At 33.6% G+C, this 72,089-nt stretch overlaps 7 protein-coding genes and 1 pseudogene across 7 annotated transcripts; all 8 read left to right on the top strand.

Annotated features, from left to right (window-relative positions):
• The first annotated feature begins 18,081 nt into the window (after positions 1 to 18,081).
• On the top strand, positions 18,082 to 19,981 carry LOC143921539 (chymotrypsin inhibitor-like). The gene is made up of 2 exons (XM_077444872.1): positions 18,082 to 18,190; positions 19,783 to 19,981. Exons 1-2 carry the CDS (start codon positions 18,109 to 18,111, stop codon positions 19,974 to 19,976), a joined length of 276 nt encoding a protein of 91 aa, XP_077300998.1. The 5' UTR covers positions 18,082 to 18,108; the 3' UTR covers positions 19,977 to 19,981.
• Positions 19,982 to 20,338: 357 nt separating this feature from the next.
• LOC143921671 (zinc carboxypeptidase-like) lies at positions 20,339 to 21,963 on the top strand. Its single transcript, XM_077445024.1, has 6 exons — positions 20,339 to 20,622; positions 20,701 to 21,079; positions 21,160 to 21,244; positions 21,313 to 21,515; positions 21,590 to 21,674; positions 21,761 to 21,963. Exons 1-6 carry the CDS (start codon positions 20,339 to 20,341, stop codon positions 21,961 to 21,963), a joined length of 1,239 nt encoding a protein of 412 aa, XP_077301150.1.
• A 221-nt stretch (positions 21,964 to 22,184) lies between these two features.
• On the top strand, positions 22,185 to 24,130 carry LOC143920768 (zinc carboxypeptidase-like). The gene is made up of 7 exons (XM_077443718.1): positions 22,185 to 22,248; positions 22,319 to 22,609; positions 22,677 to 23,058; positions 23,290 to 23,374; positions 23,452 to 23,654; positions 23,738 to 23,822; positions 23,899 to 24,130. The coding sequence occupies exons 2-7, from the start codon at positions 22,323 to 22,325 to the stop codon at positions 24,099 to 24,101; spliced, it is 1,245 nt and encodes a 414-aa protein (XP_077299844.1). The 5' UTR covers positions 22,185 to 22,248; positions 22,319 to 22,322; the 3' UTR covers positions 24,102 to 24,130.
• A 766-nt stretch (positions 24,131 to 24,896) lies between these two features.
• LOC143920767 (zinc carboxypeptidase-like) lies at positions 24,897 to 26,717 on the top strand. The gene is made up of 7 exons (XM_077443716.1): positions 24,897 to 24,972; positions 25,053 to 25,342; positions 25,413 to 25,797; positions 25,868 to 25,952; positions 26,025 to 26,227; positions 26,300 to 26,384; positions 26,459 to 26,717. The coding sequence occupies exons 2-7, from the start codon at positions 25,056 to 25,058 to the stop codon at positions 26,659 to 26,661; spliced, it is 1,248 nt and encodes a 415-aa protein (XP_077299842.1). The 5' UTR covers positions 24,897 to 24,972; positions 25,053 to 25,055; the 3' UTR covers positions 26,662 to 26,717.
• A 1,229-nt stretch (positions 26,718 to 27,946) lies between these two features.
• Positions 27,947 to 29,474, top strand: LOC143921229 (zinc carboxypeptidase A 1-like). Its single transcript, XM_077444438.1, has 5 exons — positions 27,947 to 28,325; positions 28,407 to 28,494; positions 28,737 to 28,939; positions 29,006 to 29,090; positions 29,169 to 29,474. The coding sequence occupies exons 1-5, from the start codon at positions 27,987 to 27,989 to the stop codon at positions 29,387 to 29,389; spliced, it is 936 nt and encodes a 311-aa protein (XP_077300564.1). The 5' UTR covers positions 27,947 to 27,986; the 3' UTR covers positions 29,390 to 29,474.
• Positions 29,475 to 33,583: 4,109 nt separating this feature from the next.
• LOC143920744 (zinc carboxypeptidase-like) lies at positions 33,584 to 35,479 on the top strand. The gene is made up of 7 exons (XM_077443684.1): positions 33,584 to 33,614; positions 33,686 to 33,969; positions 34,047 to 34,431; positions 34,591 to 34,675; positions 34,767 to 34,969; positions 35,037 to 35,121; positions 35,215 to 35,479. The coding sequence occupies exons 2-7, from the start codon at positions 33,686 to 33,688 to the stop codon at positions 35,415 to 35,417; spliced, it is 1,245 nt and encodes a 414-aa protein (XP_077299810.1). The 5' UTR covers positions 33,584 to 33,614; the 3' UTR covers positions 35,418 to 35,479.
• A 294-nt stretch (positions 35,480 to 35,773) lies between these two features.
• Positions 35,774 to 37,646, top strand: LOC143921781 (zinc carboxypeptidase-like). Its single transcript, XM_077445172.1, has 7 exons — positions 35,774 to 35,794; positions 35,862 to 36,145; positions 36,211 to 36,595; positions 36,789 to 36,873; positions 36,943 to 37,145; positions 37,210 to 37,294; positions 37,387 to 37,646. Exons 2-7 carry the CDS (start codon positions 35,862 to 35,864, stop codon positions 37,587 to 37,589), a joined length of 1,245 nt encoding a protein of 414 aa, XP_077301298.1. The 5' UTR covers positions 35,774 to 35,794; the 3' UTR covers positions 37,590 to 37,646.
• Positions 37,647 to 38,534: 888 nt separating this feature from the next.
• Positions 38,535 to 40,024, top strand: LOC143921670 (zinc carboxypeptidase A 1-like; annotated as a pseudogene).
• The last annotated feature ends 32,065 nt before the right edge of the window (positions 40,025 to 72,089 follow it).

Below are 72,089 nucleotides of genomic sequence, written 5' to 3'. Positions count from 1 at the left end.
AGTTTATTGTGCCACTGTGCTTAACATGTTTAATGGACAAGATTTAGGAAAACATACAAAAACTACAAAATAAAGCTATGAGAGGTATTTTGAATGTTGGTAGATTAAAAAGTATTAGAAAATGGATGAGTATTAGAAATAGTTTAAATCTTAGTACATTGTCTTTTGGGTATGAGTGAAAACCCTCGACAGGGCGGAGACCGCTAGGTCGGAAGGGAGGCTCGGTCGACCCGCTCCATCCTGTGATTGGCTACTCTTCGCGATGCCAATAGTATTGCCGTGCCCTGAATTAACTCAACTTTTACCTCGGACATATACTGCCTCGAGCGGTCTCGGTTGACCGAGCCTCCCTTCCAACCTAGCGGTCTCCGTCCTGTCGAGGGTTTTCACTTTTACCGTCTTTTGTTTATAAGTTAGATCATAAGTTACTACCTTTGTATTATTATTAGTATTTTAAGGATTATACAATAAGAAATAGTGAAATACATAGTTATTATACTAGAAATAAGAAAAATTTAGCTGTAGGTAGAGTAAGGAAAAAGAAGACAGCTGGTGGTGTCTTTCACACGGGTGTGCTCGTGTACAATGCTCTCCCTGAGTATGTCAGGTCTTCTAAGACATTGGATGCATTATTGCGAGGTGCAAGGAGACCCCTCTGTGAAAGACGGTGTACATATATATAGTATCAGGTCAGTCCATAAGTTCGTGCGCATTTTCAATATGCACGGGTTTCGCGATGACTCATTACTAAAACAAAACAAGATTTCGAACCTGTCGAAACTTGTCATCGCTTCACTAATGTATTAGTCAGTCTGTCACCAATTTTTGTAAACATCGTACGCATATTAGTACCCATAAAAAATGAATATCGATAATCAATACAAACGTGCTGTTTTTGCTTTTTATTTTCGTGTGGCGAATCTGCCAGATCTGCAGCGATAAAAATTAATAGTGTACATGGTGAAAATACTATCAGTATAAGGACTGCTCAGAAATGGTTTAAGAATTTTAAAGTTAGAAAAAGCAGCATTTATGATGAACCCCGTTCAGGACGTCTTGTTAATTTTGATAACAATTTTTTAAAAATCTTGTGGAGCCAGAGCCACAATCAACATCGGATCAGATCGCAGAAAGGATGTATTCATCTCATGGAACAGTCTTTGGTAAAAGTCGGAATTTTCGACAGGGCGGACCTTCTAGGCTCGGAGGCAAGGATCGGTCGACCCGATCCTTTCTGTGATTGACTACTCTTTGCGATGCTAATAGTATTGCCGTGCCCTGAATTACCTCGACTTTTACCTGATGAAATATACTGCCTGGTTCGCATGTAATTTCGGACGATTGGGCAGTAAAATAATGAGTGTATTTGAGTAAAAATAGAAAGTGTATTAAATTAGCTATAAATAGCTAAAATAATATAAATAAATAAGTAAATCCACGAAAAAAAAATTTCATTTACCGGTAAATACCGGTATACTGGTAGTAGGAAAAATAATTTACCATTTTATGAAATTAGATCGTATAAACCAAAGATTGAGCATTGCTGCGACATCGTGCTGGAAAAGTGAACCGGCTCACGTGTTACATGCGACCCAGCTCTTGCCGCCCATTATTCTCCTTAACATCTCTTTTAAGGTTGTTCTGACACACCATCATCGACCGAGTGGTGAATATGCACACTTCACACACCCATTCAACCGTTGCGCCATTATTAACAGTACAAAAAAAAAAAACATAAATAAATTGTTCTGAGCACCTGCCCGCCAAGGACGAAAACGACTCACGCCTACAAAATTACCGAAAAAAAAAATTATCAACCAATCAGCGATAAGCCATAATCGATTTCGCATCGATCTGCGTCGTTTGGCGATCGCCGATTGGATCGAAACGAAATCTAAAAACTTTCAAAATAGTCAAAATCGACCACAGCCCTCAAATGTGTCCTGATATTCATACACGGAATATTTAAATTCGATATTGAATAGTGGATTTTCGGCTTAAGTATATATCCGATTTATGTACTCAAAAGCAGACGTACGAACACAAAGGGGATCTAATATTAGCATAGCATACTTATCGTAGCGTTTGTTCGAAAGGGAATTTGCACGACTGATAATACACTATTTTTTTTCAACGATACTTTGCACACGTTTCGCGGTGCTAATTACGTGTTTGTATATTACAGCAAAATAGCCGTGTAATTATTGCTAAAGGCACGCTGTTTCAACGAGAGATGGCACTCATTATAGTGAAGTACTTACATACATGCAAACATGCGAACTGCAATAAAGGAATTTATCACTTTTGAACTATGACTTTGATTGCAACGCTGTTGATTATCGACTTCCTTTGTATTTTATCACTATACGTGCTATGATCGTTAAAGTGATAAATATTTTAATTTTAATTATTAACTATTTAACTTAATAAAAAAAATATTACAGTGATTTAAATATATATACATAGTCACAAAAATCATTTTTTAAAACTATTAATACCATAAAATTAATATTTGAATATCCCTGAGATGATGATTTTTCTATGGATGATGCTTATTAGGCTTTACATCGTGTCTAATTTATCAAATTTTATCTATGACTATAACAAAAGTTTCAGGTATAATAAATGAACAAATGAACATTCAAAAACTAGAAAACTTGTAATTTATTTGCATTTATCTTTTCTGGCATTGCAACGTATGCCGGGTTCAGCTAGTATAACATAAATTAGTGAGTGATTTAAAATTCGACGACGAGTTTGCTAATTTAAAAGAGAGAAAATAAAACTATACATGTTTTTTTATTTAAATTTTAAGCATGAATACGTAGTTTAATTATTACCACGATTAAATATAATGTTTTATAGTAAATTTATGTTTTACAGTTTTTTTTGTTATAAAAAAAGTTTTTGTATAACGTAATTTCAATACAATAAATAATATTCATAGTAAATTATTTCTTTAATTATGTTTTTGCCATTTAGCTTTTTTAAAAAAAGACATTGGGGGGGGGGGGGGGCTTATTTGATATTTGCCAAGGGTATAAAATGATTTAATTTAAAAAATAAAAATACTCTATTTAAAAGGCCATACTACTTAACGACTTGAGAATAGTCAGCATAATATGAAAACAATAGCAGAAATAAAAAAAGGTTTTTAAAAACATACCTCTTCTATAATTTGTATATAAAATAAATATTTTGAATAAAAATACCAATAATTTTATTTTACTACCGCCATCTATGTATGTTTAAAACTAAAAACTGGATAGACGTCAGTCACTTTTCAGAAATTCAAATTTCAAACTCGTCTTACACGATATTTTTGCACCATCGTAATGGCGGAGGATCCATTTACTTATTAATGACCAAAATGAGCAATATGGCAAAGTATGAAAACGATCGGATAAGAGGCAAACTTTTTCCTGAATTGTAATCGTAAGTGTATGTAAAAATCAAGTAAAGATGTATATTTTTGACTTCGGTCATTATCTAATAGATATTTAATTTCGAAAGAGACTTTATAAGTTTGTATCTTTGGTTGGGAACTTCGTAAACAAAACAAAGTTTCTATGACGATAATTCAATTGGTTGAATATTATATATTTTTCGATTCAAATAAATTTAATAAAAAAACAAAAGAATATTTACCTATTATTAGATTCGCCATGTTTACGTTGTTTATATTACAAATATTGAGCGAAGCCGGGTAAAACAACTAGTTTTGAATGATTTTGAAGATAAAATGTATAAAAATTTAAACGCAAATTTTATTTTATAGAATATGCTTAAAAATTGTATACATACATAGATATCTAGAGTCAATTTGAAATTTTTAAATGCAACTATGATATCATCATTATTTCAGGCTACCTACACGCTTGACCCTCCGATCACACAATTTCGAACAGATTTTTAATTCGATAAGCGACGTCTTTCTCGAATAGATGGCGAATTTTACCGTGTGGTCGAATCTAAAAAGTCGTAAGTCACGTTTATGTGTCGCGTTCCATTGTCGGCACACGGGGCCGTAGAGCTCGTAACATATCATTTGGACTAAGTTATGGGCTGAGGAGAGAATCGCCGCAATCGCCTTTTCCCTTCTTTATGGAGTGCGAGAGAGGGAGAGAGGTGGCATCCAGTTGCAGAGGTCGGCAAAAGACCAAGGAAGACCAGAGAGGAAGACCCACAGAATGGTTTAAAGGCGAAAGGCGAGGAGAGCTCGAACCCGAGGCCGTAACTCATACATATGTACCCCCTCACCCTTCAACGGTATATAATCTTCAGCTTTGAATTTATCATATAATTACAATCGGGAACATCGTACGGCACTTTCAACGGTCATTATTATTATGTATATATTTCAGACTGTGGAATCATTTTGAAAAAATCAGACAATGTAAATATGACTTTACGCGATAATCGTGCGGCATTTATGATTTTAGTATCGAATTTGCAATATATATGGAAACTCCAACTACCTAATTTGATTTTAAATGACTTCATATTTTATATCGAAATAATTTAAAAACCAATTTTGTCGGGGATAAACTACCATTTCCTGGTAGTCATTCGACGAATTTTCATAACTAAAATGTTATCAAATCAAACATCTTAATTGTAAATTAAATATGTATAATGATTTCATATTTTTACTGTATGTATTATATGTACGTAGTAACAATAGATGAAGTTTTGTGATTCAATCTCGAGATATTGACAGATTCAAATTCGGAATCGATCACTGATCACGTTGTCATGATCTAGAAAAAATGTGTGTTTGTGTAGTTTTGGGATTTTTCAAACACTATTCGTCCCATTGAACTGAAATTTAGTATCGGTTCCTGAAATTTTTATCGATACGACGTTAAATTTTTTCATACTTTAAAGTTGGCCGGAAATGGTACCTCCCCTTATACAAAGGTGTAATCTTTTTTTAAGTTTTTGAATTCAATTATCTCCCAAGCCAAGAATTAAACTAAAAACTTTTTATATGTAATAGAAATTATAACATTTATTCCTCAACCGAAAGTAATACTTTTACTCTAGAGAATCATGATTTTTTATGTTTTTCTCAAAAACCTTTTGATTTATTCAATATGAATTTCATATCTAGAAGCTTAAACTTAATACCAAGTTATATATAAAATTTGGTGAGCACCCAACAACCGGAAGTGGCAGCTTACTCTTGTTCGATTTTTATTCCACTATTTTTTTCAACCCCTTAAACATGTGTGCTCGTCACGAAAAAATTCAAGTATAATTTTTGTATCAATGTGATGAAAATAAAAATAAAATCACTAAATTTAAGAAACCGGAAGAGGATTTTTTTCCTTTATGCCATGGGTTGGTCGCGTCCGATTTTTTTTGAAACAATCAAATTATTACTTACATACAGTAGTGGCCGACACACACCATCAAGTCTATCGTCAAGTATATTATTTAGTATAGTATAATTTTTCAATCTTTATCAATACATATGTGTATGGAATGAATTAAAATTATAGTTTCAAATAAATTGATTTTGTATAAGAAACGAATTGAGAACTGAACAAACATTCATGCATTATTATCTTGAAACTTAAGATGGAATGAAACATGAAGCACATGTGATTTTGGATGAAAGAACATACATATCTACATATATGTATATGTATGTATTTACTATACATGAACTATTTGATCAAGTCGTTTTGACTGTAACGATGTTTGGGTGCAAAATGGAATCTTTATAACACTAAAATGCTATAGGAAAACTACGTGCATTGCTAAAGTAATAAGTGGAAACATTCAAATTTCAAACATGGAAAAACTATATTGTGAATCAAAAATAAGTCACTTAATCAACAAATAATTTATAAATCAGAATTTGATGACCAAATACAATCATGACAATAAATTCGTACTTATTTAAATACACACATATGTACCTACCTATCCAAGTAAAAAAAAGCTTTTGAGAGCGCACGTCTTACTTAAATCGGGTTAAAAATGTATTTTAAATGCTCACACCCACCCATTGAAAATATGATTTCATAAGAGGGAAATCCCTCACAAATCGGCTGAGCTCTCAGTGCCGTCGCTAAGCAACAAGAGGACTAAAGTATCGCCCGGGGCGGCACGTTTGAATTAGTGTCGAATTTAGCCTTCTCCGTACGAAACGGGATAATACCGCATCGCGGGGGAGCTACGATACCGAACGAAACGATACTATTTCTCACCACACCATACCCCTTTTTCCGGCCAACAATAATTTTAAATTCAAAGCTCGCTCTGTCTACTTTCCGAATAAAAAGAAATTTTAATTCAAACAATCCAATTCGAGCGGGAAAAATATCTAGCACAAATCACACCTGGTATTGTCGTCTTGTTTTTCATTTTCCCTACTTTGTCATACGCCGCTGTCGCATTGTCGCATTGATTTAATATCATACGAAGCGATTGATCAATCAAACCCCTTCGGAACCCCCTCGGCTAGATATTTTAATTTGTCAACTCGTTAAAAAGTGCTCGCGTGGAGGAGCATTAGTTGCACGAAGTATTAATAATGCATAATGCGGCGAACCCCCTACTTTTCGAAGGTAAACGAGCGCATGCACACTTATTCGACGCATAATTAATATACATATTACCAATCGTTCTATCATGCAAATTCATTACAATTATGAACGCACACCTGTCTATGTACATATACATCGTACAGCACAATTTAAATAGGAAGCTGTGCACTCGATCTGACATCTTACATACATACATATGTTTAAAAAAAAAGTTATACACCGTATATAAATAGTATTACAAGGGTTTTATCGAGCCAGGCATCCGTTTTGGAGTCACCTTTAAACGTTTAACAATACAACTTTGGGTTTCTTACCTAGATTTTATAGTGCGCGCGTCGATGTTTCCAGATCAAACAATGACTTACCTGCGAGATAAATCATCGCCTGCCGTCACCGATCCGGTAATCTTTTGTAGGAAGACTTGGCCGACGAATGTCTGGGGGTTGTAAAATAGGGAGACAAAGAGGGCGAGAATGAAGAGAGAAAAAAAGAGTGGTGAAGAAAGAAATAAAAAAGAAAACCGCAAGAATATCGCACGGCGGCGACGAGGAACGCTTCGACAATTTCGTCCTGTGAATGGACTCGTAATGGTGTAACCTTTTTTCACTTCCGTGGGTCGCAAATAGGCGTACAGGGTCTGTAAATTCGGAGGTCTTTGTTCGTCCTCGGCGGCTTGAGGAGCACTATAAAAGAATTTTGCGTGTTTCGCGATGCGTGCGAGGATTTCGCAACCGGGAAAAAATTCCGCATAAGCAAATACTCAAATCTATTACTCGTACAGATGACATACCTGTATGACGCATTGTACAATATTAAACATCCTGATTTTTGTACACCGAACATACATATTATAGCAAGATAAATACATGCAAGCACGCTAAATACCACTCGTTGGTATATCAATGGGCCAAACACTATTATCTATGTATTAATATTATGTATTAGATGTAAGAATTGTAAATAGGTTTTTGAGCTCGTTTTCCTATTATGCTGTAAATTAACATTAGAATAATATAATACTATGATTACTAACAAAATTAAATTAAAATTGTAAAATAGAAAATGATCAGTAGATCAGTAGCTATTAAAATAGATTTAAGATGCACTGTGAACATAATTTAGTAATAATAAACAGCATTTCAAAAATGTAATACGTACAAATTACATTTATGTGGTAACCTAATCAAAATAAATCCTCATAATATACATTTAATTCCGTTGATACATTAATTAAGATTGTATCTACACATTTTAATTATTTTTTCGATTACCTTTTTTTCAGATTCTACATTGCAAAAGTGTATATGTTTCAGTTGAAGAGTACCCTCCAGTTGTAATATATTATGACTCGTTGGAATATATTCCATCTAACCTGGTATACCAACTACCGTTTTAGCTGAAGTGTATTTTCAATTGTAATATATTTTGATTAGTTTGACTTTGACTAGTCTAACCCACATAACATAATTCATATGGGAAATTATGTACATTCCAACTGGCCAAAATCTATTACAACTGAAAATACAGTTCAACTATAAATTGATGCCAGGTAGAATGGAGCGGTTAGGTTTTCGTGAAGACGTCACTCAACTAGTAATTTGAGTTAGAAAATCACATTTTTGTTTTGGACAAATTCTTAGAGTTATCGTAATACATTACTCATTACCATTATTCGTAAAACCTAGCAAATATTAACGCATTATTCAATTCTAAAGCATTCGTAATTACATCAGAGCTGTCAAAGCTCAACGGTTATATTACAACTGGCGCACATTGTTGAAAGCGTATTTGCGCTTGTACGGATATAATTTACCAGATGAATTGTATTCGAATATGAATGACCTGAAACGCCAGTTGGAATATACCTATATTGCAACAGAAAATACACTTCGACTCTAGCATATATGTATATATTTTACATCAGATCGAATACGATTTTATTTAGTCCAAGCTCACGCGAAAGCAATACTTTTTCCAGTTGAAACATATAATATTTACACACCGACCGACATACAAATCAGTCGATCATATCCATACGGCACTTTATTACCATCGCCGGAAAATTACCGTAAAGCATCCTTTGCAGATATCCTTATGCGGTTGCGTGATGCGTGCAATATTCCCCACGTACATCTTTTGTATATCGGTGTGTATATTGTATATATTATAATATATATGTATATGTATGTAGTACAATATCCGAGCCGAGCTTCGAAAAGTGCACGCGATAACAATACACATTAAACGAGCCATTATATTATATTTTAAAATCCTGACACAGGTATTTATACATACCTACATACATACGTAACGGAGCTTAAGGAGAGTCAAGTTGGGCAATTTTTCGCCGGCGGGAAAAAGCTCCATAAAAAATTAACGAAAGATGTAAATCCGTATCTCTCGCGAAAAAGGGGGATATCCCCGCGTATAGTCGTTGTATCTGCACTTTGTTAAACATTTAGGTTTAATAGGGAGGACCAGCCCGGGTCGTTACCATAAGCTTCCGAGCTCTGTGGAGAAAGGGGGAGGTAGGTGGGGGGGGCGGGGGGTCTGCATAAGCCGGTACAGCGTTTCTCAAACGTTGTCGCATTGTACGTGAGAGGAAAGGTCCAAGTACTAGTATGTATGTAATAGTGGTGCTTTGCATACTTTCAGTCTCTCTTTATATACGCTCTTTGATATGATACTGCAAACGTATGTAAGAATTGCCATTGTTAAACGATTGAATCAAACCGTTTATTTTTAAGCAAATAATGATTTGAATTGTTCGCAAACATAAGTGGCATAAAAATACGAAAAAATAGTTAGGTTAAAAAATTCATCAAATACTAATAAATAGTTGAAAGGTTTGTATAAATAAATAATTCAATGAATAGAAAACATGCATGTCAATCATCGAGAGATTTTCGAAATATGTAAGTTTTTTTATTTTATTTTTACATAGATATATACCAGGAAGGCTTGACAGGAAGACTCCAATGCACCTTCCTGGACAATTAATTAAAACCAATGCAGCATTTTATTTTTACATAAATCACTGTATTTCCAGAAGCTGAAGAACACGAAATAACAATAAATTAATTTATTTATTGCAGAATTAATCCATTGAGACATCTATGAATTTTAGATTTGTACATAATTTTTACAAATTGTACATACAAAAAAATACAGAAGATTTGTGACAACAGGAAAGATGATTTTTTGCCAATTTTGAGGAACTGTTTCAACAATTATCAGATAATATTGGCAAACTCTGATATGAAACGATCGATTTGGAGTCACAAATACCCCCAAATCTAACTAGCAGTATAGCGGATCGAACCCACTGATCACTTGGTGCTAAAAATACACGCTACCATTAAGCCATATTGCTGGCTGTATGTATAATATAATCCAATAGAACATCATCATCATAATCACTTACATCCATTTTCCAGTCATTCCAAAACGCTTTCTTTCGATATTAGGGCAACTCTCACCCATTTCATCCCCCCGATTTTTCTGATTTCATCCACCCATCTCCCATCACCCACCCATCTTTTAAATTCTTTCGGGTACTATTATAGCACTTCTTTCGTCCATCTATCATCCGTTCGTCTAGCTACATACATAAGTGCCTAAAGCCATTTCAATTTTTTATACTTAATATTTTTAACTCTCACCATTATACTAATGAACTTTGTCATACTTCTCACCAACGTATTCCATATTATATCTGTACTAGTATATGTATGTTTGTAATAAACAACTGTTTCTACTGAACTTTTATCTCAACATTACGAATAAGAAATTTGAAAGTCACAATTCAACTTTTCAACAAAAAACAACTCAACCTTATATTTAAGTTTTTAATACACATGTTTGAAATTTATTGTAAATAAAATAAAATATAATAAAGACCTGCATATTTTCTTCTAAGTTGATTTCCAGAAGACTGAGGATTATGATCGCGAAGATTATGTTCACAATTCTCTTGGGAAGAGGAATTCAGTAGACTCACGGCGCATTAAATTCTGAAGAACTTCTTTGCTGACAGCAGTAGGTACATATGTACTATCAGAGATTTAATTACGGAGAATTTTCATTCTTGAGAAACTGCATATAATCTCAAATGAGCTTTTCAACACCACTTTTGCACAAAATTTATTAACAATTGCATTTAATTTCAAATAAAATTTTCAAACAAAAATTAAAACAAATGATTTTTTTTCACTTCACATCGACTTTTTTCCGTATTGAATATTTGTATTTTATTTTGATATTGTATGTAAAAAGAAACACTATACTTTTATCAACGCTTCATCAAAACAAATCTACACTAATGTTTAATTTACTATGCATATATGTATGTATGTAATTCGAATGAATAAACCGATTTTATTTCCGTCAATCTTATAAACGCGTGCGACTCGGAAAATTGTTGCTTAGCTACTGAATAAATATATTAAAATTCAATCAATAATACACTTCTATTGTTTTAAAATTATTCAAAAAAATATGGTATATGTAGGTATATTATATATTAAGTCTGGATAAAATAATCAAATAAAATTTTGAGGAGATTTGAATTATAAAAGGGGAAGCAATTGTAAAACACTACTTATCTTATCATTGTTATATTTCTAGAATATTTATGTATGTTTGGGAGTACGTATTTTCATAATTAGCGGAAAAGTTTACGATTCGCCGATTATATGGATAGATAAGGGATTCATAAAATTGTCCATTAATATCCATATACATATATATATATATATATATATATATATATATATATACCAACGCACATTTTTAAAACCATCTTACAAAAAAGGTTACAAAACGCCGATCTAATCTTGTAAAGTGTAATGCAGAGAAACGTTTAACTAAACACGTAGATACTATTACACCGGGTTTTCCTTTGTTTTCATTTTTCCAGTTTAAAGTCACACGTGTGTCTAACGCGTGAAAACGCTTCATGAATACAAAGAGCTTATCTGAAAAATTTTCACGGACTTTTCCGGCTGACGATCGGAAATTTTTTCCGGATTAAAAAATTCCAAGCATTCCCGCGATGCACGCACGGTCGGTAGTGTTGCTTACATATTTGCGCGATAATAAATCGCAAAATGGTTAATAATTTGACCAGATACGACAGTTATGATGTTAGGCAACGCAGTCCACTATCAAATGTTTACGATCGCTGACCCGTCTGGTTTTACGCGGTGGAAAACCGCAAATTAATAATGGTTTTATTTGTTGGCCGCAACTCTTGCAGTTTTAATGCGGAAAATTAATTGGTTCGATACCGTCGCATACCTATGTACATGCATACATGCATACGTTTATAAATAAATTAAAATATAATTTTGTTGCGGCGAAATTTGCATATGTTTAACCCTTTCGACGCCGAATCCATCGCGAAAAAATATATTGAAATAATTACTATATGTTTGTATGTATTATATACAGATGACTATATGTATGTACATATGTTTTATATACAGTGTTTTTACCCGGCTTCGCTCGGTGTTTGTAATATAAACCGCTTAAACATGGCCAATCTAATAGTAAACATTTGAAATACAGATGATTGTCCTGATTTATTTTCTTACTCGACCAGTACTTTTAGGACTAATGTGAAGAAGCAAATCTGTAATTGATTAACTGTCTAACTTTTTCCAATTTTTGAAATTCAAATAGTCGTTTTACATATGTATAAACAAATTAAAAAAAGTAGTATCGTTCCCTAATACGTAAATACAATTATGTAAATTCTAAAGATTCTAAAGACATATTTTATAATTTTTCATATATTACATATGAATATACCAGTGTTTTTACTCGGCTTCGCTCGGTATTTGTAATACAAACCGCTTAAACATGGCCAATCTAATAGTAAACATTTTATTAAATTTATTTGAATAGATTTATTTTATTTAAATTTATTTGAATATTCGACAATTTTAACAAATAATAAGACAATTTTTTCGGGATTTTAATATCCAAATACATATCCATATATGTCCTAATTTTTGTCTATAATACTCAAAATGTCATCATAAGACTTCTATTATGACTTTTACTTCGAATCTGACCATAAGTGAATATCATACTTTGATTAAATTCCAAATACAATTTTTGATGACTTTGAATGGAATCTTTCCTAAGATTCCTATGATTCTTTGATCACTAATTTATTTAAAGCACTCTCGCGGGCACATTTGCATATTATAAAATACGTAGTTAAAACTTTTTAATTTTTTTTTAATCCTGTCGATTAAATGATTGCAATCTTAGCAATATACTCGCAAGCATTATCAATTAATTTCCAGACTACTTTGACTCCAAATAACGACTCCGATTAAAACTCCGACCACTTTGACTCTTGTAATGGAAACAATAAATTCTAATACAATTTCCAACTTACATACTTCTGTATAAATTAAATATTTAACAACGTGAATAAAAAATCGATATTTTGAAAAGAAAATCTTGGGAAAAGTAGGAACGTCATTTCAACTTTTTCCAGGGAAGAGCAAAGTTGACCAGTCTGTGGTTGTTTTCTTATAAAACCTTTTCTTTTGGAAGCAGCTTCTGATCGTCATGTTTAAACTTGTTAAAGTTTCTAATTACCTAAACTAATAGTAACGAATAATCGATTTGATCAAGATTCATAGTATCTTCTGCAAATACCATGTTCCTGGCTTGGACAAAACTATGGGAGATCAAACCCCCCTCCTCTGAATTACTTTTCTGTGTCAAAGAGACCTTAAACTATCAGAATATAGTTACTTGTATGACCTACATTAATGTATATTTGCTAAAAATTAAATAAATTAAAAAATTGGCCTTAAAAAGTGAATATATTATATTATCTTACGGATACTTCAATAGTAATTTCTGCATTGAAGTCTCACTAGTCTGCTATTTTAGATTATATTATACAGCAGTCCAACTTATGTTTATTCTGCATTTGGATAACAATAAACATTAATATCACATTATACAAAAAATTAAAAATAAAACTCTCAAAATGCATTCAATACAGAACAATTTCCCTTCATTAACGTCTAGTGTAATATCAACATTTGCTTGACACTGTACAGGTATTAATTTACGCTGTAATTTACACCTATACAATACAAGGGTCACTGACGACCGTGTTTCAATAATGCACATTATGTTCATACATATGTATGTATGTACATATGTACATTCATATATTGAAATTTCGCACAACCGTGAACACGTTTAAGGTTAACGCAGCGTAGGTGTTCGCAAACATCAATTATTGCAGATAAAAATCGACAATGTACAAATGTACAATTTTAATGCGCGTTTGCATTATCGACGGATGATTCAATGTTGGAAAAAAAATAATTTGAGCGCGTGTGATTTTTGAATGAATCATTTGCGGCCGACGATACAGAATTAAAATTAGCGTATAAAATTAGTTCGTGTAAAATTGAGTTCACAAACATTTCATTTGAGTTCACATATGTATACATACATACATATATGTCCGTTTGCATGTAACTAGTAATAAAATGACAGGTTTTCAATATATTGCTGTGTATAATAGGGTTGCCATACGTCCCGGTAGACCGGGACATATTCCGGTTTACATAAATGTATTTATTTATTTTTTACAATTTCGCCATAGTGACATTACAGATTAGCTCCAGGTCGTCACTATGGCTAATTTATTACAATACATTGAACACTCATAATTAACGAGACATCTAAATACATAATTATTACATACATACATACACATGTAAATCAAAACAATATCTGACATCTATGGTCAGATATTACAAACATCGTATAAATACGATTAATAACTATTTTCATGTAACAATTCGAATTTTTACATTCAATAAACAACCACATATATGGTGAGAAATCTGGCAAAACCTGAGATGTAACAATAATTCACGGTTTGCCACAGAAAATTGGGAAGAAAAAGCCAATTTTACAGGAACCGTTTCAATGAAAATCAGAAAAATTGGCAAATTCTGATCAGAAACGATCGACCTCGACAAACAAGGTCTGGCCAACAACGAGACTCTTAGTCCCCATGTCCCAGTCCATGAATCAGTTTTCCTGGTTTTGTATCTAGCAGTTAGTTTTCTACATATATCTATGTACATATGTAGTTTCAAAGCCATTGATTTGGAGTAGCTATCGAAACAATGGCTCCAAATAGCTAACTCAAAACTTTGATATAAAATTCTTAAAGATTTATAATAATCCATTTGATATTATTTAAAACTCTGACTTTTCATACATTTAATTTACCTCCAATCTTGCGCAACCTTAATAATCAATCGACCTGTCTCCTAACTTTGACCGATCTCATCCCTGTAACTAAATAATTGTCAACTGTCGATAATACATATGGATAGGTGTCAAAACAGACCGCACTATCACACGTCAATCTAGTCGCGTTAAGTCGACATTGATAGAGCTCTAAGTCCAAAGTCACACTCGACGAGAGCGAGATGGATCATTAAGCTCGCTGAACACCATATCTATATACATATATGTATACATAAATGTGAAAAGCCAATTTTCACACATACCAAAACCGGGATTCTCTTTGTATAAACGTTATGATTTGCGTATATTGTCCCCTATCTATGGTAATGCGTGACTAAAATATGGCCTCGGAGTCACTATCGCGGCGTGCACACAACGAGCGATGCAACTGCAATAAATAATGCAGCTGAATCAATTGGTCTAAAATGCGGGCTCAGACCTGTAGCTATTCGATTGTTAATTTTGAATATATAATCTCGGTCGGGTTTTGTTTGTAAGGGGATAAAATTTGTATGTTTGATAAGTCGATGCTGTTGGAATCTACACATGAATGTAGTAGTATTTTGACGGGTTTGATTTTCAATGCATAAAATATATGAAATCTTCTTTCACTGGACTAGATAAAAATCATATGGACTGTGTTTAATAAAAATATACATATGTATTTAAGAAATATTTTTCATTGTTGGTTTTATTTTAAAATACAGTCAAATTTTCATTTGCCATTGGAAAAAGTGCTCAACAGAAGATTATAATTTTTTCCAAACTCATTTTAACGAATTTTCGACATTCGATGTAATTTATTAGAACCTTAGAGTTATTATGATAATTTCTAATTATAAATATTTACATACATACTAAATTTCATTTTTTATTTGTCGTTTTGCCCAGCGTTGCTCGCTTCGATGAAAGTTAAAAAAAATGAACCATATGTACGAGACAGAATGTAAAATTACAGAAAACACAAATATCGGAAGGCAAAGATCGAAAATCGAAAGATCTTACGTCGAAAGATAAAAAAAAAATGGTGCATGGTAAACGGTACATACTCACTTAATTTGCGCGAGCAGGATACAACAGGAACAAGAGGAACATGCTTTTCCTCCCGTATTCTGCGCGCGCACATTAATACGGGAGGAAAAGCCTGTTCCTCTTGCTCCTGTTGTATCCTGCTCGCGCAAATCAAGTGAGTATGTACGTGAGTATGTATCGTTTACCATGCACCATTTTTTTTTTTGATCTTTCGACTTGAGATCTTTCGATTTTCGATCTTTGCCTTCCGATATTTGCGTTTTCTGTAATTTAACATTCTGTCTCGTCACGGAGACCGGTACAAGAGATCCATCAATGCCCTTTTAATAAATTGTATTTAAATTTAAATTTAATTAAACAATATTTTAAATTGTTAATCAACTGTTTTATTAATAATATTAATTCATATGAATCATAATTTGGTGTAATTTTATTGTTTATGTCATGTTTCATTTCACGTTTTATACTTCAATTAATTTTCAACAGTTTCGATTAAAACAATGATTAAACACAAACGTGTACCAAATATCTTAAAATATAATTAGAGATCGATACTGAGTTAGTATAAATAAAAACACACTTTAAATTATACTTATTTTTTACTTACTGGAGCGGAAACTAACCAATCTATATTAAATTCGGTCCGCTAAATTCGAATATGACAATAATTTTGCTGGCTTACTTTCGCTTAAAAGTTGTGTGCGTTTATAAAATGTGCAATTTTTACATATTTTTGGCTTTTACGGTCGTTATATAAAAAGCTATTATTGTTATGTCAAAAGTGAGTATTGGAGTCAATAGTCGGATGTTTTTTCTATTGATTGTGATTTTTTGTTGCTTTAAAATAAGTATCATTACATACGTGGTAAACTGAAATATTGAAAGAAATTAGCTCATAATATTATGGGAAAAAAATTTGTAAAGAAAAATAATATTTTTGACTTTTAAATTTTTGCTGGATAGTTAAATATATGTATTTCAAATCAAATTAAAATTACAATAAATATAAGAAATATGTGACTATTGATTTTAATACTTACTTTTTGCAAAGCAATACTAGATTTTGAATTAAAGACAGCAAAAGCCAAAAATCTGTCGAAATAGTCCATTTTTTTTTAAATGCTCATATCTCTTAAATGAGAGCAAGCCATCAAAAATCATTGTCATATTCAAATTCAGTGGATACATATTGATTAGTTTCCAGTCCAGTGATTTTTTTTCTTGCTCAGTATTTTCAACTATAGAAATCGGTCTAATGTTAGAAAGAAACTTGTATATGGCTTAAGTATAACTATTTATTTTATTTTAACATTTGTAAGAGAAACTTACATCTAATACAAAAATAATAAAATGAATAGTTATACTTAAGCCATATACAAGTTTCTTCAGATAGTATGAAAAATCTGAGTAAAGTAGAACTTGCTAGGAAGGATTAGTCAAATAAAAAAATTACAAAAAAAAAAAAAATAATGAAAAACTCATAAGAATTATCATAATTGCTTACTCCTGCTCAATACTTTACTACATAAAAACATTTAAAGGTTTTCATAAGTAATAGTACAAAGTTATAGTACTAGTATATATCTCTATAGTACTATAGTACTATAAAGCGAAAACGGTTAAAAAAACAATCTTGCAAATGAGTTCTTAATAGTATTTAAACTATCATCAAATAGGTGTGACTTCAACTTTAAATGCAACTTTATAAAATAATCAACTTTATGTACATATATAAAACAAATAATCGATATAAATGGAAAATTCTTCCTAATAAATTCCAGCTATGAATAAACATAACAATAATTTTTCAACATACGTAAATAATTCGCCATGTGAAAGTCGACAAAATAACACAAAAAATCGGATCTCTAAACGAGTTCATTCTGCAAACTGTAGAATAAACATATAATATCAGATCATAAGCCCCGATAACACGGCATCAAAACATATTTATATAAAATTTGCAGTGTTAAAACGCGACAAATTTAATCGCAGTTTTCCCGAGCGGTACATGCGCAACTTCCGGATTTTCACACTATTTCAATGCGACACAAATAATAACGTTGCATTGTGTACATTGTGTTGTGTGTGCTAGACCTTGTGGGTTTTTTATTCACGATGTTCACAGTTTGACGAGTTAGTATATAAATAAATGTCGATATGCGGGGAAACGTCAGTCGTTCGCTAGGATCTTTTCAGTGCAAGTTATCAGTGCATGGTGCATTCGAATATGAAGCTGTGGATTTGTGCGTGCTTTCTATTGTTGGCTGCGGCGGTGGATATCAAAGCTGGAGACGGTTAGTCTGTTGAATTCGATTTGAATTGTGTAAATCGAGTCGTGAGTGCATGTACATATATTGTGAGTGTATTTTTTCACACTTTGTCTGTTGATCTTTTGAGTCTATGTACTTCGTGAGAGTATTCTTTCAATTTGTTGCCATTATTATTTTTGGAGTGTTAGTAATTTCATATACATATGGATGTAATAAAAAGTTTTTTTATTAATCAAATAGATGAATTGCCCAGCATTGCTCGAGTGAATAATAATAAAATAAAAATTAAAAAAAACGGAACCTTTTCTGAAAACTTGTATGAGCCTCTTCACACTGAGCTATGGATTTATTATTCGACTTATCATGCAACATGAGATATAACAGTTTTGGTGTTTCTGACATAAGAACTGTAGATTTGCTTAGTTGACGAACAAATATTCAATACGGATATTATTTTATTGGCCATAGATTTTACGTTAAGTTATTTTTAAAAATTTAACGATTTAAGTTATTTTTAAAAAAATAACAAATTATTAGTACCTACACATTTCATTGCACAAAATATTTCAATTAGTTTTTTTTATGTGTTGTACATTCATATATTATTTCATGAGCATTTTTTTAACATATTAAGTACACGAGTCAATCTTTTTCTTTAGGAAGAAAGGGCACTTATTTGTGCTTATAGATTTATGGTAGTATTGAAGCTAGACATATTAGATTTATTAAAGTAACTTTGTATAGAACGAATTTAGCCACAAGGCCAATGTTTTGCATGAAAATTTTTATGAAATCCAAATGTCAAAATTTAAAAAGCATACAAACTATTTATCACAAATCAGAATATTCTTAGTAAAAATTCGATAAATGCTTGAAGAGACGAGTAAATTTAAAAATGTTTTGTTTTCAACGGAACGCCTATACATAACAATTCGCTAATACCGCGAAGGGAACATAATTGAGACGGCGAATACGTGCAAGCAAACGACGCGGCGGACCATATCATAATAATCTACTACCACTACCCCACTTTCTGAACTTCGCTAATCCGAGTGAATGATATCAATATAGACAACGATTTGAATTTATTTTAATGGAAATATTGATATTTTAAAATTTTAGGAGACGGCAATGTCAAATGACGGCACGCCACTGATACATATACATATGTACATAAATATATTATGTATCATTGAAGAACTCATTAAAATTATATTGACATGCACACATTGTACCTATATTATACATTCATAGGTATATAATAAAATTTATAATTATATAATAAAATGTCAAAACAGTGTAAACTCGATGTTAATTATACGAAGTTTACATTAGTATTGCGAAATTTATTATATATATTTTATTATACCAGCAGAGAGACACGGGTTCAATTAATTCTTCAAATGTGTGTCAAACATACATATAAACATAATCTTTCAGTTAGTATAAATCTATTTGGTTTGATAAAAAAATAGGTCTCATGGCGGCAATAAATTCAACGAGAACATTAAAGATCTAGAAATCGATTTATTATGCTAATATTTTTTTATCTCAATTTCACTACACTGCAGTATAACTCATTACTTCAACTAATTTAAATAATTTTTCGATTCCAGATTCAGACGAATGTGACGACAACGAGGAGTATACCAAATGCGGTGTTAAATGTCAACCGACTTGCGATAATCCACATGCATTAAATAGCACATGTACTAGAGAATGTCTAGTTGGATGCATTTGCAAGAAGAATTACATAAGAAACTCTGATGGAGACTGTGTAAAACCTGAACATTGCAATAGAAATTCATAGAAATGTAACACAAAACTTTGTATTGCTAATCAATATTTAAATAAACATATTATATCCATACTTTCTTTTGATTTCTGCTACCTTACAGTGCAATCGATCAGTTTGAGCTTCGTTTGTGAGTTATTTTATACACAAATTAGATTGATATTCGAACCTCGTATTGACCCACTATTTCAAATACGAAAAGTAGACTTGATGTCACCTTTAACGATACATAAATTTGAATACGTTCCTTTTAACCGTTACATGCTTTCCTTTTGTGTTTTTTGTGCATTTTTGGTACGATCTTCCAGTATAAAGGCGATCAATGCAGACTGATTCGACTTTGTTACCAGCACAACTCTCTTTTAATAACAGCTAAGATGAAGGAGCTAATAGTTTTGTTAGTGTTTTGTGTGCTAGTTACGACTGAAGTTCAAAAATACGATGGCTTTAAAGTGTATCGACTCTCGCTCAATACTACTGAACAATTGGATTTTTTACATACACTTCGAGATAGTATGGAAGGATTGGATTTTTGGACTGGTTTATCAATTTTAAGCAGACCTGTTGATATAATGGTGGATCCTAAATATGAAGCGGAATTTTTAAAAACTGTTAAAGATCAAGGAATCATTACTGAAGTATTCATAGAAAATGTTCAAATGTAAGTAACATTGCAACATAATTTAAATATAACTTTGTTTTTTGTCGATTATTATCTTTTTTTTTATTATTAAAATAGGCTTATAGATAAAGAGAAAGTGACTTCAAATAGTAGATCAGGAATGTCTTGGAATTCTTATCACAGTTTAGAAGACATTTATTCCTGGTTGGATGAACTAGCCAAGACAAATCCATCGATAACTTTAATCAACGTCGGTAGCACTTACGAAGGACGTCAAATCAAAGGTGTTAAAGTCTCATTTAATCCAGGAAAAAGGTCTGTTTTCATCGAAGGTGGTATTCATGCTCGTGAGTGGATCACACCTGCAACTGTCACGTATTTAATCAATGAGTTATTGACCAGTAAAGATAAGTCCTTTAGAAGTATTGCCGACGGTTTCGATTGGTACTTGTTCCCCGTGACGAATCCTGATGGATACGCTTTCACTCATAATAGCGTATGTGAATTTTTAATTAAATTATATATTAATACACATACATATGGATTTGATATTAAATTTATTTTATTTGTTTTTAGTCTCGTCTTTGGCGCAAAACAAGGACTCCTTATTCGAATTGTTTCGGGGCTGATCCGAATAGGAATTGGAATGCTCATTGGGGTGGTACGTCTTTATTTTGAATTAAAATAAATACATGTACTCAACTTAAATAAATCTATTGTCTATATAAGTTGCTGGAACCAGTGATAAACCATGTTCTGAAGTATACGGAGGACCTGCTGGATTTTCAGAACTAGAAACGTCTTCTTTATCAAAATTTATAAGTACTGTTGGACCTTCTTTAGACGCCTATTTGGCTTTTCATTCGTATGGACAAATGCTTCTAATGCCGTATGGTCATACATCTCAACATTTGGATAATTATGATGAAGTGGTAAGAACGATTATTTTAAATTACATTCTATATATTATACATAGTTTGCTTAATATTTTTGTATTTAATTATAGTTACGAATCGGAAAAGCGGCAATCAATGGTTTGGCTAAGAGATACAATACTAAGTACATCGTTGGAAACATTGCAGAAATTATATGTAAATATTATTATCCTTTCGATTATTTTTTTTCTGTAAAAAAAAGCATTGGTTATAAACATATATTCTTACTTTATTTATATTAGATAAGGCTAGTGGTAGCAGTATGGATTGGGTCAAAATGACGTATAAAACTCCGATAGCTTTCACTTATGAATTGAGGGATAGAGGCTCATCTGGATTTGTACTACCAGCTAATCAAATTATTCCAAACTGTTTGGAAGTCGTAGATTCTATTGTAGCCATGTTTCAAGAAGGTGAAAAATTGGCATATTTCACATTATCCTAATTGGAATACTAAAATTAATTATTGTTGACATTAAATTATTTTTTTACATATACTTATAACTGTGTTTTATTTCATAATGATTTAAAAATAATTTTTCGATATGTACTTTTAAGATAAAAGATTAAACATAATATTAAGAACAATAATTTCAAAATTCGTTATTGTTCAGTGTTATCTATAGTAAAATATTACACGTGAAACATACGATATATTATTTATATACATTTTTGTAATTTTTATCAGTATAGAAGCGACTCTTTTATAAATCATACGTTTCAGATTACTGTAAGTATTTAAATCATTCTCATATTATTGCAATAAATAATTTGAAAAGCGATTCGATTTCTTATTTCAGAAAAATGAAGTTAATCTTGTTATTGTTTCTCGGAATTGTTTACGTGAATGGCGATTATGAAAGGGCTAGTTATGTCGGATATAAAGTTTACAGGATTAATCCTACAACAAAGGAACAAACAGAAATATTAACTCGTCTTTTAAACAATACAAAATTAGATTTTTGGACTAATGTTATCATGAAGGGGAGGCCTGTTGATATAATGGTATCACCTATTGATCAAATAGGATTTTTAGAGTACATGAATAGTAATAAAATAGACGTTGAAATCTTCATTGAAGACCTTCAGGAGTGAGTACTTATAATATGTAGAAAAAATATGTATGAAACATATATTTGAATGTTTGAATTATTTTAGGCTCATATCTAATGAAGTGATCGGTGATCTCAAAGCTACCGGTAAGATGGAATGGAATAGTTATTATACTCTGGAAGATATATACGATTGGATGGATTCGTTACCTGGAATTTATCCGCAAGTAGAAGTGATCAGTGCTGGAAAAAGTTACGAAGACAGGGATATTAAAGGTGTTAAAATCAGCTTCAAACCGGACAAGAAGAACGTTTTCATTGAAGGTGGTATTCATGCCAGGGAATGGATATCTCCAGCTACTGCCACTTTTCTTATTAATGAAGTTTTGAATAGCGAAAATCCGGCTTTTAGAAGGATAGCTGAAAGTTTCGATTGGTACATCTTCCCTAGTGTTAATCCAGATGGTTATGCCTACTCCCATTCGACGGTAAAATTATATATGTTATATTAAAAAATTAAATGAAAAATAGATACAAAGATATTTGAACAAATCAGAACCGTTCATGTGGCTATAAAATTGCTCACAAATTATTTGCCTATTATAATTTTATATAAAAATATTTGTACACATATCTCTTCCTAGCTAGCATTTAAATGAAATAATGTACCAAATATAAATATCATATTATTATAATCGTCATCTATAATTTTAATTCAGACTCGTTATTGGCGCAAAACAAGATCTGTCAATGAGAAATGTCATGGAGTTGATGCTAATAGAAATTGGGACTTCTATTGGGGAGGTTATATAGAAATGATGTTCATACATTTTAACTAAATACGAATAGAAATATTAATAATTTTCATATATTTATCATAGAATTTTCAACGAGCACAGAGTTTTGCTCCGACACTTATGGAGGAACAGGCCCTTTTTCCGAAAATGAAACTCGTCGTTTGGCAAATTTCATACAGTCAATAGTTTATAGAACAGTTGTTTACATTTCTTTCCATTCCTATTCCCAATATTTGCTAATTCCATACGCTCACAGTACTGAGCATTTGGATAATTATGATGATTTGGTGAGTATTTTTAATATTAAATTAAATCATCTTCTGGTATTTCATCTTCACACTAATTTGTTACAAATTTTATTTAATACCAGTACTATATTGGACAAAAGGCTATTCGAAGCTTAGCTGAAAGAAACGGGACTGTTTATAAACTTGGAACTGCTGCTGAAATTCTTTGTAAGATTTAAATAGATACCGTTTTTAATAAATAATTACAATGTATTTAAAATTTAAGGAATAATTTTAATTTAAGATAAAACCAGTGGAACAAGTGCTGATTGGGTTAAATCCCTATTTGACGTACCTATTGTTTACACATACGAATTGAGAGATACGGGAGAGTACGGATTCATGTTGCCGGCTGATCAAATAATCCCAAATGGCTTAGAAGTAATCGATTCGATGATTACAATCTTCGAAGAGAGCGAAGCCTTGGAATACTTAACAATTGATTGAATATAAAATAAATCCTAATTGAACACGTACAAATTGTTTTATTGAATAGCCGATGTTTGTTTAGTTTCTAAGAACGTTGATCCGTTACAAAATATAGTATGTGTGGTTTTATGTGTCAAAAAGATAAGCCGAAACTATCGCAGATAAGATTAAGATTAGATTCTGTATATGTAATAATAATTAATTGACGATGTTTTATTTTGCCGTATCTAAAGCAATATGTTCAAATTTAAAATTGATTAAAAGATATTATGATTGTTATCACATGATTGATCGAAATAAATTTGTTTTGTAATTTGAACGAAGATGCAATCATACTATAATTATACATAGTCATTATGAAATTGAATAATACTTATACTCAATATATGTAATGAAGACGTGACTTTTAATTTCAATTTTATATTTAAAAAAATTGTTTCAAAAACCGTCTCGTACTCTCGTACGAAAGGGTCTCTCAGACTTTTTGTTGGGGGTGGTGGCCTCATGTTGAGGGCTTTACTCAATTTCAAAATATTTAAAAAATGATTTGTTTTTGATGCACTTTTGTTATATAAATCAAATACTACGTATCATTTAATAACTTCATAGTATTTTAAAACCACCCGATTTAAAAATTTTGTATATAAAAAACGGAATATAAAAAATACTGTGCGATATGCACATTTTCAAATGACGTAACATTCATATGTAAGAGCGTATTTGTTATCATAATAAAACGACGAAATTATATTTCTATCAGCATTTGAGATTATCTATCTTCGTTACAGAAAACGAACACAGAATAAATAAAATGTAATTATCTGTTTTTCGGTATAAATACTTATCATTTAAGTGAACCAATGGTATTCGCAGTTTTTGTATTGCGGCAGTAAGTCGTCGTTTACTAAACTTATAAACATATGTATGTATTTAAACCGATTTTAATACTAATTATTATTTATTGTACAGAAAATGAAGTTACTACTTATAATTGTGGCGGCTTGTTTGGTCAATGGCGAATTGACTAAGGAGAGGTTCGACGACTTCAAAGTGTTCAGAGTTAATCCAACTACTGAACAACAAAAGCAACTGCTTCTGCGTCTTCAAGATGGTGAGAATAATTTAGACTTTTGGACCGAAGTCAACAATGGAGGTATACCGATCGACGTTATGGTCGCTCCTAGGGAGCAAAAGGCTTTCATAAATATGATGAACGAGAATGGAATGGACGTTCAAACCTACATTGAAAACGTCCAAGAGTAAGTCAAGGTTACTTTATTTGCAAAGCATACAATTTCACATCAAAATTACAAACGTGTTTAATTTCAGACTCGTAGATGATGAAAAAGTAGGTTCTTTGGAAAAATCCAAGAGGCTTTCTTGGGACAGATATTACAGGCTGGCTGATATTAATGCCTGGTTGGACTCACTTCCTACTTTATATCCCGGAAAAGTTACCGTAGTCAGTGCAGGATCTTCTGGCGAAAACAGAGACATCAAAGGTGTGAAGATCTCTTTCGGTGCTGGAAAAAGGAACGTTTTTATCGAAGGTGGAATCCATGCCAGGGAATGGATTTCTCCAGCCACTGTCACATATATCATCAACGAAGTGCTAACCAGCCAAAATCCAAGTTTTAGAAAGATCGCTGAAAGCTTTGACTGGTATTTCTTCCCGAGTACAAATCCTGACGGCTATGAATACACACACACGACGGTAAATATTTAAATATCCTTCTTATATAAATCAATTAGCAACAAAATTATGTACGATTGATAAATTTTAGTCAAGACTTTGGAGGAAAACTAGAACCAATTACGGAACTTGCTCAGGAGCTGATCCAAACCGGAATTGGGACTTCTTCTGGGGCGGTAAATATGTCCGAAAATGATATGTTTAATTAGAATTTTCCATAAAACCTAAATATATTATTTATTAAATAGTCGAAGGAACCAGCACAAGTATTTGTTCTGAAACTTACGGAGGACCTAAGCCATTTTCAGAAAAGGAAACTGCAGGTTTAGCCGCTTTCATCAAAACCGTTGTACCCACCATGGACGTATATTTAGCATTCCATTCTTATGCCCAAATCATGTTGATGCCTTATGGTCATAGTACGGCACATTTGGAAAATTATAACGATGTGGTAAATATCTATAGGTGTAATGTAAATGTTTTCAGAAGAAAACTTTGTATTAATACATTGATTACATTACAGTTGGCTATTGGAAAAAAAGCAGCAGAATCTCTAGCATCTAGATACGGTACTCAATACAAAGTTGGAAACACGGCTGAAATATTATGTAAGTACAAATATACTTAAACAATAGCTTACAGTATATTATACACGCTATTTTACGATTAATTTTGATTACAGACAAATGCAGTGGAACTAGTATGGACTGGGTGAAATGGGAATACAAAGTGCCAATTGCTTACACTTACGAGTTGAGAGATACTGGTCGATTCGGATTTGTCCTACCCGCAGATCAAATCATTCCGAATTCTTTGGAAGTGATGGATTCCATAATAACCATCTTTGAAGAGGCTGAAAAATTAGGCTATTTCACATTAGGTTGAATGAAATTGAAAATGTCCTAAAATAAAAAATAAAATTGTTTTAAATTTTCATTTTGAAATTCATTTATCACCACTGCTTGCATGATTGTGCAAAAATCCCTACATTTTACCCGCATATTCATTCATTTTAACACGGGGAAAGTACGGCGTATCTAGTTTGAAGTATTTCAATAATGTTTACTGAATACTAATTAAGGATTAGTTTCTAGTATAAATAGTAAAGGCGACTGTTTTTATGCTTAGGTTTCAGTGTGTCGTTTTGCGACCGGTGAGTCGACTTTTTGTTTTTACGATTTGTAAACAAAATATTTAAATTAGATAATTATTTTTTTATATAATACTGAAAATATAAGGAATACGTGTTATATAAAAAATGTTAATATTTTTAATTTAATTTGACAAAAAAAAACTATTTTTAGTACATACTGAGATATATTTTAGGTAAGTACATATACTGTGTTTGAAATTGATTTTTAATATAAGCTTGTATTTGGTTTGATTTATTTTGAAACATAATATAAACTAAGAAATAATTAATTTATAAATTAAAATAAAAACTACTCAATTTATATACGTAAAATTAATTTAAATACATTATATGCCATTGAGTAGGAATCGAATCATTTGTGAATTGTGTCCGATTTAACTGTTTGCTATTTAGTTAACGGTATACACAATAGGTATACATATATTCAATGTACAATTTGAAAAAGGCTTTCAATTACGATTTTAATGAATCGACACATTTCGAGCTCGACGTACTATAATGTCGGAACAATCGAAATGTAAATATGTATAGGTAGAGCTGTCGAAATGTTTTTCGCGATCCGACTTTTTTTCGCTCGATTTAAAATGTTTTCAATTAAACAAACCGATCCAACGTCGATCAATCGTGTTTGATTAAATTCAGATCATGAAGCTGTATCTGTACATCCTGTTTGGAGTGTGGTGTGTTGCCGGACAATTGACCAGAAAGACTTTCGACGGGTACAAAGTGTTCAGAATCCAACCGAAGACTGATGATCAAAACGCTCTCTTGTCTCAACTCAAAAATGAAGTTGATAGCTTGGATTTTTGGACGGAAACTAATAAAGCAGGACTGCCTGTAGATGTTATGGTGGCACCTGCTGAACAGAATGCCTTTGTTGATTTTTTAAAAGAGCGTAAAATCGATGTCAAAGTGCTCATGAACAACGTTCAAGAGTAAGTTCAAACTTTGACCATATACATTTTTTTAAATTTCAATCTAATTTAAATAAAATTTTTCATTTATATAAAGGAAGATATCTAAAGAAAATGTAGGCAGTCTGAGCAGATCCGGAAGGATGTCTTGGGATTCTTATTACAGATTAGAAGATATTCACGCTTGGATGGATTCTTTAGGAGCTGCATATCCTAAAGTTGCCACCGTCATAAGCGCTGGAAGATCGTACGAAGGCAGGGACATTAAAGGGTTAAAAATCTCATTCACATCAGGCAGAAGAAGCGTTTTCATCGAAGGTGGAATCCATGCTAGGGAATGGATTTCTCCAGCTACTGTAACTTACCTCATTAACGAGCTTCTTACGAGTTCTGATCCGAGCTTCAGAAGGATCGCTGAAAGTTTCGATTGGTATATTTTCCCTAGTGTCAATCCAGATGGTTATGTCTTCACTCATACATGGGTATATTCAATTTTATTATTTCACTAAGATTCTTAGATTCTTAGGATACTTTAAATTGAAAGTTCTGATGTTTTTGTGAAGTATCGTCTATGGAGGAAGACAAGAACTCCACATTCTACGTTCTGTTATGGTGCTGATCCAAACAGAAACTGGGACTTCCACTGGGGAGGTACTTTAAAACAAATCTAATACCTATATTAAAAATAAATCTAAGCCGTACGATATATGTATGTACTTATTTAATTTAAATTTTAAATTTAAATCAGAAAATTTCTCTAACCCATTTTTTACTGTTTACCTTTATTATTATGTATTATCTTTACATATTTTCTCTCCAACAAGCGAAATGAAAACTATAAAGAAAATATGTCCCAATGTATTATAATATAATTTAAATCTTACCAATTTTAGAGGAGGGCACAAGCACCAATACCTGCTCAGAAACTTATGGAGGACCAGAGGCATTTTCGGAATCAGAAACCTATTCTTTATCCAAAATGATTGAATCCATTGGATCAGAACTTGACGTGTACCTGTCATTCCATTCATATTCCCAAATTTTGCTAATTTCATACGGAACCACAGGTCAACGCTCTGAAAACTTTGACGATGAGGTAATATAAAATACAGTTGGTTATATAATATTTAAATTTTATTAAATATAAAATGAATTATTCCAGTATGAAATCGGAAAGAAAGCGGCAGAGGCATTGTCGCAAAAATACGGCACGGAATATCAAGTTGGAAACAGTCAAGAAATTCTATGTAAATTTCATTTCTATACAATATTTCATTCGGCAAATCCTCTGTAAGCTATTGGACTAATTTTTCAATGAATTTCAGACGCTACCAGTGGAAGTAGCTCGGACTGGGCCAAGTACAATTTTCAGATACCCATCGTTTACACGTACGAGTTGAGAGATACTGGAGAAAACGGATTTTTATTGCCAGCCGAGCAAATTATTCCAAATTGCGAAGAAGTCATGGATTCTATAGTAGCTATATTTGAGGAATCTGAAAAATTGGGCTACTTCAAGATGGGGAGCAATAATACGAGCCAATAACTTTAATAAAAATTAGTGCATTAATGGTATCTGGGTATAAACTGATGAAAAACTAATAATATAATAAAGAGAGACTATTGATGTGAATACAAATTGTTAAATATATCCGTGTTAACTACAAAATATTTTAAAAATCAAGCTAATTAAAAATATCCTATTGTAAATTTTACTATTCTGCCACTAGTTACTTTATTTTTATCCAAAGTCCATCTTTTGAATAAGGAGCTGTTATATTTTAAAGTAGCGGAAGTCCAATTTTCAGTTCCAAAAACAATATTTATGTTTGACTTAATTCACACATTTTATATCACTTATTTTAAAAGTTGCAATACTGATATAGGTTTTGCGAGCACTTACTCGCACACGTATCAGGGTCACAACGCGAGTGAAGAGATATTGTTGCAATACTGACATTGGCTTTGCATACTACTCGCAAAGCCTATACGAGTTGCTCGCAAAACCTATGCCAGTATTGCAACAATACCTCTTCACTCGCGTTGTGATCCTGATACATTTGCGAGTAAGTGCTCACAAAACCTATGCCAGTATTGCAACAATACCTCTTCACTCGCGTTGTGACCCTGATACCTTTGCGAGTACGTTCTCACAAAACCTATGTCAGTATTGCAACAATACCTCTTCACTCGCGTTGTGATCCTGATACCTTTGCGAGTAAATGCTCGCAAAGCCTATGTCAGTATTGCAACAATACCTCTTCCATCCAACAATTCATAGTAAACCCAGATTTGACCATTGCCATGGGTGAATCATTGACAAATAGAGAAACAATAGACAAAATAGTGCTCAAATGGTATCCAAGAGAGTGTAAATGAAGATTACAAATGACATAGGTAAAATAAGGTTAGGAAATTAGTTTTGCTATTGCTCAGAACAAAGATGAATGACATGTTAAAGACGCCTCCATCCAATAGAACAAGGTTTCCCAAACTTTTTATGCAATTGAACACTTTACAAACCCGGAAATTTTACCGGAACACTTAGCTAATTTTTAAAGTTGGGTAAATATAAAATAGAATATGTTATTAAAACACTTATTAACTATTTCATAAAAGTTTTTAATATAGTAAACAAAGTTGTTAACGACTTTGATGATTTTTAGTCCTTGAATCACAAATCTTCTTGATATCAGGCACAATAAAGGTGAGTTCAATTCTTATATGTGGGGTAGCGTCGAGTTTATTCCTGCACTTTGACCGTTGCATCATAATAAAAAAATTCTGCTTCGCATAAATAGGATGTAGAAAACGGAAGTAAGACAAAAATAGCTTGTTTTGCCATATTGGGGTATTTTTTTGACAAACTTGCTCAAAAATCTTTTAATGGCTTTAAAATTCATCTACTTTAAAATTTAAGTCATTCATCTAAGGTAGGAAAACAATCGAAATTATTAGATTCAACTGATGAAATCAAAATTGAATTTTATCTCTTGTATTACTTTCACCTTATATACTTTATACTTTTTCCTCATTTTTTATTTCCGTATCCAATTTCTATTCAAACTCTCCGCCTGTATGTGCTTAGATGCATGACTTCATAAACATCAGTGGAGATTGACCATCACTCGCCTTTCAATTTGAGGTAGAAGTTGTTTAAATGTGTTACAGCCTATAAAACCGTAGCATATTTTTCGCGGAACACCTATTCTGGTTCCGTGGAACATCAGTATTCCACGGAACATAGTTTGGGAAACCCTGCTGAATAGAGGATGCCGAACGATGCTATAAAAAAATAATTAAAATCAATCTCGAATTGATATTGTATCCTAAAATTGTTAAATATACACTGCTGAATAATAGTTAGTTAACCCTTTGAGTGCCGCTATCTCGTCTGCGGCAATTCCGTTCGACCTTGCGCGAGCGGCTCTACGTAAGAACAAAAGCCGAAGTAGATCTTGTCTCGCGGTAAAAGCCTATTTCCACCGGAATGCATATTTGCATTGCATTCGTTGCACAATAGGCCATTCAAGCCGGGGAGAGGAGAGAGAAGGAGGCTGCAGCATATAAACACGTCGCCACAGCTATTCCAGGAGGCCAATAGATTTCAACCCGTTGCCCGCAAAGCCAATTTACATATTCCCACTCTTTGCGCTGTTGTTTCAGGCCTTCTACAACCGTGGTGGAGGCTCTGACGAGGAATTCGCAATGTATTTTATCTCGTTGGAGAAACTTCGTACTTTGTGAATTGTTGAAAATGCGCTACACTTCTTCTTCTTCTTCTTCCCCTACCTTCGTTTCTTTGTACGCCCTCCTATGTATTTATCGCGTTTGTGCTGAAATTCGAAAAGCCGTTTAAAATATGCCTCGAAACCCCTTTGTGCATATTCGAAATATTTTACAACCCTTTTAAAGTCTTTAGAGCATGCTTATGTATATACGAATATGTACTTCAAAATAGGAATTGAAGGTATGTACGTACATATAGCTGATAATGCTTTCATAAGTATTTGGTATATATGAAGTATTTGGTTTAATTCGAATTATTTTTTATTTTATTCCGGAAGAAGCAGGAATCAAAGACATGAAGACAAATATTGACTTATAAAATTCAAAAATATTCTTGCTACTTATGTGACGTATCACGAGCCATATACAACATCTTATTTGATACTTCTCATGAACTAATAGTTATATTATAATACTTATGTCATAGAACTAACCCCTTTGCTTCAATTACACTAGGTAACAAAATATCACGTTTCTTACTTACACGAAGCGAAAATTAATCAATCTTTACTAAGTTTTAGCCCACTAAATTCGTATGTGTTGGTTTCTTCTCGTTTATGAGAAATTCATACGCTTATAAAAAATGTGCAATTTTTACAGATTTTTGACTTTCGCAGTATTTAATTCAAAAACTAGTATTGCTGTGCCAAAAGTTAATAGTGAAATCAATAGTCGGATATTTTATATTGATTGTGATTTTTTATTGGTTTAAAAAATCCATAATTAATTATCTAGCGAATTTTTTAAGTCAAAAATATCCTTTTTTCTGTAATATTTTAATTCTCCGTTCAAATTAGTGCATTCAGATAAAATAAAATAAACCCTTATAAACGAAGTGAAATATATGTATGTATAATTGTTCCAATAAATGCATAATAACTGGAGAAAAAAATGTGTAAGAAAAAAGTATATTTTTACTCACTTTTAGAATAACAACACTAGATTTTTAGTTAAAGACTAAGAATAGGTATATCCCATAAACGAAAATTATTTTAATATTCGAATTTATTGGGACTTTAATCAATATTTCAATATTTACAATACTTCATTGTAAATATTGAAAAGTCTCCGGCCCATTAATTTTTTTGTTGCTCAGTGCTATTTTATCCAATATGATATTCTTCTACGATAATTCGTCTGATTTTCTCAGACTCTCCTGTTCCTTTCTCAATCTTGATTTCTGTGAAATCCTTTTTGGAAATCTTTCTTGAGACATTTTAATGTTCCAAAGCCAGCCTCATTGAAATTTGCTCCACCCGATAACTCATAGTTAAAATCATGAGTATCGATCAATTTTATTCAAAAGGTAAGATAAATAAATAAGATTTTATATAAAAAAATCAACATGAATAGATTAATTTAAAATGCGATTAATGACGTTTGTACTTATTTTCTATTGTAATGTAATGTATTGTGAAGATTTTCATTGATATGAGCATTTGATGTTCGATTAAAAGAAGTCGGATTAATCTAAAATGATATCTAGGTGAACTAGATTTTATTGTTTGGTTATTATAAATAAATGTATAAGTACGTATATAAATGGGAAAACACTGATTGATATCGTTTATCAGTCTGTAAGTGATGATTTGTAATCCATTCAATAATATTAAATAAAATGTTAAAAAATAAATGCAAAGTTGTATAACTTGTACGTAGATAATTTGTAGCACATTTAAACACCATTGTTATTATATTAATAAATTTTAATACTACAAATACGAGTACCAAATTTCATGTTCAATAGGTAAAGGGCCAATATTTAATAGTAGAAAATGTACAGGCGAATCATAAATCATCTCTTTTGATCGAAAATGGATTGGAAATCGAATTTTAATAGTAAAAGTCAGCACTGGATTTAATAATTTTAGATATTCACTTAATTTTCTCATACAATAAATTTATAGATAACGACGATAATATAATATAAATAAGACTACCGTGTACTGAAACGCTATCATTTCCATTTTGATATCGGCAAGGTAAAATACAAAATCTCTTAAGAACATTTATTTCTAAATAAAATATTGTTTGATTTTTATTTTATTTTCAGATGAAATTGATATTTTTGTTACTTTTGGCGGCTTGGGGCGTTTGCGCCGAAGATGTGGCGAAATTCGACGGTTACAAGGTGTTTAGAATGTCACCCAAGACCCAAGAACAAAACGATCTGTTGCTGAATTTGGCTACAAGTGATGATTTAGACTTCTGGACTGAGGTGAACAATGCTGGAATTCCAGTAGACGTCATGGTTAAACCTGAAGACCAGAAAGCTTTCACGAACGCCATGCTTAAGAATGGAATGAATCCTGAAATCTACATCGAAGATGTTCAAAGGTTTGTAGTTGTTGTTCACAAGTATGTTATGGTGCTTCAAATATAATAGATTTCTTTAACTTGTGGTATTATTTCAGTTTGATTGAGACTCAAACTGTAGGAAGGTATGCTGGTGAACGTGCCATGACCTGGACCAACTACTACTCATTGACAGATATCTACAAATGGTTAGCCGATACTGCTGCTGCCAATCCAGGTGTCGTCTCCGTAGTAGTAGGTGGAACCACCTCACAAGGAAGGCAAATCAGAGGTGTTAAAATCGCCAAGTCATCGGGAAAACGAGTTGTCGTTGTCGAAGGTGGTATCCACGCCAGGGAATGGATTTCTCCAGCAACCGTCACTTGGATCATCAACGAGATCCTGACCAGCACAGACCCAGCTTTCAGAAAGGTTGCTGACAGTTTTGAGTGGCATTTGTTCCCAAGCACAAACCCCGATGGTTATGAATTTACTTTTACCAGCGTAAGTTGAATATATGTACATAAAATATAGTAGTCAGTCCGAATGGGCAAATCTCAAAAATATATCAATGACTTTCGTATCTGATAACATTGACATCCTGTAAAAATCCTTCTTTGTATATATTAAAAGACTTTTGTGGTAATATGAAGTTGTTTTTAGAACCGAATGTGGCGTAAGACTAGGACTCAATATGGAAGTTGTATTGGTGCTGATCCTAACAGGAATTGGAACGCTCACTGGATGGGTTCGTAAAATCATTTCAGCCTAAATTTATAATAAACATATTTATATTTACTTCTATACCAGAGTATAAATACAAAATTGTCAAATTTCAGAACAAGGAACTAGCAACCAACCCTGCTCAGACACTTATGGAGGACCGAGAGCTTTCTCTGAAATTGAAACATCATCTTTCTCTAGCTACATCAGGACTTTGGGCTCAAGAATGGACGCTTACATTTCATTCCATTCTTATTCTCAACTTCTTCTTTTGCCTTATGGACACACCTCTGCACCTCTTGATAACTACACTCAAATGGTACGATTTATTTTATTTGATTAAATATTTATTAAACTTCAAAACTTTTAATGTAATGACATTTTAGATGCAAATTGGAAGAGCAGCTCTGACAGCACTCGCCAGACGATATGGTACATCTTACCAAATCGGCAACATCGCTGAAGCAATCTGTACGTCATACGATCAATGATAAAAACCTTGTAAAAATGATAGGAATTAACATTGATTAATTATCTAATCAATTGTGATTTTAATTATTTTAGATCCAGCATCGGGAGGTAGCATCGATTGGGTTAAGCAAGAATTCAAAACTCCAATTGTAGTGTGTTATGAATTGAGAGACACTGGAAGATACGGATTCTTGTTGCCAACAAATCAAATTATCCCGAATAATCAAGAAATTATCGATTCACTCATTGCTATGTTCGTAGAGGGTGAAAAGTTCGGATACGTCACTTTGGGATAGAAATAATGTGATACTTATTTTTAAATATATGTATATAAGACAATAAATTAATATTGAATTCAAACTTGTATTAATTTCATACAATATATATATAAATCAGTTGTGATTTAATTCACTCAATACACAATTTATACTTCATAATGAGAAAAATATCATTTTAAAAGAAGAATTAATCATGATTTAAGTGAAAGCTAGTAGTAAATGTCAGAAAATAGTTTAAAAAATTTGATTTGAACATTAAAAGTGGGTAAAATATGTAATAATTTCTGAAATTGACATCATTTTCATTACGTCTATATGTACATAGATAACGACAATAGTATAAATATGACTATCGTGTGCTTAAACGTAATCATTTCTCTTTCGCCACCGGCAAGGTAAAATCCAAAACCTCTTAAGAACATTATAAGTCAAAATTTTGTTTAATTATAAGTTTATTTTCAGATGAAATTGATATTTTTGTTCCTTTTGGCCGCTTGGAGTGTTTGCGCCGAAGATGTGGCGAGATTCGAAGGTTATAAGGTGTTCAGAATGTCACCAAAGACCCAAGAACAAAAAGATCTATTGCTGAATTTGGCTACAAGTGATGATTTGGACTTCTGGACTGAGGTGAACAATGCTGGGATTCCAGTGGACGTCATGGTCAAACCTGAAGACCAGAAAGCATTCACAAACGCCATGCTTAAGAATGGCATGAACCCTGAAATCTTCATCGAAGACGTTCAAAGGTTTGTATTTATTGTAAGCTCGATACTTTTAAAGTCCATATCTTTAAATTTCAGTATAATTTCAGTTTGATTGAGACTCAAACTGTAGGAAAATATGCTGGAAATCGTGAAATGACTTGGAACTCCTACTATACCTTGATAGAAATCTACCAATGGTTAGACGACGTTGCTGCTGCCAATCCAGGGGTTGTCTCCGTAGTAGAGGGTGGAGTCACCTCACAGGCAAGACAAATCAAAGGTGTTAAAATTGCTAAATCACCAGGAAAACGAGTAGTCGTAATAGAAGGTGGAATCCACGCCAGGGAATGGATATCTCCAGCTACCGTCACTTGGATCATCAACGAGATCCTGACCAGCACAAATCCAGCTTTCAGAAAAGTTGCTGACAGTTTCGAATGGCATTTATTCCCAAGCACGAACCCCGATGGATATGTTTACACTTTCACAAACGTAAGTTCCATATACAACATAATTACGACATGTTTTGAACCAGTAGTAAGGAATACCATGTTTAATAAATGTCAATTTCTTTTCAAATTATCCAATCGTTCCATTTTCATATCAAATAAACTTTAAGACACATTATAAAAATGCTTTATGAGATAATTCTGAGACTTTTATTGCAATATTGATTTGATTTTAGAATCGAATGTGGCGTAAGACTAGGAAGCAGTATGGAATTTGCGCTGGAGCTGATCCTAACAGGAATTGGGACGCACACTGGATGGGTTAGTAAAATAAATTTAGTCAAAATTTGTATTTTTGACATCAGCTTATAATTCGAGGTTAAATTTTAGAACAAGGAACTAGCAGTCAGCCCTGCTCAGATACTTATGGAGGACCAAGCGCATTCTCTGAAGTTGAGACTTCATCTTTCTCTAGCTATATTAAGACTTTAGGTTCCAGAATGGATGCTTACATCTCATTCCATTCTTATTCTCAACTTCTTCTTTTGCCCTATGGACACACTTCTGCACCTCTTGATAACTACTCGGAAATGGTACGATTCCTTCCCATTATTCCATCTCTTTTGAATAAAGTTTAAAATTTTAATAAAATTTCAGATACAAATTGGAAAAGCAGCTCTGACAGCGCTCGCCAAGCGATATGGTACATCTTACGAAATCGGCAATATCGCTGAAGCAATCTGTAAGTGTTCAAACACAGAAAACTGATAAGATAAAACTAATGAGATTACATTCTGAATGATTTTCAATTGATTATGATTGTAATTACTCTAGATCCAGCTACGGGAGGTACCATTGATTGGATTAAACAAGAGTTTAAAACACCAATTGTAATAGCTTATGAATTAAGAGATACTGGAAGATATGGATTCTTGTTGCCGACAGATCAAATCATCCCGAATAATGAAGAAGTTATCGATTCACTGATTGCCATGTTCGAAGAAGGTGAAAAGTTCGGATACGTAACTTTGGGATAGAAATAATGTGATGCTTAATTTAATTAAATTACTCGACAATAAATGAATATTGACGTAAGACTTTTATTATTACCATATAATGTGGATAAGATGTGACAGTGTTCACTAAAATCGTACGAATATGTCACAATTACACATGAAATCAAAAATAATCATTTATACATGGATCAATCACGAGTTTTTAAAATAATGATAAATTTTGCATTGTTTTTGTTTATTTCAAGTGTTTTGTTGTTTAAAAATGGATCTATTTAAAGCAAATCGTTTCAATCCAAAAATAAAAACATAATAATTCAAACATACATATGTATGTACATATGTACATCCGATAAACAATATAAATTAAAAAAAAGCTTAATGATACAATTTTACTAATGTTTTCGACAATCAATCAATGTCTTCGTGTTGATAATATGTAGGTACAACTATTTTAGATAAGAATTAAAATACATATACGACACTCCAAATATGTATTCCAATCATTCAGTTTTTAGTATTCGGGAATTATTTTAGTATTTTTTGTTTAAAATTGAACTGGAATATTTGAGATAATGTCAATTTTCATATTGCTTTTAATAACTTCGAGGGCTCTTTGTGAAAAAACAAGGTATGATGATTATAAAGTTTATCGCTTATTACCTGAAACCCAAGACCAAAAAGATGTGCTATCAGCGTTGAAGGACAAGAGAGGGATCTAATTTTGGAAACATGTCAATAATGGAGGTATACCAGTGGATGTATTAATCGAGCCAAATTTACAAGAAGAATTCGTGAATCTGATGCAGAAAAATGCCATTGAAACAAATGTTTTGATAGACAACGTTCAAAGGTTTAAATACTACATACTATTAAAATTTTATAACTTTCAAATTGTGTTAAAACATTATTCTTATCAGTTTCAGTCGAATAGATAGTGACGCAATAGGTAACTACGATACTGACGGCATGACTTGGAATAAATATTATAATCTAGAAGACATCGTAACTTGGATGAAAGATTTAAAAAAGATGTATCCTCGAGAAGCCGAAGTACTTGTAGCGGGATTGACTTGGGAAGGTAGAGAAATTACCGGTAATATAATTTCATTCAAACCAAATAAAAGGGCTGTGATGTTAGAAGGTGGAATTCACCCCAATGAATGGATATCAACAGCAAGCGTAACTTATTTGGCAAATGAGTTATTAATGGGCTTTTAGAAGAATCGCTGACAGTTTTGAATGGTTTATCATTCCAACAATTAATCCAGATGGATATGCCTACTCTCATTCAACTGTAATAGTCGTTATAATCGTTGTTTTTATGCACATTTTTGGCTTTATTTTAACTTTAAGTATTTTCGTATCAGGATTGACTTTGGCACAATACTAGAAGATCACACGATGGCATTTGCTACGGATGGGGTGGATTCTAATAGGAATTTCAACATTCGTTGAATGGGTATTTCTATATTAATTTTCATCTTTTTATGTTTTAAAATTAGTACATAATATATAGAATACTAATATAAGAAAGCGCGTGTACTAAATAATTATAAACTGTATAAAATATACACATAATCGTTTCAAAAAAGTATGAGATATTACATAGCAAGTATGAGATTTTGCATTGCATTGCAATTGCATTACGTTGCATTGCAAGGATATGCTATACTTATTAAATATGTACATTCAAATTGTATTGTTATTTATATTATAAATATTTTCAATGTACCTCTATAATCTAAATATTTCTATTTTATAGAACATGGAGCAAGCAACGATTCCTGTTCGAGTGACTATGGTGGGCCTATACCATTTTCAGATAGAGAAAATTTTTGGATTACCATTGTAACAAATTATTTAACATCAAAAATAGATGCATACTTCTCGTTCCATTCTTATTCTAAACTTTTATTGTTACCTTATGGACATACAACTGAACATGAAAACTATAATACTGTGGTAATTTTTACTATAAATTGAATTTTACTATAAATTTTTAATAAAATTAAATTTTACTATCCATAAATTTTTAATAAAATTCATATATTATAAAAACTTATCATTAAAACACTAGAAACAATTCGGTGAGAAGACTGCTGAAGCTTTGGAGAAAAGATACGGTACCAAATATAAAGTTGGAAATGTTCCCGAAATGCTCTGTAAGTAAATTTGTATAAATCTATTATCTATTGGTTATATGAAATGATAGGTTATAAAATTTCTTAATTATTTTTCATGCTATCGGATCCAGTATCGATTGGGTCAAAAATAGATCAAAAACACCAATCGTTATGGCATATGAAATGAAAGACACAGGAAAGGATGGTGTTCTGTTGCCAGCTGATCAGATCATACCGATCGGTCAAGAAATTGTAGACTCACTGATTGGACTGTTTGAAGAGGCTGAAAAAGAGAGATATGTCACTTTGGAACCGAAAGAAAATTATATATAAATCAATGGCATTAACATAATGATAAAAAATGTATTAAATGTTAGGGGTTCCAAAAAACCGCCCGAAAGAAAAAACCGGTTTTCGTTTTTTTTATAAATAAAAAGCCGGTTGGCCGGCTTTCACCGGTTTTAGAAAATTAAGATTTTTCGAAGTTTGAAATTTTTATATCGAAAATAAAATTTAAATATATATATTATATTATGCAAAAAAAATAGTTTTTTATAAATTAAATTTAGTTATAAACATTATGAACTTTCATAAGATCATTATTATATATTACTAGCTGTATTACCCGGCTTCGCTCAGTGTTTATAATATAAACCGCTTAAACATGACTAAGCTAATTTAATTAAAAAAAAAAAAAAAAAATTTAAAAATTTAAAAAAAAAAATTAAAAAAAAAATTTAAAAAAAAATAAAAAAAAAATAAAAAAAAAAATCAAAAAAAAAATCAAAAAAAAAATTTAAAAAAATCAAAAAATATAATCAAATTTTTTTTTTTGCCTTCTAGGGCTTCGCCCTCGGCACACCCCAGAGCCTTTGCCTTCTAGGGCTTCGCCCCTCCACGCCCCATGAGCAATTGCCGTTTAGGGCTTCGCCCCCATGATCAGTTGCCTTTTAGGGCTTCGCCCCTCCGCGCCCCCATGATTCAAAGCCGTCTAGGGCTTCGCCCCCCTTAGTTAATGCCTTTTAGGGCTTCGCCCCCCGCGCCCCCAAGATTAATTGCCGTTTAGGGCTTCGCCCCCCTTAGTTAGTGCCTTTTAGGGCTTCGCCCCTCCGCACCCCCATGATTAAATGCCGTCTAGGGCTTCGCCCCCCCTAGTTAATGCCTTTTAGGGCTTCGCCCCCCGCGCCCCCAAGATTAATTGCCGTCTAGGGCTTCGCCCCCATGATCAGTTGCCTTTTAGGGCTTCGCCCCTCCGCGCCCCCATGATTCAAAGCCGTCTAGGGCTTCGCCCCCCTTAGTTAATGCCTTTTAGGGCTTCGCCCCCCGCGCCCCCAAGATTAATTGCCGTTTAGGGCTTCGCCCCCCTTAGTTAATGCCTTTTAGGGCTTCGCCCCCCGCGCCCCCAAAATTAATTGCCGTTTAGGGCTTCGCCCCCCTTAGCTAATGCCTTTTAGGGCTTCGCCCCTCCGCGCCCCCAAGATTAATTGCCGTTTAGGGCTTCGCCCCCCTTAGTTAATGCCTTTTAGGGCTTCGCCCCTCCGCACCCCCATGATTAAATGCCGTCTAGGGCTTCGCCCCCCTTAGTTAATGCCTTTTAGGGCTTCGCCCCCCGCGCCCCCAAGATTAATTGCCGTTTAGGGCTTCGCCCCCCTTAGTTAATGCCTTTTAGGGCTTCGCCCCTCCGCACCCCCATGATTAAATGCCGTCTAGGGCTTCGCCCCCCCTAGTTAATGCCTTTTAGGGCTTCGCCCCCCGCGCCCCCAAGATTAACTGCCGTTTAGGGCTTCGCCCCCCTTAACTAATGCCTTTTGGGGCTTCGTCCCTCCGCACCCTCATGATTAAATGCCGTCTAGGGCTTCGCCCCCATGATCAGTTGCCTTTTGGGGCTTCGCCCCTCCACGTCCCCATGGTTAATTGCCGTCTAGGGCTTCGCCCCCATGATCAGTTGCCGTTTAGGGCTTCGCCTCATAAGGCTGCGCCCCATGGGGCTTCGCCCCATGAGGCTGCGCCCCCTTCGGGGCCCCATGGGGCTGCGCCCCAGGAGGCTGCGCCCCCTTCGGGGCCCCATGCGGCTAAGCTCCATAAGGCGGCGCCCCATAAGGCGGCGCCCCATAAGGCAGCGCCCCATATGGCGGCGCCCCATAAGGCTGCGCCCCATAAGACAGCGCCCTATAAGGCAGCGCCCCATAAGGCGGCGCCCCATGAGGCTGCGCCCCCCTGCGCCCCCTTCGGGGCCCCATGGGGCTGCGCCCCCTTTGGGGCCCAATGAGGCTGCACCCCCTTCGGGGCCCCATGGGGCGCCGCCTTATGGGGCGCTGCCTTATAGGGCGCTGTCTTATGGGGCGCAGCCTTATGGGGCGCCGCCATATGGGGCCCCCCTGCGCCCCCTTCGGGGCCCCATGGGGCTGCGCCCCCTTTGGGGCCCAATGAGGCTGCACCCCCTTCGGGGCCCCATGAGGCTGCGCCCCCTTTGGGGCCCCATGGGGCTGCGCCCCCTTGCGCCCCCTTCGGGGCCCCATGTGGCTTAGCTCCATAAGGCGGCGCCCCATAAGGCGGCGCCCCATAAGGCAGCGCCCCATATGGCGGCGCCCCATAAGGCTGCGCCCCATAAGACAGCGCCCTATAAGGCAGCGCCCCATAAGGCGGCGCCCCATGAGACTGCGCCCCCCTGCGCCCCCTTCGGGGCCCCATGGGGCTGCACCCCCTTCGGGGCCCCATGAGGCTGCGCCCCCTTTGGTGCCCCATGGGGCTGCGCCCCCTTTGGGGCCCCATGAGGCTGCGCCCCCTTCGGGGCCGCATGCGGCTAAGCTCCATAAGACTGTGCCCCATAATTTTTTGAAGAAATTAATATTCTAAGATGTCTAAATTGTTACGGATTTAATCACAAAGCGGTGGATTGTAGAAACAAGGTGACATGTGCGAAATGTGGAGAAGAAGGGCACAAAAGCGAGGGATGTAACAATAAAATAATAAAATGTAATAATTGCTTTAAAAGTAATAATAAATTAAAATTAAATTTGAACACAAATCACGGACCGTTGGACACTAAGTGCAGTGTATATAAAAGAAATATAGAATTAATGAGAAATAGAATTAAGTATAATAATATATAGCAACCACCAAAAGGTATCGGTATAAATGTACAAAGTTTTTTTGCTCACAAGGATGAGGTTTGGAGTTTAACTGTAAGTCAAAAACCATTATTTATAGGTTTAAGTGAAACGCATGTAACTAGTGATTTTGAAGATTTTGAGCTGAATATAGATGGATATTGTGTTTTGAGATGTGACTCTAATTCTAGACATACGGGTGGGGTACTATTGTATTTAAGGGATGATTTAAGTTACGGTAATGTAATAGTTAATAAGGTTGATGGTGAGTTTTGGACAATTGGTGTGGATCTGCTTGTGAATGGAGTTACTGTGTTTTTGCTAGTAATTTACCGCTCTCCGAATGGTAGAAGTGGAAGATTTCTTAAATTTTTAGAAGAATTGAGTGAAAGAAGTATAGATGTGAGTAAAAATATAATTATGTTTGGGGACTGGAATTTTAATTGGTTACAGACAGAAGAATTTTATGTAAAAAAGTTGAGAAATTGGGTAAATGAATTGGGTTTTAAACAAAAAGTGACGGAAGCAACGAGAGTGAATAATTTATCAAGCTCTCTCATTGATTTGGTTATAACGAATATAATGGATCTGCGGTGTGAGGTGAAAGATGTACCGAAAATAGGAGACCATTCTATTGTCAACATGTTTTTGGGACAGCGGTTTAGTAACGGAGGACTTAAAAATATGCAGGTGACTGAAAGAGAAAACATTGATTATCAATTGATGAATGAATTGTTAAAGGAGTGTGTATGGGGAAAGGATGGTGATAGTGTGAATGAAATGTGGGAGATAATGTATCGTAATATAACATATTCTAAAAGTAAATGCGTAAAAACCACAAGAATCATGCATAAGCATAAGCTGAAACCTTGGTTTACCAAGGAAGTAAAGGAAAGCTTAGTTGATAAGAATGTTAGTTATAAAAGATATAAAATTATTAAGGCTATGGATGGAATCCAATTAGAAAAGGCTTGGTTAGAGTATAAAAGAAAGAGGAATAAATGTGTGAATGTTTTACGTAATGCGAAGAGGGATTGGCATGAAAGAAATATTGATGGTGCAAAAAAAGATCCCACAAAAATGTGGCGAATAATTAAAACTTTGATTTCCGGGGGAAAAAATGTTTCTTTGAATGAATTAGAAGTCGAGGGAGTAGTATATAATGATAAAGAGGATATGGTTGAAAGATTGAATGAGTTTTACATCAATAGTGTGAATGATATAGTTAATTCAATACAAACAAGGCATAATAGTGTGAATGATGATATTAACTTGGGTTTAAATAAGTTTGAAAGGTTTAAATTAGTGGAAATGGAGGGATTAAATGGTGTATTGAAGGGCATGAAATCAGTTTCTAGTATGGATGGATTGACTCTAGATATTTTAATCAACACTTGGGATATGGTTGGACCTCAGTTACTGAAATTAATAAATGAATCGTTAGAAGTGGGATCCGTCCCGGATGCATGGAAGGTGTCTACTATTGTACCGGTACCAAAGGTTACGGGCACACATAAAGCCAGTGAAATGAGGCCCATCAATATGTTACCGATTGTTGAGAAGATGCTGGAGGAAATCGTTATGATTCAATTGAAAGAGTTCATTAGTATAAATGATTGTTTGGTTGTGGAACAGTCTGGATTTAGAGTGAAACATTCAACAGAAACCGCTATCCAATTGGTGGTTTCTGATTGGATGGAGACGATGGATGAATCTAGCATGGTTGTTGGAGCAGTTTTTCTAGATTTTAAGCGAGCGTTCGAGACAGTAGATAGGAATATTTTATTACAAAAATTATATAAGTTAGGAATAAATGGTATAGTATTAAAGTGGCTTCAATCATACTTAAATAATAGAAGGCAAAGAGTAAAAATTGATAAGGTGTTATCCTCTGAATATGTAACACCTCATGGAGTGCCGCAAGGGTCCAAATTGGGACCCTTATTATTTATATTATATATAAACGATATTGTTAAGGTAATTAAGATGTGTAAAATACATTTGTTTGCAGATGATACATTGATATATATAATTGGAAAGAATGTTGATGTAATGTCTGAGATTTTAAATATAGAATTAAATTATGTGAATGACTGGTTGTGTGAAAATAAATTAAAGTTGAATGTGAATAAAACAAAAATGATGTGGTTGAATGGTAAAAATAAAAATATATTGAATGAAATTAGAATTAATGATAAGTTAATTGAAAAAGTTGAAAATATAAAATACTTAGGTGTATACATAGATTCAGGACTAAATTTTAAAATGCACGCTGACTATATAATAAAAAAAATGGCTAGAAAAGTTGGTGTATTATGTAGATTAAGAAATATTTTAAGTAAAAAAAGTAAAATTTTAGTGTTTAATTCAATTGTCTTGCCACATGTGGTTTATTGTGCCACTGTGCTTAATTTGTTTAGTGGCCAAGATTTAGAAAAAATGCAAAAAATACAGAATAAAGCTATGAGAGCTATTTTGAATGTGAGTAGATTTAAGAGTATTGGAAGTATGTTAGATGAATTAGGATGGATGAGTATTAGAATTAGTCTAAATATTAGTACATTGTCTTTTGTTTATAAGTTAGATCATAAGTTATTACCTAAGTATTTTGATGATTATATAATAAGGAATAGAGATAAACATAGTTTTTATACTAGAAATAAGGACAAACTAGTTGTAAGTAGAGTAAGAAAGAATAAGACGGCTGGGGGTGTTTTTCACAGGGGTGTGCTCATGTATAATGCCCTCCCTGAGTGCGTCAGGTCTGCTAAAAACATGGATGCATTCCTGCGAGGTGCGAAGAGACACCTCTGTGAGGGACAGTACATATAAGTTAATTATAAATTTTAGAGTTAAGTATAATAATTAAGATGTATTTTTTTTTTTTTTTTTTTTAAATTAGCTTGATAGCTAAAATATATATAAATAAATAAAATAAAATAAGACACCATAAGGCTACGCCCCATGAGGCTGCGCCCCCTTCGGGGCCCCATGAGGCTCCGCCCCCCTGCGCCCCCTTCGGGGCCCCATGGGGCTACGCCCCATGAGGCTACGCCCCCTTTGGGGCCCCATGGGGCTGCGCCCCATGAGGCTGCGCCCCCTTGCGCCCCCTTCGGGGCCCCATGTGGCTTAGCTCCATAAGGCGGCGCCCCATAAGGCGGCGCCCCATAAGGCGGCGCCCCATAAGGCGGCGCCCCATAAGGCGGCGCCCCATAAGGCGGCGCCCCATAAGGCGGCGCCCCATAAGGCGGCGCCCCATAAGGCGGCGCCCCATAAGGCGGCGCCCCATAAGGCGGCGCCCCATAAGGCGGCGCCCCATAAGGCGGCGCCCCATAAGACTGCGCCCCTAAGGCTGCGCCCCATAAGACAGCGCCCCATAAGGCTGCGCCCCATAAGACTGCGCCCCATAAGGTTGCGCCCCATAAGGCTGCGGCCGATAAGGCTGTGCCCCATAAAGCTGCGCCCCCTTTTGAGCCCCTTGTGGTGCCCCTGGCGGGACCCCATGAAACTACTCGCCTTGCGCCCCCGCGGGGGTGAATCCATTGAAATGAAAAAAAAAATCGGCGCCCATGGATCGAAAAAAAAAAATCGAATCACGTGTTCGATGACGTCACCGATCTACGGACGATGACGACGACCAAGGATATTTACATACAAAGTCTCTTTCCAAATTATAGATTAGAAGATTATTACAAATATTACAAATAATACAATATGTATTATATATCACAGCCGTAAAATGGCAGATCCTAAATACGCACAAATAATTAAATGATTGAAATAAGTCACTATCAAGAATATATTATTAAAAAAATATTGTGCAATCTCGCAGAAAATCTATAATTGTGGAATCGTAAATATATATTAAGAACTGCTGAGATTCGCTCTGAGGTGCGTTTTTACGCATCTGTTTTAGCTTAAAAATCCAAAAGCTTTAAAAAAAGTTGCAAATTTCGGAAACAAATTCATTAGAAACGGCATATCACAAATATTTTAAAATCATAATAAAAGTGGGTATGTGACCTCAATATTTTAAGGGCTTCTCCTTCGAAGAAAAATTAATTATTTTCGGGAAATTCCCATTTTGCCATAAATCATTTGAGTTACTACTTTTTTGTTGTCAAGTACAAGGTTTTGCGATAATAATCTTTTCTATACTTGTAGTTGGGTAGGTCATTGAAACTACATACTTTCAATAATATTTTATGGGTTTATGCGCTGGTCTTCCTCCATTACTAAATCTCAAAGAAACAGCTCAAGAAAGCGCTTTACCTTTTTCTGTTGAAAGAAATATAGGTACACCTATTACATAAGAAAGTTTATAAACATTTATTTTGATCTGTCATAGAAATTTGAAATTCATAATTGCTAATTTTGAGGAAAAAAACATTAATTAAAGAAAACCCTAAAATGCCACAATTCAATATTAAATAGGTTGATCGAGCCAAAAAGCCGGTTTTTGGCTTTTTGAAAAATGGCCAAAAAGCCGGCTTTTCGGTTTTGGTTTAAACCGGCTTGGAAGCCCTACTTACTTATATTTACGTATTGATAGAAATTAGTAATGGAGAGTCATTTATAAGACATGTAATAAAATACATTCTACTATCTATCTATATAATTCGCACTATCTATTAAAAAAAGCTTATCAAATTAAAAAAATATATATAGGCATGTACTTGGAGTTTTTGACAATCACATACAGTTTATTATAGGAAAAAATCATTTGCGCACTGATAGAGTACGAATTTTAAAATTCGCATGTAAAAATTGTTCGTTTTTCTTTATTACACATACGTACTCGTACATAAGTATATGCTAAATTTTCATTTCAAAAATAGTGAAAGTGAAAGGTAATTTAAATTTGACGGAATTTTCCATTTTAATCATAGTTTTTTTTCCGCTTGTAAAAGTTTGTAATACAAAAAGTTAGTGAAAAATAAACCGGTAAAATTTCTTTCGATTGACAAATCGTACACCATCATCAGACTACTTCAGCAGCTATCTTATACAAGTCACAAAAACCAGTGAAAGGTATGTACCAAATTTTTTTTATCAATCGTCTCATGAATTTGAATATTAATTACTATGATTTTTTATATTTCATATTAACTTTAAACAGCAGTATACGTAATTATGTACATATGTAAAAATATGAAATTCGGGTATATATGTTCTTTCAATTATAGAAACGTATTAACGATATGTAACATCATAATCTTATCTTTAATCATAATGAAAATCTTTAGTATGAGGAATCATAATTTTTCGAGGAATCATAATTTAAAAAAAAGGTGCATGGTAAACGGTACATACTCACTTAATTTGCGCGAGCAGGATACAACAGGAACAAGAGGAACAGGCTTTTCCTCCCGTATTCTGCGCGCGGACATTAATACGGGAGGAAAAGCCTTGAAAAGAGACCGCTTCCATACATGTATGTTATGTATATACAATTCATGAATTATTTTCAATTATAAAAATAATTTAGCGTTACGTAACTTTTCATTATAATCAAACTTCCGTTATGTCACCAATCTTCCATTTCATCAAAACCCGCGCCGATAAAATTTGGGCAAGATAAATTCAAATCCTTAATTTTTACTTTTTCATTAAGCTATTCATAGGGTTTATATAATCGTAGAATATTCTCCAATTACACTATTATTCAAAAATTGATTTACTTGATTACCAACAAAAATATTTCATATTTCTTGCAGCTATCCGAGTAAACTGACTTGCTCTCACTCTCAAACTTAAACACTCTCAGCACCACTTTCCTATAAAACATATCATTAACAGGTACATACAAAGCTTTCAATTTTACTATTGTATTTTAAACAAACAGATAAAGGGATATACTAAAATTGAAGTTCTCATTTGGTTGCAGTGATATTGAAATAATTTAAGCGTCGATTAAAAACATACTACGCTCTGAAGAATTTTCAATGAAAGTGTTTACATTTGATAAATTTTGTTTGCAAATTTACAATTTCCTATGAACGATGGAATCCGACAGCACAAATCCCGAAGATAGTTCGGAAAATTTTCTGAATGTGAAATTTGATTTAGAAGAAAGATTGTATCGTTTCGTACGATATTTTGTGATTGCATTAGAGACAAATTTGAAAACTCACTATGACATTTTGGAGGGTATTGTTAAAAAATCGGGCTCAGTTCCGAAAGCAATAGAAAGTGCTTTAGAAATTTGTTCAAAGAGTTTACTATTTAATGGAGCGGATAAGGCAGTAAAGCTCATTCGGAAGCCGTTGGAAAATCCTTTTGAAAAACTAGCAAAAAATAAGTCGTTAAAATATCATGAATTGGTGTACGCCTTTCATGAATCAGAAAGAAAGGGAAGAAAATTGTTTATTGATATCGGCATCGATGTCTTCAAAAGTTTCGAATACCAATTTATTGGAATCACTTGTCCACGAGGACCTCAAAAAGCGATACAAAGGGTAGCGAGAGATGCGGCTGGCCGTTTTTTGAACCGATTTAAAAGCGAAGACAAAGAAGATTTCAGTACATCTCAGAAAATAAAAAATAAAATAAATGAAACGATTAAGCCTCAATTGCCAATAAAAAAAACCACTACAAAATGAATGGCCAAAAAGTTTTAGAGGGAAATTCCGAATCAAAGTCGGATATAATTCCAAATAAGATTTTGAATTCAGTTTCAAAACCTGGTTTTGCTATTCAGTACCAATGTATTGAATTTGGCAAAGAGTGCAAGAAGGTACACGAAGATTGGAGAACAGCAAACCTATTCGACCAAGTTGGCATCGTAGTAAAAAAAAGAGACACAGAAGATTTTGATTTATACGAAGAAAAAGATAAAAAGCTTGATTGTGAAAAATACGGATATCGACGCCCTTTTCCAGATGAGAAATTAGATGATTTTAAACTTGCTGAAAAATCCGTGTTACTACTTTGCATGTCCCCAAAATATTCAAATGAAATAGACTACGAATCTAAACGTAAAGTCATTTTGAGTTTCATCGATAAAAATGATGGAGAACTAATTCAAAAGAAAACTCTTAAATTAGTTCATAAAATACAGATTGATTTGGATAATATAAAAAATAATATGAAAACACTTCACAATGAATCTAACAATCATCAGTTGGAAGGGGTGAACTTATTGGACAACCAATTGAAGAATATCATCAACCGGGAAGAAAAAGTTCTTCAAAAATTAGAGTCTGCACAGGATGATCGTGATGAAAAATACCTAGCAGTAATTGATCTATTTGTTAAAACGAAAGAAAAAATCTTGGAACGCATAAAACAAACCAAACCAGTTAATAACGTACCCAACAATGAAAACCAAAAAAAACCAAAGATTCGTTTTCGCTTGATTAATCCGGTGACTTTATTCGAAGGTAGAAAAAAGGAATTAGAAGACATACATAATGCATTAAATGAAGGAAAAACCACTGTGATTTCACAGGCTACCTCCATCGTCGGTTTGGGCGGGATAGGGAAAACCGAATTATTAAAGAAATATTGTCAAGTTTACAACAAATATTATCGCAATATTGTTTTCATCAATGCTGAGAAAAGCGAAACTATATTTGAGTCATTTGAGACATTAGCGAAAAATAATGGAATTGATATTTTAACACATGATGAAACACAATATACCAAAAATGATAATAATTTCAATAGTAATAATGCCTCCGCAATCCACATGAAACAGTTAAAAAAAAAAAAAAAAGAACGTGACATTAAACACCTCGTTGAAGACGTTTACACATATTTGAACGATAATGGAAATTCACTGGTGATTTTTGATAATGTTGAAGATTTCGAACACATAAAACAATTCATTTACAATGGTAACTGTGAAAACTACATATATACATTGATCACATCTCGTTATCAAAATTGGGAAATTGGTCAAAAGGGAACTATTAAAGTTATTCGGTTGAATGGATTTACGGAAGTTGAAGCTCTTAATTTCTTAAATGGTTATTTGAAAGATGAAGATGAAGGCGATCTTAGATCGTTAGGTCATTTATTGGATGGGTATCCGTTGGCAATGTATCAAGCTGTAGGATATATTCGACAGCAAAATGAAAAATTTAGTAAAAAAAAGAATATCAAAGTATTCAAAACCAAAGATTACATAGAATTATATAAACATCGACGTACAAAACTTCTCAGCGAGGGGCATTATAAAAATGATGACGTGTACAATCAAACAATTACGACAACGTGGAGAATCACAATGGAAAAAATTGAACAGTTTGGCGAATACGGAAAACTCGCTATATCGATTTTAAATATCATGTCCTATTTAGCACCTGATAAAATTGACATTGAAGATATATTTTTAAGATTATATGACGAAGATTCATTGGACAACGCCATTGATGTTCTTCAAAATTACAGCATGATTAATTATGAAACGGGAATAGCAAACGTACATCGGCTAGTGCAGCAAGCTATACAGATAAACTTAATTAAGAAGAACTATGAAATGGAGGTTCTGCAACAAACGTTGAAACTGTTGCACAGGTGTGATTGTTGCGAAATGCACATTGTAAGTGTATGGGAAAATTCAGCTAAATACCCTCAAATAGTAAAAGAATTTTATGAAAATTGTAAGTATGGTGATTTTAATAAGACTCCCATTCACTTATTAGCTGCATATCGTAAAGATAGTACTGTAATCGCCGAAATAATGAAACACGTCAACGATTGCATCGAATGTAAAGATGATAATGATAACACTCCTTTGTACTGGGCGTGTAGAAACGGCAACATAGAGGTTGTTAGATTTTTAATTAAAAATGGGGTTGATGTTAATTGTAAAAATACTTGGAAATACACACCGCTGCATATGGCTACATTTAATGGCGATGGAGAAATGGTGAAACATTTAATTGAAAACAAGGCATTGATAGAAAAAGATAATGATAACATTGATCCAACGGATATAGCTATTGATTATGGTTTTATTGAGATTGCTGGGATTCTGATGCCAAACATTACCGCCAAATGTATATTTCTTGTACGTCTACATAATGCAGTTAATATGGGAGATACTGACAAATTCAATGAAATCATTCAAATTTTACAAGAAACGCATCCTGATTGGTTTGAGTCAATGGTTAAAAAGGGCATCTGTCTTCACTTGGCTATTCAAAATTCGAACAAAAGAATATTTGAATGTATATTAAGTTGTGGAATAGATGTAAATTCACGTGACAAATTGCAGCAAACTCCACTTATCAAGGCCGCATCGATAAGAAATTATGAAGCATTTAGAATATTAATAAAATTGGGGGCTGATCTAAATGCAACAACAAAACACGGAAATTCTGTGTTACACTATCTAGCGAAATGGGATGCTGTGGATGATTTCAAACTCCTATTAGCTGAAGGAGTACATGGAAATATTAAAAATGCACAAAATGAAACACCACTATATTGGGCAGCAAAATATGGTAGTAATAATATACTGCAACTACTTCACAATGAAGGGTTAGACATAAATATTTGTGGAAGAGGAGGCGCAACACCACTCCACGTTGCTGCATTATATCTTCGATTTGAAACAGTACAATTATTAATAAAATTAGGGGCTGATCCAAATGCAATAGAAAAATACGGAAATTCTTTTCTTCATTATATTGCAGGAAAATGTAATGTGGACGAATTTGAGTTACTATTAGATGCGGAGGCAGATCCAAATATTAAAAATAACGGTGGTGAAACGCCATTACATTGGGCTGTAAAGCATGGCAGTTTAAAATTAGTACAACTGCTTTTCGATAAGGGTGTCGATATTAATATGACAACTGATAAAGGTTACACACCGTTTCTCATTGCTGCATACAGTAATATATGTAAAGCATTTCCATTATTAATGAAGCTAGGAGCCGACACCAATGCAATTACCAACGAGGGATTTTCCGCACTTCATTTTTTCGCATTACATGACGCGGTAAAAGAATTTGAATCACTTTTGTCCTTAGGAGCCGATCCAAATATTCAATCTAAAAAAGGTTACACACCGATGCATTACGCTGCACAGAATGGCAGTTTAAAAGTACTGCAAATGCTCACCGATAAGGGTGTCGATATAAATATGACTACTAATGACGGTTTCACACCGTTTCTCCTTGCTGCATTTAATAATAAATGTAATGCATTGAAATTATTAATGCAGCTAGGAGCCGACCAAAATGCAATTAACAACGGGGGAAATTCCGCACTAGATTTTTTCGCATCTAAAGACGCTGTAACTGAATTTAAATCGCTATTAAGCGCAGGAGCCGACCCAAGAATTCAAGCAAAAAGCGGTATCACACCAATCCATTGGGCTGCTCAGAATGGCAGTTTAGAAGTACTGCAACTGCTTTTCGATAAGGGTGTCGATATAAATATGACTACTGATGACGGTTTCACACCGTTTCTTTATGCTGCATCCAATAATAAATGTAATGCATTGACATTATTAATGAAGCTTGGAGCCGACACAAACGCAATAAACAACGACGGATGCTCTGCACTCTATTTTCTGGCATTAAATGATGCTGCAACGGAATTTGAATCATTATTATCCTTAGGAGCCGATCCAAATATTCAATCTAAAGTCGGTTTCACACCGATCCATTGCGCTGCGCAGAATGGCAGTTTAAAAGTACTGCAACTGCTTTTCGATAAAGGTTTCGATATAAATATGACTACAGCTGACGGTTTCACACCGTTTCTCGTTGCTGCATCCAATAATAAATATAATGCATTGACATTATTAAAGGAGCTTGGAGCCGACACAAACGTAATAAACAACGACGGGTGTTCTGCATTCCATTTTCTGGCATTAAATGATGCTGCAATGGAATTTGAATCATTATTATCCTTAGGAGCCAATCCAAATATGCAATCTAAAAAAGGTTTAACACCGATGCATTGCGCTGCACAGAATGGCAGTTTAAAAGTATTACAATTGATTTACGATAAAGGTGTTGATATAAATGTAACCGAAAACAGAGGCTACACACCTATTTTATACGCAGCTTTGGCTTTAAAATTTGAATCAATAGAATTTCTACTTAAAATCGGCGCTGATACAAAAACTGTCTTAAGAAATGGCGAAACTTTTGCACATAAGGCAGCGTACGGATGTAACATCGATGCTTTTAAAATCATAATGGAATTGGGCTTCGATCTCAAAATTGTTGATAAAAACGGTAATTCTCTGCTACATACGGCTGTACATGGAAGAAATGAAGCTATGATCAAGTTTTTGATTGAAAATCGAATCGATCCAAACGTTACGGACAAAGACGGAGGAACTCCACTTCACGATATTTCCTACCAAAAACTAAATGTGTCTACCTCTATAGTTCAATTATTAATTAACCTTGGAGCTAATCCAAACTCACTGGACAATTTCCAACGAACGCCCCTGCACTTCGCATCAACCTGTAATAATCATATAGCAGCGACTGTATTGATGGAAAAAGGTGCTCATGTCAACATTTGTAATAAACACGGTCGTTCTGCTTTGCATTATGCCTCAGCAAAATGCCATTCGAAAATGATTGATTTTTTAATGGAAAAAGGTGCCAAAGTTAATGTGTTCGATTCGAAAGGTCGATCTCCATTGCACCATATTTTATGTAATGGTAAATTTGAAGATATGAAATTATTGCTGAAATACGGCGCTGATCCTCGCTATTTGGATAAAGCGGGTCACACACTGCTACATCTAGCCACCATACACTTAAGCTATCGAGCCGTAGATTATATTATCAGAAATGTAAAAGACATTGACGTGAATGCCCAAGATATTTACGGCAAAACACCTCTACATTTGGCAGCTGAGTGTGGAAGACTCTCCATTGTTATTCTTCTCGTTCGCCATGGTGCTAATACTAGCACTATGGACAAATATGATAAATTGGCTATTGACTATGCAAACAAGCTTAAACGACGTGAAGTGTTAGATTTTTTCAATATATTGCGAGGTACTTTTAAAATATTTTACTGACATAAATTGTGTGTCGAAATTGTATTGTTTATCTCTAAGTTTATATTGAATTTTATATTTTACAGTTGAGCCTTATATGACTGCGGATACAAGCTTAAGAAGGAAACGGAATTGGTTCACGTGTACCTTGATGTAGTTTGTATGGAACTTATTATATGGAATAATATTACTTTAATAATCATTTATAAATAAATATATATATATATATATATATATATATATATATATATATATATATATATATATATATATATATATATATATATATATATATATATATATATATGTGTATTTATATATACAACTTTTTTTGATATTGAGATTCCAGTCTGAAATTGATTCTATCTATACTGTGGAAAAGTTGCTTTCAATGATATGGACAATAGTGGCTTAAATCCTTGACCAAAACTATTTTTGCAGTATTTTCATTAAGTAATTCCGACCAATAAAATTTTAAATTATGTAAATATTATATTATATGTATGCATGTATATTATTGTGATTACTATAATTATAGAGCAGCGATGCGCGGTTGATCTGGTGCAATATAGCTAGACAACCGCTCTTCCTCCAACGAAAAGATCATTAAAATCACATTTGTTGGAGAGGGTGGTGGCCTCATTTTGGGGGTTTTAAGGGTCAACTTCATTGTTCCTTTAAAACGGTTTTAGTTTAAAAAGTTTAGAATATTTGAAAATTTGGGAAATGTTTCCATTTTTTGATGTTGGTGCACTAATAGATGCAAAGATTAATAGAATCCTACATATTTTTTTAAAATTTTAAACATAATTTAGGGTTAAATTATCGTAGTAAAAGTTTTAGGTTTTAAAAGTCCGGGATTTGTTTTTAATATACATAGTTATATATTTTCCTTTCGGTGTACATATGTGTCCACTTTCTTTCTTTTGAACTACATTGTAATTAAAGATTGAAATTTACCTTCAAATTTCATAAACTGGTAAACGGCAAATGATTTTTTCTACTATCAGTATACCGGTATTTACCGGTGAATGAAAAAGTTTTTCTTTCATGGATTAGATAACGTGGTTACTGTTCATAAAAACGTTAACCTAGATTGAATCATATAAAATAAATCGTAGGTTATTAGTGTTATATAAATGGTTTAAAGTAATTTCATAATAATATAATAAATGTATTTTTTTTTCATTTTGAACCATTTTAAAGTTTCGATCATAATTAAAGCACCCGTTTATTATGATTTGGTTGGTCTGTGCTGCACAGTGAATTTATCAATTTAAAATCGCCACATTTAACACTGAAAATGAACAAATTCCAGACAACCTAATCGACAATACGCCATTTACGTCGGTTTACATTGGAATAATTTTGCAATTATATGCCTGTACTTAATTCGCTAATGTATCATACTTAATCCGATAAATTTAAATATTTAAAATTTACCTATGAAAAAATTTGTTCGATTTACCGATAAACCGGTATACTGGTATTGCAATCCCTAATTGTATTGTTTAGAATTATTTTCTAGAAAATTTTACTATTCGAAAACGCTTATGTTACATATATTACACATATTTTTTTAATGTATTAAATTATTTACTAAAGTACAATTGTATGTAGGTGTTAGTTATAACAACCATACAAATGTCATATATTTTAAACAATAAAAACAGTTAATCCTAAAATACTGAAAATTTTTAAATGAAATACTTTTCTGGGTTAAAGTTTGTTATACCTTATTTCAAACCTCAATACGATGTATGAATGTATTTTACAATATAAATGATCCTGGGAAGAGGTTCTTCGTACTATGTGTAACTACATATATCGCTATTTATATAGTTTTTATCTAATCTTAGCAATACACTGATATACAATAATATATTACTATAACATATGTATGTGCATACACATGTATATATAATATATGTATGTATAGTAAAAAAGTCAAATAAACTTTGTAAAATGTTTCAACTAAAGTCAGTCATTTGAGCTTGTGCACTGAAGTGCAAACAAAATGATACAAAGCAGACACACACGTCAATTTTCCACGAAGGAAAATTCAATATTTTCCCTCATACACAGACATACGAACAGACACATGCAAAGTGCAATTTCAAAGGGAAACAATACACATGTACTGCACATATTACAGAGCGTCTTCGTAGTTGCGGCGCGTCAAAAGCTTATTGCATTTTTCACTCCGCTCCCGGAACATTTGCAAATGTTCCCGAAGAAAAACTTTCCCAACACTCCTCGACTTTCGCGTAGATTTAAGGCAAAAGCCCTAACCGTATTTTTGCGAAAACATGCGTTATTAAAAAATATACATACATATGTTTGTGTACACATTTTTGCAGTTTTTCCGGGTTCGGCTGAGTAACGGTGGTTCCGGTGGGGCTATCGGAATTTACTCGATGTTAAAAGTTTTCAGCTTATCCGGGAATGATGGTTGCCGACTTCTGAATTGCTCGTAATTCGAAGCGTATGAAGGCAATAAAGATTCTTCTGAAAGCTTCCGAGCAATATTGCCGTTACGGCGGTAATTCTGCGATAATATTATGTGCACGTTTGAGTCACTGCATTGCTATACATTCTATAATATGTATATGCTCTAAATTTAACCGAATCTTTTAGTGGGAACTGCATTTTTACAAAGTTTTTATTTGTTTCACTTCGCTGATTGGTCTGAAAAGCTTCCTACATTATTCCTATCGCTTTAAAACTTTGCCATTTTGCGAGATTTGGCCGCCGATAGAGATCTCAGCTCAGATAGAGGTCCGCTCAGTAGATGGTGAAATATAATCGTAATAAGCACATTAAAGAATCCAAAAAAATTGGAGAAGGTGACAGCATACCCACTGCTAATAGCCTTGTTTGTTTGAATTTCTGCCCTACCACTCGTTTTGTCAGATTTTAATTGTTTAAACGCCTATAGCTTTAACATTGTCTCACTATATTTTATAAATTTGGATTGATTTTGGACTGCGAGTGTCTCTTCCAAACTTCGATATTTTACGATTCTTGTATCATACTATATTTTTTAAAACCATTTTAAGGTCGTCCCACTTCGTTTTTGTTATCCCACATTTCAAAGATTAGAACTGTCAAAACTTGGTTGTTGAAATAGTGAAATAGAAAATGGAAAATGCATCCACACATTTTGCAATAAAACTTGCGAGGAATGTACAAAAAAATTATCCAAACTAAGCCCAGATAATATTTTTAGTATTTTTTCATCGATTTCGTTTGACAGTATCGGCGAATTATCTCAAATTTGTAAATCGATCCATTTCTACAGTTTATGATTGCTTTGAGCAGCATTAATTTTCTCCAGCATATATATGTACATGCTGCGTTGACCCATAAATTAGCTTTAGTATAATAAAGTATTTTTAGTATTAAGTTAAAAACTGTAGAAAAAAAGATGGTTTATTACAAACTATAATATCAAATTATTAGTCCTAATTACGTTGATATTGAAATATTTGATATTTTTATAAGGTCGGTTTTTCTATTTTCGGGTCTAAATTTTGTAATCAATATTTGATCCACTTTTATCAATACGGTGTCTTGAAATTTTGCACACATATTAAAATATTGTTCTTTTAAAATTTAATAGAATTTTAGCGTTTTTTAACGACTCCATAGCCCTGATTTCTTAATTAAATTTAATCTGTTTTACAAAACGTAGTTCACATATGAAAACTTTCTATTCTGATGAAATCAGAAACTAAGTATTTATTGCCAAATAAATCACAACTTCACGTTTGTCCACAACAAGTGAATTTATTTAGTATTTGAGGCGATTAATTTCAACCCTCCTCCCACGTCCCCTCCCCTAAACACTCCGTGCAATCGAAAGAAGTAGTTTTAGCGTTTCTTTCTCAAATTGTATCTGGACGCAAAAGTCACCGGCAGAGCTAATGTTTTTTCTGTGACCCGGTCTCATTACTTAGCCGCGGAGTTTTTGGGGTCGAAAACGACCGCAGGGGAGTGTTTCAGCCATCGCCAGGGTTAGGGGTAGGCGACACCGGGCTAATTGTGATTAACGACGCGCCCTCTGAGACTTCGTTAATCTTACTGTGACGTGTTGTCCTCGTGCGACGACATCTGCTTCCAAAACCGTAGTCAACCGGGTGGGGAAGAAAGGGTTAGCGTTAATCCGAAATCTGCACGTTTTCCTATACCAAGGGCTTTCGGTCGTTTTCGTATTTGGATACCCCAAAATATAATATGATATCGCTTGCGAACCTTTCAATTCAAATTCGTATTAATTTTATTACAGCGTATGAGATGTAATAAAATTTTCAATGCTGAACAACGCCGATCGGCGTTTTGCCTACAAGTGCAAGAGCCTGAAGCACGCCCATGTGCGTTGTACATTGAGAATATACAAAATTAACTAGAATACTAAGTGTTAAGCCTTTCCAGGTAGCATTGAAAAAAAAATGATTATGAGTCGTATAATCCGTGCAATTGCTTATAAAGGCTCGTTTACACCGAAATTTCATAATTTATTATCATAGCAGAACTACCCAATAGAAATCTCTAACTGTCGAGTATTTTAGATTATGGCTTGGTCTCTTGTTGATTATTGGAAAGAAGAATAGGTGATTATTGGAAAGAAGAATCGCTTATTTAATATACCAATAATTTCCCAATACATGTCACGGCCGATCGATTTTTATTAATTGTAAGATCAGTAAATTTTTGCAACAATGAAGAAGATGGAACTAATTTTGGATAAATACATTCATTAATAGACTTCTTTTATTTATTTTATATTATTGTAAGATATATTAGAGAGTTTAAACACACCTTTACAAAACTCGAAATCCCCGATGGTAGTTATCTTTGTTATAGTTTGTTTGAATTAAATACAATTTTTATACCTGATTTCTATTGGGTTTCTAAATAATTCTGATTGGCAATGTGGGTGAAATTTTTAGCGTGGCGAGCTTTCTACAGAAATGACTTCAGAACTCAAAATTCCATTTGTATTATAAAAAATTAATTAAAGTGGTCTAAGTCAAGAAAAAAAAAATTTTTTTAATCAAAAACATATTAGAATATAACCGATATTAAACGATAAAACCGACTTTAAAAAAAATTAAATTTTTCTTGACTTAGACCAGTTTCATAATTATGGGCACATATCTACATACATATTACATCCATACTTGAAAATTAATTCAAGCTCACTGAAAACGTGTATTTATTTTAACATCAGATTTTTTTGTTTCCATTTTCCAATGTCCAAAATTTGGCAATATACTCTCCCATACAACCGTGGAAATTGTACCCCGGAATTTTATTATCGTCCGCAATAACCCCTTACCGTGAGGCGCATTGATCACAATTTTTTTTTTATTGCATATTGGAAAATAAGCGCTGGGCAATAAAATATTTTTATCGTTGAACCGATTTGTATCCGGTCATTATCTCAGCTAGTACACCTGGTCTCGTCGTTCGCGACACCTGTGACACCGCGAACGAAGCGACGGTAAATTCGACTTTACGATTTGCGGCAATTATACGTTTTTAAGTGCTGCTAAATTTGCAGAATTTATGCGTGCATATATTTTGGGGTTGTGTGCATTAAAAAATGCATAGAAACATGTGTAAATTAAAGTATTTATTAAATTAAAGAAGTAAAAGTGATATAGAAGACTTGTAAGTGTTGATTATAGAGCACCTACATAGTTATAATATTTATTCGTTTAAAAATTGAACTAACATCTTAATCAACTTTGAATCTCAAAGTTCACAGCTTTTGATATTCTATCCTATATATGCATGTATGTATGTAGTAGGTTAGTTTCAGGAGTTTACCGGCTTAAAAGTCATACTTTTAGAATGCCCGATATATTGAAAATTGGTCCTAAGGCTTCAAGTAGGTACCTGCTTCGAATGTGTTTATATTAATTTACATTGTATTTATGTATGTATAAGTCTATAAGTATCTAGAAAATGGAGAAGAAAAGAAGTTGCAAATTGGGCCAAGGATAAAACAACTCTACCAAGAAGTGACGGGTGAGAAGAATTCTAAAATAGTACCCACAACAATTTTTTGAGTAACATACGTGTAATATATAGTATAAGGAGTTTAATCTGATTACTTTATAATATTTCAGCGTACATTAGTACGAAAAATAATTGAGCGATGACGAACTCTATGCTTTTGAAAATTCAACAGTCAAGAAGCCCGAACTGCAATCATTCACGTTCGTAAGCAAGAGAAATGGTCTGAAAGAATAAGACTGAACCGTCTTCACCAAAGAAAGATGATGTATTAATCGGAAACTTATATAAATTACTTCAGACATCAAGAATACAAGCAAAAGGACGTGGTTTCTTAGAGGAGTAGTAAAAGGTAATTAGGAATCATACATTATGACAGAATAACTTAATAATACTTGAATTTTGAACTTGTTATGCTTACAGCCAAACATAGTTTCATCGACAATGCCAAAAGAGAAAAAATATCAATAGACCAGAAGGACTCATCATCGAAATATGAAGTTAATTCAGAATTCAGACAGGAAATAGAGTAGCTAAAATGGGATAGTATGTAGCCGCATATAGCAATCATATTCATCTTCATACACGTAACTTCTTCCTTTGGAACATAGAGCATGGTAAGAATAACTCATTGATTTCAATTCAATTCAACCGATTCACACAAAATATGCATTTAAATGTGTCTATCTGCATTATAAAGCATTATCACTACTTGAGCGAGTCTATTATGTATTTCGCACAGACGGCTACACCATTTCGAAAGCACCCTCCTCCAACAGTTTCCATTGAAATGTTGGGTACCAAATTCGAACTGTAGACGTATTGTTAAGAACCCCATAATTTCCTACGAGTACCTAATAGCGGGCACCATCAATTGTTGACTCAATTGCATTCTCCCATCTATTAGTCTGCACTGAGGAACCCTCTTCGTCTACCTATGCATGCATTCAGCACAACAGGTTGCAAAGAACAACCATCGATACCGCTAAAATGTTGAAAATTCGACTCTCTTCATACTCCGAAGGGAATATCATTCCCCATAGCGAGTAAAAAATGTAATGGAGTCCTTGGCAAGTTTTCGCTCGAGTTAAACTTTGATGATGATATTTGCGAAGAAGTTCTCCTTTTTTTTATACTCTCCCGTACTTTTATATTATTTATTTTTGCTCGGGAGATACACTTTTATGTGTGCGTATGTTTTCTATACGTTTTTTTTTCATCTCTCTCCTCCTTTTCTTTCGTCGTCTTCCGGAACAAATTCGCTCGAGCGAGTGCAAATACGTGGCAAGTTTGCCACCGGCTCTCGTCTCATTCCTCGGTTAAGGGGTGCGTATAATAAATTGAAATGATGCAAAAGAAAATAAGGTGAAGATGATACGAATTACGCGCATTAAATATACGACGGAAATAATATAAACACGAAACGAAACAAGGAAAGAAGAAGTGATAATACGAAAAGTTTTCTTTCCCGCGCTATATTGTCCCGAGGCGGTCGTGTGGCACTTTCGCATTAACAGATTCGCACCATCGCATTTGCGGTCTGCTATGCTTGATACTTTTGTTATTGGACTTACATATAATAAATTGGGATGGAGTGCTTTTGGAATGATGTATACGTAACTGTGGATGTAAATGTGAATACGAATGAAGTGTATAAGTATTGCATTAGATAATAGAAGGAGATTGAAAAGGTCTCCGTCTGATTGTGTATGAAGAATGGCTTTATAATAATGATAAATATCAACAAAGATTTTAATTAAAACTCGTCTTGTGTTGAATTTTTTGTGTAATCCCTTCTATCTGTATATATGTATATATGTTTACAATGGAAATTTATATTTTAATCAGAGCTGTAGAGTCGGATCTAAATGTATTGACTTGGACTCCAACTTGAATGATTTTAGGAAGATGGATTTTTCTCGCTGACGTATAAAATTATTACCCGGCTTCGCTCGGTATTTGTAATATAAACCGCTTAAACATGGCCAATTGAATAGTAAACATTTTAATAAATCTACTTGAATAGTTTTATTTTACTTAAATTTATTTGAACATTCATTTGTTTTTTTATTAAATTGAACGTCATGGACTCTGCGAACCAAACAAACAAACATATATACAAACAAAGTCTCATTCGAAATTATATATTAGATTAGTAATAATAAAAATAGTAACGATTTTCAAAATATAAAAAATTATAGGAATTAAAAAAATCACTGAAAGTCGACATGTAACCCAATTTATTGAATTATTGGTAATGAAATGGGTATAAATAAAAAGCAAGTACATTCATAGTACATGTCTATGATTTTCATACACAATACACAAGCACAAGCAATGAGACAGAGGAAATAAACATTTTGGCCAGAACACATCAAAATATGTTCAATTCAATGATTTTATATATAATGTAATTTAAATTCGTGATTTTTATATATAAATTATTAAATTATTAATTTATAAGTTGATTTACTTCAATAAAATAAAAGACTGGCTGACGTATACCGCAATACTTTAAATTAAAATAATAATAAGGAAGAGCCCGTGTCTACTAATTTTTATTACGACTCCGACTTCGGTTCCGCTTGGAATGCTCCGACTCCATAGCTCTGATTATAATAAAGAATTTTTATTCATGTAATTTTTGTATAGAAAAAGGAATGATTCGATCCTTGAGGGACTCCAGATTCGGAATGTTCTGTATTTTTTTATATATGTATGGTGAGAATCAAAAGTAATAAGTAGATTCTGGATAACTTGATTCATTCCACAACTGGCTATACATACATATGTACATATGTACATACATACTTACATATGTATATACACGATAACAAATCTTTTTGGTGCTATGGAAATTAGGAACCCACCTAAAATAAATAGATGTTAAATGAAAAACTAATATCAATTTTGAATTCAAACAGCTTAGTTGAATGCAATTATCCAAATAAATACGTATATGCATACATATATTAAATGCATTTTGTGCATACGGTAGACACGCAGACGCACCTCATTTGTTACAGTTTGCGGTTGCAATTAGTTCCGAGCGGTCGTCTCTAGAGAGGAGATGCACCGGAACGGTGAAACGTCATGACGTTTTGGGAATTAGGGTGCATTCGCTTTCGTTCCGTGAACTATGCAGTTTTAATTGGATTTTGTTCAAGGTCGAAAAACGACTTGCAAAACTCACAGACGATCATTAAATATAACCATTTTATTCAACTAGAATTTTAGATACATTATTTTATAGTATTTTATGCATACGTTTGTATGGCACGATAGAGTAGAATTTTATAATTATAAAAAGTCATCTTCGGTTCGCAGATGATATAGTTTGAATAGCTCGCGATCCAGGTGACTTACATAATAGTAATAATACAGTTGGACAGGGAAAGTAGGAAAGTAGGATTAAAATTAACGTAGATAAGACCAAACTAGTATTCAATAGTTATTTAATGCCTGATAGCATTTAATTAGATAATAAATAGTAGAAATAATAATAAATAAAGATACGTATGAAATTAGGATGGAGAGCATTTGGACGAATGAATGCGGTTTTTAAATCAAAATCGCCACTCTGAAGAAAAAGATTTTTGATCAATGTGTTTTGCCAGTGATGACGTATGGATGTAAAACTGCACACTGAATGCCAAGCTGCTACACAAATTTCAATGCACTCAAAGAAGTATGGAAGGTTGTATGCTTAGCATAACGAGGAAAGACAGGAAACGGAATCGTGGGTGAGAAGTATGACAAGGGTTATGGATATAGTGGATAGAGTGAAGAGATTGAAAAGGCAATGGGCTGGGCCACGTGGCTAGAAGAATGAACGAAAGGTGGACAAAAGAAGTGCTAGAATGGTACCCGTGAGAATGCAAAAGGGTAAAATGAAGACAGCGGGGAAGATGGGTATACAAAATTAAGAAAATGTGTGGGGTAAGTTGGATGAGAGTTGAGCAAAACAGAGACGTGTGAAAACTTGTTCGAGAGGCTTTGATCTAGCCGAGGATCGCGAATGGCTGTAGATGATGATGATGATAAAATAAAAAAATATATATAAAATCAAATTTATTTTTGTACTGTAATTCTAATAAAATAAATCGGCAATCATCAAATGCACCACTGGTTTGGACTCTCAACGAGTGACATCTTCATCATCGAGAACCACAAAAGGGGAGAAACGAAACGGTCAAAAAATGACTCACGTTTGAATGAGCTAAACTCGTCAATGCAAAAAACAAAACGAACGGCGCACTTGTGGGTTTAATTAACTCCGAAAATATCATTACAACGAGCCGCATCCCGGTTAGAACGTTACAAAATTTATTTGACGACCGCTCTTACGATTGCAGGAACGTTTCATATTTATATTTTGGCTTTCTGTATAATATGAAATGCACCAAAGTGCATTTAATAAGCTAACGTGTACGCGGACAGAATTCACATATGTCATGCGCCGTTTTCAGATGTTGTCATTGCTAAATCACGTCTTGTCGTCCAATATTTTATTTTACCGTCTCATTAGCTGTTTTCTCTTCTCTCGGCCTGCTTCAAATATAGACTTCCACCTTTTTCTAAGTCGATCATTCTCAAACTTTTCACCCAAAACTATCCAAACACTAATATTTCGATGGTTTCTTACATCTATTAATATTTAATATTTATTAATTATTATAATGAACTTATTATTACTATAAACTTAATACAATTTCTTGTTCTAGGCATTGCTGTAATGGAGACCCAATTGTCACTGGGTGCAGCAGCAGCATAAAAGTCCTGTTTTATGACGAATCTGTTCAACGATATGCTTCTTCTTCCTGTTCTCTCCACGGGATACTGACTGAGCAACAAAAATCATTTTTAATTACTGGAGTAGAGAATAATTAGTATTTATTAAGTATGACCTATTGAATTCGAATATGAACCAATCCTTGTTATCGTAGTGAAATATAGAACAGGTCCAATAAATGCTTGATAGCTCGAGAAAAAAATTTGTAAGAAAAAAGTATACTTTTGACGAATTCGCTAGATAATTAATTATAAGTATTTTAAAGCAATAAAAATCACAATCAATATAAAAAACATCCGACTATTGATTTCGATGCTCACTTTTGGCACATAAATACTAGATTTTGAATTGAAGACTGCAAAAGCCAAAAATCTGTACAATTTTTTACATATCTCACAAATGAGATATGTAAAAATTATGCACATATCTCACAAATGAGAAGACAACCACAAAAATCTTTCGAATTATTGTTTAATGATTTATTAGCTTCAGGCTTTTTAAGAAATTCTTAATGGAGACTTATTTAACATTAATACCTAGTAAGTAAAATTATATAATCAAATGAACTCAATTCTTACCGATTACGCAATTTCACAAAAAAGCATACACATCTTTTTTTTATGTTATACTGCTAATCTCGTACTTGATTGTGATAATTTTAATTTATTGACTTAATGTACCTAATTTCTAAAATATCATCCAGTTAATTAAAAACTCATTGAAATAGCCTTTTCATGTTAGAAATTTTCAATATTTGTATAAAAAAATAAAATAAATATAATACTTACATATGTAATAATGTATAATGTTATATTTCAAATTGTAAATAAAAGATTATGTTTACATACTGTCTTTGCATTTAAATACGAGTTCCTGAAATCGCTGGCGTATATTAATAAAATATCACTTGAATTTAACTATAAGATTATGGACTACGACTAGATTACTGAAAATGAACATCCCTGTTGGAGATTTCCCGTCATGTAATGAGTTTGTAGAAACGTGTTTCTCGAACGAATATATCGCATTAAATTATTTCCAAACACAAAATGATAAGTCCTGACAGGTCTCCAACGTTCCACGACATGCAAACGAAATAAATAATACCGGGAAAATGTACTGAGAAACAGATGTTCCACAATAAAGCACCTAGAGACACGCCACACGTCAAATGGCGTCACGAATTCTGACTTATTCTGTCGATATTCCCGAAAGACAAAACTATATCTGCATATATATGCATGTATATAGATATGCCTGTCAAAATTAATTAGCAAAATTCATACATATAGTCATTTAATTTAGAATTTTCGATTAAATCACCCCCCTCTTACAAGTTGGATCTTACTCAATCTCTCCGAATGTTAATCGCACACTCGTCACGGGAATATTATTCAATATATAAATTATGTGCATAATTAAAAGTGAGAGTAGTAAAAATTTAATTAAGTTTCAATGCGACAGGAGGAGCTATTATAATATTATTAAACGTGGAAAGGGACGGGTTCTTATGTTGTATATACGTATGTATGTATGCACGTTTGACCATAAATATTCATCGAAGTTAACAACGACGACGACTCTGCTTCATATCGGTACATCTTTCTTTAACTTGTGTACGTTTGTGAGTTGTTCTTGCATTGTTGCACCGATGACAGCTTGAAGAATCTACATTAGGAAATAAGCATAGGGAATAATGCCCTTTGTTGATATTCCAGCAGGCGTAAGTAAGGGTCATGTGAACTGAACCGAGTTGTGAGTCAATTAAATTTTGTGTCTACTTCGAAAAATTTTAATAAATTAAATTAACATGTTATTAATTTATATTTTTATTATCATAATAGAAAAAGGTATTCGTTATTAATTATTATCAATAAAATGATGGAAAATTTATGTATATGATCATTTAATAGAGGTGAAAAAAATTGTATACGTGAATTGTATACGCTTAATATTTTGTAGTATTAAAATAAACGCACCCAAACGGTTTTAAAAGTAATGTTTTTTAGGTATTTTTAAAAAATATAAAAGGTATAATTCTTATAAAGCTAATTTAATCAAATTTAAAGTGCCTTCAATTTTTTTCAATATTTTATTTTAATATTTTAAACTTTCTTTTGTACAAAATTAGCCAAAATTAAATCGTAAAAATTGTATGTGAAATTCTAAAATTTCTTCTACGATATTTTTACACATTAAAATAAAGAGTTTTCACTACAATTTTGCATAAAAGTTCAATTTAAATTTAAAACTATCTAAAATAAAATTTCAATTTCAAAGTTGAGTTGTAAGTGTATCGTGGTCTATATACTCGCAGTACATACCTCTAAGAATTTAAATGTATTCCTCATCAAAATAAATTACGACATGTAATTTAAATAAATATATGTACATATATCAAATCATATACTTTAAGCTCAAATTTCTAATTTGATTTTATACAAAATTTTAAATAAAAAAAACTTTTTCAGACAAAAATATTAAATAAACCACAAAAAAATCAAAAATAGCATTGTTTTCAACATTTTAAAAAAATAACTTAATAACAATACTCCCTAAATGTCGTATTAAAATGTCTATAGGTACCTGGCTATTCCCAAAACCAACAAAAAGAGCTAATCATAAAAGGTTCATCAAGTTATGGTTTCCGCACTGCGCGTTGTAGACGTGTCACATAGAGAGAGATATAAATTAGCTTCTAAAGACGTCATAATTATTTCCTACGTACGGCCATAAATCGCATACAAATACAGAGTGTCCCACGAGCCACCGACCCAACAAACGACATTCACCCTTATCGCCCTGGGAATCAGAGGCTGAGATGGCGTGTGCTCTCGGACCACGTTCCCAGGGGATAAATCAAAAGCGACGCTTTGAAGATCGCCATAAAAACGCCATAAGGGACAGGAAGTGTTTTGGTCTCCCACTTTCATATTTTTTTTCGCTTTATTTAAACACGCGACTCTTCTTCCCCTCCCTCTCTCTGTCTTTTGCTGGCTTTCGAGCTCGAAAACAAACATTTTTAGTCAGGGTATCGGGTTACGGGAGCCAAACAAAGGTCCTCGCCTCTTAATGGTCCAAAACACAAGGGGCCGCAAACACCTGCTAAACTATCAAAGGTAAAACAATGGGTGTGTGTGAAGAAAAAAATGTGTATAAGAATTTGGAGCGAAAGGACGGAACGGACGTGGACAGGTGATGCGACTCGCCATGTTCATTAATAACTTTTGAAAGGAATTAAACTGGCGCCAAATTGTCTATTGTATAATTTTATTTTATTTTTTTAAGTTTGAGGTTGGACCATTGTGGCATTACAGGAGTCTCTAATGCGCCACAATGTAAAAATACAGAAATATGAGAAAAATCAAAATATATACATATATAAACAGACGAAAATACAATTAAACATAATCATAAAAAACTAAAGCATTATAATAATAGCAGACAAAGTAAAAAAATCAAATAACAAAATACATAGTAGGGAATGTCCTGCATCTACAGCTAGCACTAATATATAAGAATCGGTCGCAAATAACATCCCTGTGAGGCCCAAATGGAAGAGAAAATCAAAATTCCATCCATACATCTCATTCAATTATGAAAATAATGATGAGCGCAGGCTACCAGAAAAATAAGTTAGAATAATCTATGCTTGCATAGAGAAGTAGAATATCTTTTGGAATAGGAGCCATTCGACAAAGTACTGTGCGGGCAGGAGGTACAACCAGTGGTGTCACCCTTATGGTTTCCATGGGTTTCCGGAAACTCGTTGTTAAAAATCAAAAGTTTCTGGAAACCCGTTGTAAGAAATCTAAAAATTATTTTATACATTCATATATGGAATATTCTAAAGGTTATTTTATATATTTTATTAAATTTTATTTTTCACGTAATAGTGCCTTGGACGAAAAAAATATATATAAATTGAAAAAAAACTTGGAAACCCGTTGTTCGAAAATTAACACCACTGGGTACAACCATCAAATGATGATGTCTACCTCGCACATAATTACTAAGGACATAAAGTCCCAACTGTTCCAGCAACGACGGGAATGGCGTATTAGGGCGAAAGCACACTGAGTGGTACGTGTTTTTTTTTAGATACTTTTAAACATGCGAATAAACGCAGCACCCCTAGCCCATATACATGGTACATATTCCCAAAAATCACCCCCTAGAGTGTTTTCGGTGATATTTTATCCTTGCTTGACATTGATAGATAACGATGAATCCCATATTTAAAGACACGTAGGAGAAACTTGTCGGTTGCATATTGATTTATTTATTTACAATTTCGCCATAGTGAAATTACAGATTAGCTCCAAGTCGCCACTATGGCTACACAAAAAGAAAAAATATACAATAAGATGAAAAAATAAAATAACCATAATTAAAAATAAATAAGGATAAATGTAATACAAATATAAAAATATAAAACAAAATAAAAATATAACATGCTATAAAATATCCATGCATATCCATGGATGCGGTGCATCCGTTCTAAAATCGCCAGAATTAATGTGATATTTTCCAATTCAGTGAGCATAGATTATTCTAACTTATTTTTCTGGTAGCCTGCGCTCATCATTATTTTCATAATTGAATGTTATGTATGATTGGAATTTTGATTTTCTCTTCCATTTGGGCCTCACAGGGATGGTATTTGCGACTGATTCTTATATATTAGTGCTAGCTGTAGATGCAGGACATTCCCTACTATGTATTTTGTTATTTGATATTTTTACTTTGTGTTTATTATAATAGTTTTTTATGATTATGTTTAATTGTATTTTCGTCTGTTTCGTCTGTAATTATTAAAATTGAGTTGGATCTTTCAGGCGAGTTTAATAAGGCAAGATTCGATAAGTTCCGAATCTTGCCTTATTTAACTCGCCAGAAAGATCCAACTCCATTTTAATAATTGCATCTGTGCACATCGAAAGGTTACTCGTCATCTGATGTGCAATCTATCATTCGAGAAAACGAGAATTATGTATGTTTAAAGCTGCCGTTCTGTTAATCTGGCGATTTTAGAGCGGATGCACCAAACCCATATCCATATATAAAAATATATATGGATATGCATACATGTACGACCTCCCAAGCATATGCATTCTCCACGTGCAGCTACGCCCGAATTCGATTTGGGGAGCACCCACTGTTTGTGGTCACAGTAGGAAACCAAAGACGTGACGTCTCATACCACTTGGTGTGTGTTCGCCCTTACTACGTAGAAGCTGCAGAACAAAACGAATTAAAAACGAATTTTAATCGATTTGTTCTATTTGCTTTATTAATTCATATCGTATGAAAATTTTTCTATATCACATGAAAGGTTGACAGCGTCTGCATCAACTTCCGGTCGGCTTGACGACTCAATCGAATAGAGTCGGCGCCTAATTGGCGATTCGTGGCCTTCGAGACAAAGAAACGGCATTTCGGGTGAATTAACACGTTCGTCAACGGAGGAAGCCAAATTACAATGATGCGGCCCGACGGCCATCTAAGCAAGCCGGGCCGCATGACTGATGGCCGCACAGAGACGCCCAATCGCCCCGCACTAATTGCCACCCACACTGACCCGCTAATTGTTCAAGACGACAGCACACGCCATACTAAAAAATCGTGTTCTTGCTTATCAATATCTACATACCTATTATATCGAGCAAGCTTATGCTTTGATGAAATCAGACTATCCTCTAAAATATTTTACCTAAAATTAAAACATATCTCGAATTCAATAACATGTACATATTTACGGTCGCCGTGACGAGACAGAATGTTAAATGACAGAAAACGCAAATATCGGAAGGCAAAGATCGAAAATCGAAAGATCTTAAGTCGAAAGATCAAAAAAAAAATATGGTGCATGGTAAACGGTACGTACTCACGTACATACTCACTTAATTTGCGCGAGCAGGATACAACAGGAACAAGAGGAACATGCTTTTCCTCCCGTATTCTGCGCGCGCACAGATGTTCCGTTATAGAGATTTTAGTGACTTTTGAACGAAGCGCTTTGTGACCAATAGTCACCGAACCATTTTTGGCACGGCTGTAAAATAAATTACACGACAAATTTCAAAACGACATTTAAATGTCAAATTAACGGGTCTACCTCACGGGCCCGAATGTGAAACGCCCGAAAACGCAAATATCGAAAATCGAAAGATCTTAAGTCGAAAGATCAAAAAAAGGGTGCATGGTAAACGGTGCATACTCACTTAATTTGCGCGAGCAGGATACAACAGGAACAGGAGGAACATGCTTTTCCTCCCGTATTCTGCGCGCGCACAATAATACGGGAGGAAAAGCCTATTCCTCTTGTTCCTGTTGTATCCTGCTCGCGCAAATTAAGTGAGTATGTACCGTTTACCATGCACCATTTTTTTTTTGATCTTTCGACTTAAGATCTTTCGATTTTCGATCTTTGCCTTCCGATATTTGCGTTTTCTGTCATTTTATCATTCTGTCTCGTCACGTAGACCC

This window comes from Arctopsyche grandis, chromosome 13, assembly GCF_051622035.1.
Source record: "Arctopsyche grandis isolate Sample6627 chromosome 13, ASM5162203v2, whole genome shotgun sequence".
Lineage (NCBI taxonomy): Eukaryota > Metazoa > Arthropoda > Insecta > Trichoptera > Hydropsychidae > Arctopsyche > Arctopsyche grandis.
The sequence above is the reverse complement of the archived record's forward strand: the minus strand, read 5'-3'. Positions and strand labels throughout refer to the sequence as shown.

Coding starts and splice junctions, on each gene's coding strand:
- LOC143921539 (XM_077444872.1), top strand. CDS start 18,109: ATGGTGCATTCGAATATGAAGCTGTGGATTTGTGCGTGCTTTCTATTG. Junction 18,191..19,782: donor GGATATCAAAGCTGGAGACG/GTTAGTCTGTTG, acceptor TTTCGATTCCAG/ATTCAGACGAATGTGACGAC.
- LOC143921671 (XM_077445024.1), top strand. CDS start 20,339: ATGAAGGAGCTAATAGTTTTGTTAGTGTTTTGTGTGCTAGTTACGACT. Junction 21,080..21,159: donor ACGCTTTCACTCATAATAGC/GTATGTGAATTT, acceptor ATTTGTTTTTAG/TCTCGTCTTTGGCGCAAAAC. Junction 21,245..21,312: donor TTGGAATGCTCATTGGGGTG/GTACGTCTTTAT, acceptor TGTCTATATAAG/TTGCTGGAACCAGTGATAAA.
- LOC143920768 (XM_077443718.1), top strand. CDS start 22,323: ATGAAGTTAATCTTGTTATTGTTTCTCGGAATTGTTTACGTGAATGGC. Junction 22,610..22,676: donor TTCATTGAAGACCTTCAGGA/GTGAGTACTTAT, acceptor GAATTATTTTAG/GCTCATATCTAATGAAGTGA. Junction 23,059..23,289: donor ATGCCTACTCCCATTCGACG/GTAAAATTATAT, acceptor ATTTTAATTCAG/ACTCGTTATTGGCGCAAAAC.
- LOC143920767 (XM_077443716.1), top strand. CDS start 25,056: ATGAAGTTACTACTTATAATTGTGGCGGCTTGTTTGGTCAATGGCGAA. Junction 25,953..26,024: donor TTGGGACTTCTTCTGGGGCG/GTAAATATGTCC, acceptor TTTATTAAATAG/TCGAAGGAACCAGCACAAGT. Junction 26,385..26,458: donor AAACACGGCTGAAATATTAT/GTAAGTACAAAT, acceptor TTTTGATTACAG/ACAAATGCAGTGGAACTAGT.
- LOC143921229 (XM_077444438.1), top strand. CDS start 27,987: ATGTCTTGGGATTCTTATTACAGATTAGAAGATATTCACGCTTGGATG. Junction 28,495..28,736: donor CTGGGACTTCCACTGGGGAG/GTACTTTAAAAC, acceptor TACCAATTTTAG/AGGAGGGCACAAGCACCAAT. Junction 28,940..29,005: donor CTGAAAACTTTGACGATGAG/GTAATATAAAAT, acceptor GAATTATTCCAG/TATGAAATCGGAAAGAAAGC.
- LOC143920744 (XM_077443684.1), top strand. CDS start 33,686: ATGAAATTGATATTTTTGTTACTTTTGGCGGCTTGGGGCGTTTGCGCC. Junction 33,970..34,046: donor TACATCGAAGATGTTCAAAG/GTTTGTAGTTGT, acceptor GTATTATTTCAG/TTTGATTGAGACTCAAACTG. Junction 35,122..35,214: donor CAACATCGCTGAAGCAATCT/GTACGTCATACG, acceptor TAATTATTTTAG/ATCCAGCATCGGGAGGTAGC.
- LOC143921781 (XM_077445172.1), top strand. CDS start 35,862: ATGAAATTGATATTTTTGTTCCTTTTGGCCGCTTGGAGTGTTTGCGCC. Junction 36,596..36,788: donor ATGTTTACACTTTCACAAAC/GTAAGTTCCATA, acceptor ATTTGATTTTAG/AATCGAATGTGGCGTAAGAC. Junction 37,295..37,386: donor CAATATCGCTGAAGCAATCT/GTAAGTGTTCAA, acceptor TAATTACTCTAG/ATCCAGCTACGGGAGGTACC.